We start from the raw sequence: 66,956 nt of genomic DNA on the forward strand, positions 1-66,956 counted from the left end.
AAATGAATGAGGAGATTTTCCTTTTAATGAGATTAGCCTTTTATAATTGCTCATTATGGACCACTTCCAGAGATTTGGAAGAATAAAAGTTATACAACATACCTGGAAAACACTGCATTAGAAACCAGCCAACCCCTGGTTGGCTGCCCCTTCTCCATCAGTTCCAAAACGTGAAATTCAAACTAGTTTTTACTTAAGAATCATTCATCTCAAGTGGCTCCAGCTCCTCCAGATCCTCTCTGCAATTACTGGCTTTGTAAAGAAAGTGAAACAGAGGTTTGAGATTAGCAAGCCTTAATACATTTGCTAAAAATTCTCCCCTTTTCCCCATGGAAACACATTTATTTTTGACTGTCAGCTGTCTGGCAAAGCCATGTGATTTCATTTCATCTTTCCAAATTTCAGTCCTACCTAAAATAAAGGCTGGACAGAGCCGCCCCTTCTGGCTTGGAAATGCTGGCCTGATTCAGAGGCCCTATGGGGAAGTTAGACCAGAAGTTTTGTGTCTGAACTTGAAGCATTTGACTCTGAAGTCCCAGCTTTGGGCTGTACAATAATACCAGAGTAAGGATACACACACACATATTATTTCATTTGTCTTTGACTGTGATTTATGTTTAGTGTCAGGCTCTTTTGGATGAGTTGAAACTAATACTCAGGGCAGCTCTTTGCTCCATTCCTGTTGACAGCACCAAGCAGTAAAGGAGATCAATGGCTCTCTTTGTTTTCTCCTTGTGCTGCGTATTCACAGCAATCAAAGTCTTGCTCCTTCTCCTTATCTCTTCACCTGCAGTGGCTGCAATGGACAGGCACTTGGCCACGCTGGTACGCAGGGCTGCAGGATGGATCTGCACCTTTCCCATCTGTTCCACTGGGGAATGAAAAGCTACTAAATGCAGGAAAATACTCCATCCCCTGAGACTGGGCTGCTTTAGAACTGGCCATGTTCTGCTCTCCCTGCTGGGGGGAGACAGACACTTCTGGAGGAAGTTCTGCTCCACCCTCAGGCACACGGGACAATGATGTGGCAGGACACCACTTTCTCTTGTCCCCTCCTGCCGGACCAGCTCAAAGCAGACTCCTCATTGTCAGGGCCTGAAGTCCAGAAAGCTGGATACTGGACCAGGATCCACTCTGCTTTGAGAAGGCACAATGGAGTGCAACCACACTGGCCCAAAAGCTGTGACCCTGGGAGCTCAGGCTGGGTGACCAGAGCCATGCCCTGGGATGCTCCAGGCATGGCCAAAGCAGCCCACCAGGGCCAGCAGCCATTTGGCACTCGGTCAGTGACTGCTCACCCGGCTGCCAGAGCTGCTCAGCCCTTTTCTGTCAAATCATTTGGCTCTCAAGGCAATATTTTACTCCAGTGTCCAATATTCTACTCCAGCGTCATTTTGTTAATCAGAAGTCAAGTCCATTTCTAGGGCTGTCGGTGTTAGTTTACTTTGATTTATAGTTCATTTCCATATTTGCAAAGACAAACACACAGCTTTCCAAGCATCTCTGCTACCCACCGACTGCATTCCTTGCAAATCTGTGCTGGTACCAGAATCAGGCAGAAAGGGAAAAGTGTCATTAATGAAGCCAACCTCCCATTCCCATCCACCCACCATCAGACACTGTGTGCTCCCTCCCATCTCATCAAGGCTTTGTAGAGAAGAGGAACTCGGCCTAACTTTGGCCTTAAATGCATATAAATAGGCTTTATGTTAATATCTGCAAATAGCTTCTCAGGGGAGCAAGATATTTCCCAAGCTTCCTATCTTCTGGGGTCCTCCAGGCAATGGAGTGGGACAGATGCAGTCATCAGCACAGCCCAGGGATGAGGGCAGAGACAGAATCACAAATATCCTGTTTAAATCACCCAGCTGATTGGGAATTTAGAAGCCCTGTGAAGTCTTGGCACTCCAAGAGCACTCTGTGGGCAGCCTCCTGAGTGGACCTGGGCAACATTATCTGGTCAATCAAGAGGGGTGTTTTTGTGGAAAACCAGACCTTCAGGAGGGCCAGAGCTATTTGAGAATTCAGGTCAAATGCAGCAAAGAGTCATGGTGGCGACAAAAGGATGGTGTTTTGAGACTGAATGTCAAAACATATTCTCTGTCTTTCTCTCCCCATTACAAAGTAATTTTTTTCCTTCAAAAATTGCCCTAATTTTCTGGAGACACTAAAACAAAACACAGACAAAGAAATCCATCTGCACAGAATAGAGTGAAAGTGGGGGCTGACTGGAAACCACATTTTCCTATCTTTGCTTTCACATGGGGAGCACGGAGGGCTCAGTGAGAAAGGGCTGCTCTCATAAGGAAGAAAAATAACCCCTTTTATCTCACCCAGATTGTTCTCCACAGATAGATACTGACCTTCCTACACTGTTAGTGAGACAGCTTCTCCCCTGGAGCACGTAAGGATGGGATAGCTGGGACAACATCCTGTCAAAGACCCCTGTAGCTGAGCCTCCAGGGTGTCCATACAGGCTGAGTTTGGAGGCTTCAGATCACCTTTTTTTTTTTTTTTTTTCAGGCAAGGAGAAGGAATTGTCGTGTTCATTGCTGGGTTGGCAGCATCCTGTCCCCTGCCCTGCTCCCTCAGCTGCCTGCCTGGGGACCAATACCTCTGCTGGCCCCAGCCCCACTGCACGGTGAAGGAGAGCCTTTCACTCCTCCCGTGCTGTCACCCTGGCACCATCTATCCCTGCCACAGACGTAGAAATTAAAATACTAAACAGAGCAAGCAACACTGCATGTGGAGGCTAATGTACCATAATGCTCTGAAACACAGGCAGCTGCTCATGCTGAGCACAGAGGATGTGTTTGAAAAATGCATCTTCCTCCAACAGCAGTTATTTTAACATTATCTTTCTCTTTTTTTTACTTCAAATAAGACATTTACTTTCCCCCAGCTCATAATCTCCATATGGAGGAGAGCAGAGGGCAGTGGGGAAAGGCAGAGAAATCACACTTTTTAACACAGCCTAGGCTGGTGGGATTTAAATCATGGGAAAACAAATGGAATTTAACTGCCTGGCTGAAGTCACATTCATGTTGTGGGTATTTATGGCAATCATCACTAACAACAGGAAGAGATTAGATGTTGCTGAGAGTCTGAGTACCGGCTGGGGAGCAGGGACTGACTGCCAATGTGTGTGATCTTAAAAGAAAGGATGGGATGTGCGCCTGTACACACACATCCCTGCAAGTACCCAGGTGTGTGTGGGATTGTGCTTGATCCCTGTATTCTGTGGCCATTCCAGAAAGGCCTTTGCTGGGCAACGTCAATTTCACACTTTAATCTCAACTTCCACCTGAAATTTGATGAAGAAAGGGGAGCTCATGTTTTTGGAACTAGCAGAGAATGACTGCAAGATTAACTCCAAATGCAAATGTGGGTGTACCTTGAACATCTCCACCAAGAGAGATGTGCGCTCATTTTCCAGCTAAGGGTGAGTCTAAATAGGAAATGTAATGGATATGGAGAGCCTTCTGAGATTGGAAAGGTGGTTTATCTCAGATCTCAGAGCAAGCTGTTTATCTAGTTGACGCATGCAAACGCTGCTTAGGGTGTGCAATGTGTTGTACAGTCAGAGAACCTCACCTCTAGCAACTGCCCCAGGAGCCAGGTGAGCACAGAACATCCCTCTCCTTGTCCTTGTCCCCATTACTTGGAATGGGTCAAGACCCAGATTATCCTTTCCCTGCAATGTAGATTTAACCAGAGATGCAGAAGCACCTAAATATGACTGCTGGTATTTTACTAACCTGAGCATGTCCCCTAGCCAGCTGAGCAGAACCCTAACGGGTCAGTTCCCCAGCAAAACCATCTCATCCCTACTCTAGGAAAATAAACCACAAACAGCCAGAACCACTGAATTGTTTCAAAGGATAAAATTCACTCAGAAATCCCCTTTTCCAATTCCCAAGCAAACATGTCCATGTTAATAAAGCAAAGTGCTCTCACCCAGAACAGCTCCGGCAGGGAAAAACATTTTAATGGACTGACTGGGAGGGAAAATTGACTTTCAAGAAGAGGAGTCCTGGCTGGGTCCCCTGAGCCTAGGCAGGGGCACAGTTTAGAGACCTGTTTTAATCAAATTGCTTTTAAAAAGCAGAAAGGGAAAAGCTCTCTGACAAATTTGACCTTTGGGCACCTCAAAGATGAGGGTACAAAATGTATGATATACTGGCTCAGAGGAAAGAAAATAGGGAGGGAATAGACGGAGTCTCATCTTGGGAGTGGAAAGTGAGGGAGGGAAGAGGGCAGACAGATCATCTGCTGCCTGGTGGTGTTGGATTCAAACCCACCTCAAGGCTCTAAATGGGACCCACAAATCATTCCCAGGAGGAGCAGCATCAGCATCCTCTTGGCCAGCTCCCTGCTATGATCTTACCCCAGGCTTGGGTTTATTTGTGTTGGAGGTTCTGCAAGGAAAGACGACCATGAGAACTCACTGTACCTGGGGGAACCAAACAAAATAATTAGCAACAACATCAATGAAAATAAATTAAACATGCACCAAAGGAAAGGAAAATCTCCACTGCCCACCTCTGCCCCCTGAACAGCACTTCACAGAGGAGAGGTTGGAGACAGTGGCTGATTTAAAACTGTCTGGTGCAACGTGGATATCGAAATCCCGGAGGCAACAAGCACATCTGCCCAGATGGCAAAATCACAAGTTACAGCACTTGGGTGGTATGATAAGTCTTTTTTTTTTTGCACCCCAAAAAACAATTCAATTGTGGGAGGAATGTGTCAGTTGTAATTTTGCAACTTAATTAAATAAATCAACCAGATGGAAAGACGAGATGGAGATGAGCCCACACAGTCTCGTGGGAACAAAAAGGCCACATGAAGCCAGCTGCTGGGAAACCAAGAGCTTTTCTGGAAGACTTGGGAGCCCCCTTTGTGGTGGTGACAATGAATTTCTCAAGTGAGGAAGCATCTTTGAACTTTCTCCAGCCACTGGAGCTGAGATTTCAGGAACACGTGGCCACTGAGCCACAAAAGGGTAACTGTTTGCCCAGCTGAGCAGTGATGTCAGGGGACTGTAGATAGAGTTCTGCTCCTCCTCACCGGCTGGGATGTCTCCTAAGGGGAGCAAAACCTGAAAGGGAGGTCGAAATTTATAGGATGAGCAGGGAGCTGCAGCAGGAAGAGCCAGAGCCATGCAGAAAGGCTGGGGGAAATGGCATGGTTTAAACCTGCAAAGCTGAGGAGACACTGCTGGCACCCTCCTGAGTCCAAGTCAGATGAGTAAACCCAGACCTGAAGAGTCAGAGCAAGACTTGGCAAACCCTTGTCACACAAAGGAGACAGAAAATGCATGGCAGTTAAATAAGGAGTATCTTTCCACAGAAAAAAACCCAAGACAGAACATCCTTTGGCCAAGGATAAGGAACGCTGCCGTCTTAAAATAAACCCCAAAGGCCCACAGCACCCAGCTCTGCAGAAAGGAGACTTTACAGCAGCAAATTGCTATCCAGAGGCTCCCTCATTAATTTTCTTGGCACCCAGAATGTGGTTATAGAACAAGCAGAATTATTAATGTTCAGAGTTACCCAGGCACTGTCAGGAGCACAAGGCCCTCTGAGAGTCAAAGCAGGGCTGACAAACTGAGGAAGAAAAAGCCAGAATTGAGAGAGTGCATTCTTCAGGGTTCAGCCAGGCTTGTCCTTGGAGGCAGGCAGAGGGAGAAAAGCAGGAACCTTGGAGAAAAGATCCTGTGCCCCTTTTATGGCCCTGCTGTTTGGAAGGAATAAAATATAACAGACAGTTAGCTTTTAAAAGGAGATAAAATTGTCTAATTGCACTAATTCAGGGCTGCCCTGCTTCTGAGCCACCCCGGACTTTCAGGGAGTGGGACAGCAGGGAATTAGGAAGGGCAAAATATTCACAAGGGGTAGAGCTCACCACTGGCTGCCAACACTGCTCTTGCCCTTGAGATCACATCTGAGCTTCAGTGACATTTCAGCTAATTAATGAGAAAGCCAGCCCAAGTTTCCCTGATTGAAGTGATGGTCCTGGACAGATGTAAGTCAGTATCCCAAAACCATCCTGAATTATCTGCTGGCTCACACAGGAGGGACAATGGGTCCTGCAAAGGTATTTATCTGCTATATCTGCAAAGGTATCTCTGCCTAGATTTCCTCCTCCTGTTGTTGCACACAGAGCCTCATTCCCAAGCACCTCAGCGCTTTTGGGCTGCCCCACGCCCGCAGCCTCCTCCTGCCTGCCCCCAGCCATTCCTAACCCCAGCCACTTCTTTGCATCCCCAAACACACGCCCCAGCCATGGCGAGCTGAAGGATTTTGCTGTGCCAGGGGAGAGCCTTTGGCTGGCACCACATCGCCTCTGATCTCGCCCTGTTGGAGCAAGAGAAAATAAGCACCATTTGTTAACATGCCAATCGTTCTTTACACTGGCTGATTAAAAAATAATTACCCGCAGCCATTATTGAGCACTCTTGCAAATGAGCTGTGGGAAGCTGCGACCGTGCGCTTAGCACACAGTGCGTCTTGCTTGTTTCAATATTATTTTAATTAAGTATCGGGGTAAAAGGCCTTTCTAATGTAACTTTCTTTTCATAAGCAGAGAGCAGGGCTCCGTGCTTGGCCGAGCGGTGACGGACTGCGAGAGCCCGGCATCGCTCCAGGCTGCTCCCACTCCGGTGACACAGTGGGACACTCTGCTCTTTGGAATTCAAGAGGACTAATCTCAGGCAGAGCCACGATGGGAACAGAGTTCTCTACATCCCAGGGACATGGCTGCAGCGTGAGCTGTGATAGCTCTGGCAGCTCACCCCCCTGAGAGGGACCAGCTGGGAACACCTGGTTTGGTCTGGGATGTGGACAGGATGGAGATGATGGCCCAGGACATCCTTTGTGGATGAGGGACTTTGGGCCGCCCCTCCTGCTGGCACACGGGACCAGAGGAGAGCTGGCCCTCATCCAGGAGAGAGGAGAGGATCTCAGTCAGAACAGCTCTGCAGGAGCTTCATCCCACAACAGGACCACAGACCTCCAGCACAGCTTCATTTGCCAGGGAATTCTTATTCTTTCTACAAAAGAATAAGAAGAAGTTCTTATTCTTTCCACAAAAGAATAAGAAGAACTTCTTATTCTTTCCTTTTTGCAAAGGGAAAAACAGACGAGGTGGAGGAAAACCCACGTGTTCTGGTCGCCCATCCACCTCCCGTAGCTGCCTTTGTGCATGACTCAAAGCAGTCACATCACAAAATCCCACCTCTTTCTTATTTACATGTTTTCTACTTTCTGCATCCCAGCTGGAGCTGTATTTAGCAGAGCACATGGCCACCATCCATTATTTTCGGGGGTGTTTGCTCTTTCACATCAGCTTACATTCTCTCACGCAGCATTTAGGCTGCAGCACTGGTGTCAATTGTCTGTTGTTTGCAAGCAAATTAACCTGGCAAACAGATTTCAGATCCTCAGCTGGTGTAGAATGAACATGGCACTGGAGAAATCAAATCACTGCACAGGTTCAAGCAGCACAAAACAGCCCCAGAACTGCCTCTTGATCGTTCTCTTATCAGATGAAATTCCCTCTCCAGATATTTCTAGCAGGATAAGAAGAGGGCCCTGAGCAGGTGCACTCCAAAATCCCTCTCAGACCTGGCAACAGGGAATTGAAGTTGTTGCTGAGGCCTGGGCTGGGTCCCGGTGACAGATTCAGTTTTGGAGGATGCAAAACCTGGGCATAAATAAGATTATTGGATGCAAAAGGAAATTTTTTCACAATGATAATAATTAGCCATCGGAATAATCTTCCCCGTGGCAGATTCCCCATCACTGAGCACTTCTAACATTCAGCTGGAGACGGTGCCAGGCCACCTTGTCTGGTCAGTGCTTTTGCCAGGAGGGTTGGACCAGATAATCCCTGAGGTCCCTCCCAACCTGGTATTCTCTGATTCTGTGAAGTTGTGGAGAAAGGTGCAGCCATAACAGACTCTCATCACTCGGTGAGCAGGCAGCAGGATGGAGAAATGATCTCTGATTTTTTCCGAGTCGGACCCGTCATGCTCTGCTCCTGAGGCACCACAGCAATAACACAGCTTTTTGATCAAATGGACACTTAACATTTCCCCAGACAATTCCTCTCTGTGAGCTGAGAAGTGCAGTAATTCCAACAGACACTCCAGCAACCTGAAACCCTGAGCTTCAGATTTTGAATAGACTAAATAAAAATCAGAGGGCTTTTCTCCTGCTTCAACAATAACATACGTTCTTACCAGACGTTTTTGATGGGAAAAAAATAACACATTTCCCAAAGAGCTGTAGTTACTGCCGACAACTTCATTTCCCATCTCAGACGCTGCTGTGGCAGGAATGTAAAAAGCAGAATTGATTAGACCAGATTAGGTTAGATAGGGAGCCTGGTGATGAAGAGCTGCTGCTGCTCTCTTTTTGCCCATTCAGGGCTATTAGCAACCTCCACCCCTCTCACCCAGGGATGCTGCCCCATTGCTGAATTCTGCTCTAACTAGATTCTATGTCTCTCAATTTCTCCCTGCAGCCTCTGTCTTCAAGCACATTTTGCCCCCATGTGTCCTTCCCCCACTGGAGGTGGAGCTCCAGAAAAATGGCGAGGAATTTCTGTACACACAATTTGGCAACACGCTTTGGGATCCCTTGGGATAAAGATTGTCAGATTGGTCCACTTTACTATCACAAGGATGATGATGCCTATTCATTCTCCCCTGAGAGTCTTGTTTGTTTCTCTTCTTTTCCTTTTCTTCTGATGCAATAACACTTTCTTGTATCTTCCCCCAGGAAATCGATCTTTTTCAGTGTCACTTCACACTAGGTCACCCAAATAAGCTGGAAAGAGCCATTTCACCAGCCCCTCCTGTCTTCAGCATAAAACTGCTATATCTTATTTGCCAGTGCATTAAGCTGCCTGAGAGAGGATCAGGTTGTGGATGCGGTGTAGTTTGCTCTAACTCTCTCCTTTTTTTTTTCTTTCCCTGGATAATTTCACGGCCCATTAGTTTCCTGTAGCTGCTTCCCACAAACACAAGCACATCACCATGGTGTATGAGCTTCCCTCTCACCACCTCAGGCACCGGGCAGAATACACACGTAGCTGCCACCCTCGCTCCAGGGGCACTGGAAAAGCAGCTCAGCCACGTCCAGGGCGGTGCAGAGCAGGATCCTCAGGGATGCTGCGGTCCAGAACAGCCAGCACAGGCTACATGGAGGTGCAGAAGGGCTGAGCTGAACCTGTGGGTAAGGACTGGTCCGGATTGACGCTGCCTCAGCACAGGGTGGTTTACACGAGACCCACCTGGCGCCCACTGCATAGAAAATACAGCAGGGAGAAGGATTAAAGGGAATTTTCCCACCAGTGCTTTCCCATCATCCAGCCCTTCAGCTACAGCAGGAGCTGGAGCATCCCATCACAATCCCTGGCCAGAGCAACCTCTGGGCTGCCCCAGCTCACCCTGAGAAGACAGCAGGTCCAGAGCCCACAGCACCCTGCCCAGCAAAGAGAGCAGCTGGAGCCTTGTCAAGACTCATGCTCTGGAAGACACAATTTCGTGTCTCTTATTTTTAAATCACCTGGAGGGGAAATCAACAACAACAACAAACCAGTGCATGAGGATTTTGCAGCTGCATTTCTGCATTTCACCACTCAGATCTGAAACGTGCAGATTTGGGGAACCACTTGCCAACAGTGATGTTTGTGCTCAGAAGATGGGAGTCTGAATTTTCGGGGAGAGACTTCCCTGTCCCTCGTGGAAAGGCTGGGGGCAGCAGGGTGAGCAGCCCCCTGGACAGGCATGGTGTGGGTGGAGGGGGCTGATGAGATTGGTGTCTCTCCAAAACAACAGCTTTTACTTGGAATTCACTTTCTCCCTCTGAAAAATGAACTTTGGGAAGAAAAGAAAAAAAAAGGGAAAAAAAAAAAAAAAAAAAAAAGAGGGGGGTGGGGGGTGGTGCAGAGCAGAATGTGAATCCTGCAGGGAAAGGATAAAAATAAAGAAAAAAACACTCCAAACAACATTCAACAAAACAAAGCAAGGCAGGGAGGAGATCTGATGGGTCTAACACACAAAGAAATGTTATTCACAGGCATTATTGATTAAGTTTTCTTCACCAACACATACATAAATACTTATCTTTCAAACGCATAAGAGGTTCCGTAATGCTGGAGGGAAGGAGGAAAAAGATTATTGAAAACACGAGGGTCAGAGAAGCAACAGATGCACTGAGAAGATAAGCCAAGATGTCTTTGTCAACAAACCGGTCTGCCAAAGACCAACTGTGATAGAGAGCAGTGACTTTTAGACACTGGAAACCATGCTTGGACTTCGATAACAATGAAATACAGACTATGGAGCAGATCCTCACCTGGGCTAATTCGGTGCCAGAACCCCCATCACAGGGCAGCCACATCAATTTACATCACCTGAGGATCCTGCTGGCTCTGGACAACGCAGCCCATTAGCAGCAGGGCAGAAGCAGAGGTTTCTGACAGCCTCTGCAGGGCACAGGAGAAAAGAGAAGAGCAGCGATGGATGAGATCAAAGCAGAAACAGAGGAGTGGCGGCTCTGACCCATGAGCACCCCAAACCTGCCTGACTCCCCGGGAACCTTCCCTCCCCAGCTCTGCCTCGCCTGCTGCCACACGGTGGAGCACGCTGCTGTCTCTGGCACGGCTGGGACATCGAGGAATTGTGCCAGATCCAGTGACACTAGATCTGGCCCACGAGCCAGCCCACTGTCACTCGTGGCACCGTGCAAACCGTGCTGGGCTCAGACTCACCCCCTCAAAGGGAAGGCAGCAGAGAGAGAGGTTTAGTGCTGAGCATTTGCTGATACCAGCCCAGAAGCTCTTGAGCCATCTGAAGTCTATGAGGGACCATCGGGATAATCTGTTCTGGCATCCAGCATCCCCATGGGATCACCTCACGCATCCTGCCTGGAATTCATGTCTCCATCACCGTGGCTTTCTCTCAGGGCAGCAGGATTGTCTCAGGGACGTTTCCAACCCACTCAGCACAGCTCAGGTTTTACCTTTCTACAGCTACACCTCTGCATCTGTCACCATGCAGGGCAGAAATGCCTGGACCACAGAGGCAGGATTTTTGTTGAATAGGACATCGCAGTGGGTGTCTTGACAATGAAGTTAAGAAGAAGCCAGCTTCCCCAGCACAGTAGCTTAGCAAAGGGGTGCTGGGCTTGCAGAGGTGTGTGAGTGCAGGATTGAGGATGCACTGGAGACACTACAGTTCCCCCAGAAAAGCTCTGGTGCTTCAGATCCCATCCATCAGGTCAGCCCAGCTGTTCCCAGGATCGGATCCCCCCGAGCTTCCCCAGCAGGTCAAAAGATTTTGCTGTTATTACACACACACAAACACACAGGCACACACAGGGTGTGCTTCTGCCCCCTTTTGTGATAGCAGCCACAAACTGGGCTCTGTCTGTGATAACATCCCCCACGCAGCATCTCGTACCTCAGTTCCCCTGCCTGTGAGCAGGGACACAAGGCACATCCCTGAGGTCCCAGGTTCGCTGTGACACCTGCCTGTAGAAGAAAGGAGGGGGGGAAAAATAACCAAAAAAACCACAAACGAACAACAAAGAAAAAAACTTCAGGTCTTCTTCTGGTTCCTCCAGCACAGGCAGCAAAGCTGCAGTTATCCCGAGGAGTGGAAGCTCAGGAGCTGGAGCAGGGCAGCCTCTAGTGGCTGCGAGCCAGGAAATGCGGTCCCCAAAGCCGTGCGGAGGGATGTTTGCTCCCCACAGCATCCACCCGAATCAGCCACAGCCTGTGCTGCTGGATTGCCCCATAGCCCAGAAATATGGGTCCTTGGACTCCTCCTCCCTCTTTTACATCCCTGCCTCCCTGCTGCCGCTGCCACCTCTCAGATGCCCCTTCCTGCTCTTCCAAACACCTCTGACCCCCTGCTCTGCCCAAGCAGCCAGAGGGACCAAGAGACACGTCCCAGACCCCACAGATGTGCCACCCACGTCCACAGCACGTGTAACGTGCCTGGAAACAGCTCCACCCTCAGCACAGATTTGGGGATGCTGGTTGTGGGTAGCTATTGGATCTGCAGCTGTCCAAGTGCTGGAGCCGGCTGTGACAGCGAATCCATCCAAATTCATTGATGTTCCACCTGGCCTCTTCTACTTCAGGATGCTCTGGCCCTAGGGGATGCCCAGGGGCCTGCACTGCATGAGGAAGTTCTTCCCAGGAACTCTTCTGACCAGTCCTAGTCCCAACATTGCATCTATGGCCAGAATCACAAATGCCTCCTCTGCTGTTTTGAACTCCCTCTGCCACAAAACTTTGTCTTCCAGGCCCAAGATTCATGCTCTAAAGCCATCCCACAGCTTCATTGCAGGCTTTCAGATTCCCCTCCCACAGGACATAGAAATGAGTAGAACAACCAAGCAGGACAAAAATCCTCCTGGCTGCCTCCAACAACCTTTTGGCTTCACCTCAGCATATCCCCACTCCCTGCCTCATCCCAGTTTCACTGGTGAGTCAGAGCTCTCCATTTAATGTCTGAGCACTGGAGCAGGGATCAGGAAGGCAAACAGGAATCAGGGCGCTTGTGGGACATATCAAAGGACAGACACCCAGACAGACAAACACAAATCCACAGATAAGGCAGAAGGGGAGTTATTCACACACCAGTGTGGGATGGTTTTTTGCCATGAGCTGGACAAAACGTTTTCCTGCCCCGTGTTTCATGGGGTGACTGGTGACAGAGCACAGCATCAGTGTAACAGGCTCCCTGGCTGCTGGCTGTCAACCCTGCAAGCAATTTAAACACAGTTTATGTCAACAGTACAAGCCTAAAATGAAAAAGGGATGGGGAGGGAAACCAAGCAAAGAGCTTGATGCTTAAGATGTGTGTAGCTGTTCCCATTGCACCTGCTGAGGAACCCACGTCTGCCATCAACCTGCCTCCCTGTGCTTCCATTGGAGAGCTCAGCCTGTGGCATAAGATTCAGGGGCATGGCAAGGGTACATCAGAAACAGAAACAAGAAAATCCCTTGAGGACTGGAAATATTGGCAGCTAAATCACTTTCATGAGTGCAGTAAAGTTTTCCTCCCCAGCTTTGGCTTTGACCATTTCTCTAGGAGATGCAGTCTCCCAGCTAAGCAGCACTGGCAGCCATGCAGAGCATCAGAGACTTTGGTGCTGCTCTGGACATCACAAGGAAAGCTCTTAACTGCAGCAGAGCCAGGTTCTGTAGCTCCCAGAGACTCAATATTTAAGTTAAGGGATGAACAGCCCTTAGCCTACACATGTTTATGCATACTGTAATTTCCTAAAGAAGAGATGCTCATTAGTGGGTTTCTAAAGAGGAGACCCTAATCCCGCACAGTGTTTCCTAGTTAGGAACAGAAGTCAGCCAAACCCTGTTTTGAAATACTGAAAAGAGAGTGAAGATGATTGCTGGTTGGGACTGGATTATTTCAGGGCTGAGAGCATCTCCTGTTACAGGCTTAGAGTCCAGACAAGCTGGGCTGCACAAGTGGAACACTTGGCTAGAACCAGTCAGGGACCACTGGCATATCTCACAGATTTTTGCTTCCCTCTGCTGAATATCACCTTGTTTCTTTTGACTGTTTCTCCCTTTTGTTTGGACAAAAGGATAGCTAGAAGTTCCCCCAGAGACCCACTGGGATTATTTCTTAAAATCCCAGCTCCTTCTTGTTGCTACTTTACAGCTACTCTGTTCTGAAATAATCTCTGCTCTCAGAGGTGAGACACTTTGAAGTGACAGGTGACAGCCACCCACCTCAGAAAATGCATCACAGTCAAGTTAAGGCAGGACAATTCCCAAAACAGCACTGAACAAGTCATGGGGGAGGAGATGAAAGCAGGACAGGGACAAGATAAAACCTTTCATCCCTTGCATCCACAAAGACATTTGCCCCTTCTTCATGGAAGCAGACCTTCTCTGACCAGCAGCACCTGCACCAAAGGAGCTGAGTACAGCTCCTCCTGGATACCCTGGAAGAGGACAGAAGCTGAGTGGAGTGGGAGGTGCTCTCAGCCAGACTTTTGCCTCCAGGAACCGTCAACATTGTCTGTGCTGGCTCCTCAGCACCAAGGCAACGGCAAAATTAATGGCTGTGGTTCTGAATAGGATTTAAACTTCAATAATAAAGAGGGGTCACAGCTCTGCAAGGCACATCAGCAGCCATCCAGGGCTTCACTTGGCTGAGATGGTTACCAAATGCTGTGTGTAACACCAGGGTCCTCATGTGATGGGCATCCATCTGCTGGGAGTGGGATGGAGAAGTGAGAGAGCCTGGCTTTCTCTTACCTCAACTGTACCACACTGACCCTGTGTCCCACTCACTCCCTTCCCTGAAAGCCATAGTGGGTTGAGGTATTTGGATTCTCAAGAGCATGGAAAGATTGTGTTAGACCCACATCTCTCCTGATGTTGCACTACCTTCCATCTCACACACAGATTACCTGATATGTCCCTAAAATTTATCGTCCTTCCAAGCCTGTGTGTTTGGCTGTTTGAAAGTACGGAAACATTTGTCTTGATCAAAACAGGAGAGGAGCCATTGCAGTTCTGTTTCCATCAGAGCAGCTATCAAAGCTGTTCAGAGAAGGAGGAGGAGTTGCATCCAACTCACCCCATTCATCCCACGACAGCATTGGGGCACAATAAAATCAGAAATTAGGTGGTCAGAGGGTCTGGCAGCTCCCACATCTCCCCCTGACGTCAGCACCGAGTCCTTCCCCCACTCAGGGAGACAAATAACCCAGGCACCCTGTGCCCCTGTTCCCAGTAAGTTCAAGCTGCGGAGATGCTGCAGACAAATGAGCTCCCCAGGAGGCTGGTTGGGTCACAGTCAGCTCACACCTCCGTGTCCCCAGCCATTGAGACACATTCATTATCTGCACTGCATTGTGGCAGAGGTGTTGAAAGGCGAGGCCTCCTGGCCTGACTCTGACAAAGTGTCCTCTGAGTTCTCCTTACTCATTTTCTGGTTGCTGAGCTCCTGAAGTCAATCTCAGGCCACAATTTTCAAGCTGTGTTCTATGATTATGAGGCATAAAGCTCCCTTATTTTTTACCAAAAGCTTAGAGTAACAAGAATCTGTCTGAATCCAGATTCCAAAGCTTTGGAACAAATGCCCATTCTTGCAAACATCACAATAAAATTATGTGAGCAAGCGATACTTGAAATAACACCCAATTTATCTTCCTATTTCCCCTGTGTGATTATGGCTTTCATTTTGCTGGGGTAAAGAACCTTGAAAACAAATGAGTCAGTTTGATTTTGATTTTTGTCTCATGGAGGAGTTCATTTCCTGGCTCCTTCGCTCGCTTGCGACGTTCAGCTGACGGTCTGCAGTTCTCTGAAAAACTGAAGGACTTTTGAAACTTTGGGCTTTGTGGGACAGGAGGGCAAGTTCCCAAAAACCACTTGCCACCCTCCAATTCCAGTGCCCGTGGTACCTGAAGCAGAGGAGCATTGCCCTCCCACCTCTCCTTCCCAAAACATTCCCACCGCTGAATTCAACACAAGAGATGACTGAGAGCCCCAAAGTCCAGCAAGATTTACCTGACATTAAATATGTGTAATTAAAGTGCAAATGGCAAATAAGCCACCTCAGCACCATAAGGTGTGCAGTGGGGTAGCAGTGGAAGCTTGCAAGCCCTTACTCCTGCTGTGCAACCCTGATCACTGTGAGGACACAACCACGGAGCATCATTTACCCCTGGAAACTAAAGAGGACAGAGTCTTCCACCCCATCCTGAAGAACAGCCTTGCACCCTTGGTCTCAAGCTTCTTGGCTTGCTTTTCAAGGTGACTCCACCAGGTGATGGAGCAGTCCAAGGACTGTGGAACCTTTCCCTTCTGCAGACCTTTGGCTATTTTCCTCCCTCCACTAGCTTTGTACTGCAAACAGGAGCCTATCTCCCTTGCCAGGAGGTTAATTGTATCTCAGAGCCAAAACTGGCACTGAGCACCACTCTCCATACCTGCAGGAGCAGCCCACCATACCTCCAGCCAAGGAGGCACTTGAAAACTTCATTCTCCTCTCCCAAATTCTCAGCACTTCTTCTCACCCTTTCAGCACAACCACACACTCACAGTCTTGCCCCATCCCATGAGGAGACGTGGCCAATTATGGATTAAAATGAATGTACGTACATAGAAGTTCTGATTCAAACGCTTTCATTAGATTTAGTCACTGGCTCCCAAATACAAAATGATGGTGACACCAATTCCTCCTCAGCCCGAGTGACTAATTGTCACACAGAGGCAATTAGGCTTAGTTAAATGATCCATGTCCCTTTGAAATAATGGTCTGTCGAACTGCATTCGCCCAAAATAACATGGGATTGACTTGACAATCAAAATATCTATTTCTTCAAAATTAATAGAAACCCTGAGTTCCTTGTTTCTCCACAGTGCAGCTGCAAAATGGAAGGGCTTCCTCACTGTGCTTGGGGGAGGATGGGCCACACCAGAGAGGAGTGAACAGGCAGTAGAAGGCAAGAAAAAACAACTATCACAAAGTACTTGCTGCTGGCAGAACACAGCAGGAATAGAGCTGGATAGAATGCTCTGGCCTTTAGAAAACCTCCATCCAAAGTCTCCAGCACAAAAAATATCAGGAATGCAGGAAGATGGAACAGACAAGCATCTCTGGTCACCTCCACCAGACCGTTACAGAGCCCCCAAGTACCAACGTGAGCTTTGCTGGTTGGCCTCTGGGGGGAACATTCCTTTTCTGGGGGTTTCTCTCTAAAGAAGGCCTGCAAACAAAAAATCTGTGGCCCTTGAGGTGATCCTGCAAGATGCAGAGCCCCTTCAGCCCTGGGAAGGGCATGGGCCAGCTCATGGAAACACCTTGCACAGAACAGAGTGCTGACCCTGCCTGCCTTAGGGACAGGGACACTCAAGAGATGGGAGCAGAGTTTCACCAGGACTCAGGCAGCAAATTCCAGAGCAACCCACACTTCCCCATCCAATATCCTAACCCAGAGCTAATAAGGACTCATCCTCAAGTCTGTTCCCTGTCAGCCTCCACAGAGAGCTCTTACTAATGAAGTGTAATGGGTTAATTGGAAGAGCCCACACAGACCTCCCTAAGAAGCCACCCCCAGGAATGAGCTCCCCCCTATCCCTGTGATCCCATACCACCCCATAAGGTGGTTTTTTAGCACACCCACTACAGTGGAGTCACCCACCTCAATGGGACTCCAGTGAAGGATGTCCTGGCAGTTTAGCCAATTTCTACGGCACCCCCAAATTGTGCCAATGCAGTTTCCATCCGCTCTGCACAGCTCACTGCACCCAGCTCTGAAAAGGGAATGACAAAGTAATTAGCCAAGTTAATGGAAGCAAATATTCCATTCTGCCTGTCTCACTCCCTCCCTCCACCCCTGAGAGCCGATGGCAGAAGGTGCCACAGAGCCATCTAAGCACAGCTTTTAACTTGTCTGCATCTGTATCCCGCTCGTTCACACCCGTCCACACACGGACAGCAGACACACGAAGGTGGCTTTTCAGGGACAGTGTGGATTCTCACATGTCTGAGGCTGCTGAGTTCACCCCTTGGAGACACCAATTTGGGTCTTTCTCTTCCACCTTTCATTGAACCGAAGAAGAATTTTACATCCTTGAGATTATCAGTTGGCTAAAGGTGCCTGGTGCTGGGGTGAGAGACAGGAGGCTGAGCCCCTTGGCTCATTCCTGTGACATGAAGCTGGAAATGAGAGATTTCACACTCAGGACAAATTACCACGGGGAAGTAAGAAGAGCACTGCCTCCTCCTGGAACACTGGTCCATCCCACACAACTTCCTCCTCCGTGCAACTGCTTAAATCAGTGTGGATTGAGGGCAGACATCCCAGGGGAGACTGACCCTTATATCTGTGTGCTGGATGAGCCCTTGCCAGCAGCAGAAGATGGGGGAGGGACCCATGAAGTCTATGTCATGTTGTGCATGTGACAGAAGGGAGTCAGACCTGATGATGCCACAGGTCTCCAACTCCTGTTCTTCACAGTGAACTCAGCAGCACAGTCAGTAAAGCACAGAAATAGCAACTTACTACGGGGAGAGATCTTTCACCAAACTGTCAGTTCTTCTGTGACTGCCTGGGCTGATCTGCAAATTATGAGTGTAAAATACCTCTGAAGAGATGTGGGAATAGATACAGCTCTCCACTGTAAAACAAAATAAGCACTGACCTTTTAAGGGACAGTGGGTTATTCATGCTAGTGCTCATAGCATGTTATAATCACTCTCCCCCAGCATCCCCTCCATGTCACAAGGAGATTAATTACTTGTATTCCTCATTTTTCAGTGAAGAAAACTGGCCTATTACTTCTGCTCTAGCTAAGCCTTACTGCTCCACAGGTACCAGCAGCTTTAGCTCTTAGGCTAAATGGATCAACATGCCCACTCAAGCTCAGGATGGTTGCTTTCAATTTACTCCTAAATCCAAGGCTACCTTAAAATACACACAGTGACTCAGCCAGGCCTCCTAACTCTGGGTCTCCAGCCCCTGACACCCTGGAGCTCCTACAAGTTCCCAGACTTCAGCCAGGAGAAGATCCACCGCTCCAAGCACGGATGGAGGTGGGCAGGAAGGTGTTAAATCGGGAGCTGCACTAGCTCTCCCCCTCCCGCAGAGGAGACTTCATCCTTTATTTATGGGCCAGCCTTCTCTGGATACAAGACATTTAAATTTTTCAGCAAGGTCTATGTCCCATCACCCAGGGCAGTTTAAATTTTCACTCATCATGCACAGACATTGGCGCAGGCATCAGCGGGGGGATAATAATTACAGCAGGAAAAGGCTGAAAATAAGAGTGAGTTCTGCAATGATTATCCCCTATATAAAATGGAATTATGTACATTTTACAGAGTGAAAATGATCAGCCCCTTGCACTCAGCCCTGCCTGAACAGAGCAGACACTTTAAAGGAGCTCCTCATTAAGGTGTTGTCTCAGCCAAAGGACATCACTGCTGGAAACAGCCCCTGAACATGAGAAAGCCCCAGGTAGCAATCAGCTGGTTGTGAGCAGGACGTGACCGACAACGTCTGATTCCTCACCCAAGAACACAAAGTTCTTTGGCATGGGAGTCTCCAAACAGAGCTGTAACCTGGGATGTTTCCACATAGGGTGCTGACATCTAACTCTTAAGGGCTCAAACTCTCAGACTGGTGAAAACCCAGCTCTGAGACAGCAGGAGAGTTGTTACAGTCCACAGGAAGGCCTCAGGCTGGCTGCCTCCTGTCGCCAGCCACACCAAGAGCAGAAGCCACCACTGTCCCAGCTGCCAAAAGAGATGCTGTTCGCCAGACCATGTCTGGTCGTTAGACTCGCTCAGACAGATTGGCTTTATGTGTCAGAAAAGGTTCAGGCTCCCAGCAGAAGCTCCCAGGCAATTTGCATGGCTCAATATAACAATTTGCTCGTGAATAATGCAATGGGAGAGCGAAGAAATGCTGTCTGAGTGCTAAAGAGGAGAGCTGGTCATTGCCTTGCCATCAAGGCATCACTCCATGGCCATTTTCCTAGATTTGATTTAAGTGGCTGTTATTGCTGGGGGAGAAGAGGCAGACTGAGCTGCACATGGGCCCAGCCAGAAGGGAGGGTAAAGAGCCAAAGGCTGCAGTGCCCCCACACACAGCGGGGCTGCTGCAGGGACAGAAGTGGAACTCCCACCCCAGATGCTTTTCCTCGCATTCAAAGCCGCCTACCCCCATCCAATGGAGCTGCACATTTGCCTCTTTCCCGTCTCTCCAGACACTGCCCCACGTTGGAGGGCTGTCCATAGTCACCAAGTGGATTCCCCAACAGCACAGCCCACTGGAGTCCTACACTGAAATTTCTGCTCACAGGCCACCACAGCAGAAGGAAAGGGGATGCCCCTGGGAACCCCACTTTGCACTTCTGGAAGTGGAGGCAAAAACTTTGTTTGTTTTTCTTTCATGCACTGGAAGGCCTCTAATTGCACTAGACTTTCTATGAGAAGGATGTAATTAAAAGTGAAAGGCTCCAAGTCTTTTATCATCATGAATATTAAATAAAGATAAACACTACATCAATATCAATTTAAGCAGAAACCGAAGATGAAAGGCAGGACTTGATCCTAGCTGACACTTCAGCATTTTATAGATGAAATTACATAGCCAGGGGTGAATAAAAGACTCCAAAAACCAACCAAACAAAAAAACCCACAAAACATTTCTGACCTTGGCACAAGATGGGACAGGCTGGAAGTGACAGCCACCCCATGCTGTGCCTTCCTTCACCACCCAGTTCCCAAAGTTAGTTGCTTCAGAAGAAGGTAGACGATGTTCCCAGGCTGACAGTTCCAGCCCTAAGTGGCCCAGGAGCTGGGATTTAGCTCAGCTTTGTTCACAGCACTGGTGCACAAGTGTTTGCTGGAGCCACTCCACAGATGCAGTCCAGACTGGATGCTCTCACTGACTACACCGAGAGCCCATCGTGCTCCAGTGCTGCTGTGGGATGATCCAAACCCTGCTGAGTGGGCCAACCCCTCCCCTGGCAGTCCTCTAATACGTTCAAGATTTTTCTCACCTGGGAACGGATCTAAAGTCACATTTTCCATCCAGCTTCTCCTTCTCCATCCCCGCTCACAGCTTTTGTTTCTCCTGCCAGCACTTCCCCAGCACTGATGAGACGTGAAGCATATCTCACCACCAGCACCTGCTGGAGGCAGCTGGATGGTTGCTCAGTCTCTTGTTGAGGCTGCTGGAGTCTCATCAGCGACCTGTCTGTGTGGGTTTGGTATCTTTATTACCCTTTACAGCATGGTAGCACACAGAATAGCACCCACCTACGCTAGCTACAGACGCAGCTTATCCCCTGCACGTCGTACCCTCTGGCCTCCACTCATCACAGGCTGGCTTTCCCCAGGGAGCCCCGACTGAGAGCTGAACAGAGGTTTGTGATCCCCAGCTCAGCCCCCACAAGAGCTAAAAGATACCATAAGGAGAAATCGGGCATAGCTGGCGTGCAAGGAAATCCTCCAAGCCTACCTCCTTCTCCTGCAGGAGGTCACAGGTGCCCCCACCCACATCTCCAGGCTTTCCTAAGGACCAGGCACACCACGCCTCACCCAAACTGCATCCCTCAGCTTTCTGAGCAGCTTCTCACACTCCGGTGTGCCCCAAGCATGATGGAAACAGCAGAGGAGGGAGACAGAGAAAAGGAATCATGGGGAAAGTCGTCCCAAAGTCCAGGATAACAAAGAGACTCTCAGCTTCTCTGTAGCTATTTAATGCAGTTTCTAACTGGTCTGAAGGCGCTGAAAACCAACGCAGCTGTGTCAGACCAGCGAGCACCATTAACCCCCGGCTTCCAGCCATGCTCAGCACCCTGCTCTGAGATGGGAGCACATTCCCGAGCCACGCCCCGAGGCTACAGAGCTTTCCCTGGGGTGTAAATCTGATGTTTAAATTTCTTCAAGCAAGGGCACAGTGTGTCTGGGTCACTGCCTGATGGTGGCTCAGGCAGACAGTGGTTTCAGACTTCTCCCTTGCCCAGTCTGCCCCCGTGCCTCCCCTGCACTGGGAATGTGCTCTGGGTACCTGTACTCTGCCCCAGAAGTGGCCACATCCTGACAGCAACTGAAATCACCTCTGTGCAGTCAATTTGTGATGCTACAGATGTTCAATAGCAATTTTTTTGTGTTCAAACACACTCCCAAAGAGCTCACTCACGAATGAATAATGCAGAAATTGCTCTCCACAAATTCAGCCCAGGGCACCATCCCTCTCTGCCCACTGCTGCCCTCAGGACTAACAACCTTCTGCTTTTCCCAAACCTGTGGCTCATCATCAGCCGAATTTTTATGTCTTGGAGGGCTCAGTTTGAGCGTGAGTAAGAATCAAGATGTGATTTGAGTGGTATTGTATGTGGTTGTCCCTAAAAGCACCAGCCACTGCAGATTTTGAAGATAACTCACTGCCCATTGCCGGGTCTCGTATATCCAGGTGAGTTGTTGAAATCAGCCCCCCACTGCCCGCGCTCCAGTCTCCAGCTATGTGATCCATAAGCTGTGTTCACCTCCAGCCTACAGAACAGGCTGTGCATTGCCTGCCATTCTGCACACCTCCGAACCACCGCGGGGGGTGATTAACGGGTTGTAATGAGGGCAGAGCTGCTGCTGGTCGATAATCCTCCACAGCAAGGCTCACAAAGCCCTCATGAAGAACGACAGCTCCCGATAGCTGGTTCAGAGCAGTGCACAGAGGCAGGCAAACAGCTCACAGTCCTCTCCTGCACCCCTCAATCCCTGAGTCCTGTTCTGCTGCCCTGTCTGCACATTGCCATGAGCTTCCAGTCCTCCTGTTGCTGCTCCAAGGGATGGCCAGTGGAAGGGTTAAATATCCAAACCTTCCCTGGGTGGCAGGGACAGCTGGCCTTTCCTTAAAATACATTTACCAGTGAGTGGCACGAGGGCCTTGCCACTTGTATTGCCATTGTGTCCAATGGCTCAGGCCTGGACAGTCATCCTCACCATGAGAAACTGGGGTAGGGGACATCAGGCCTCTGCCATGGATGTCCCCCGTGTGAAAGGTGCAAGGCACACACCCAGCTGTGGGGCCTGGGGCTCTCCTCAGCGCGCACCAGTGTCAAAGGACGTGTCTGACTTGCTGCATCCCCATACTCCTGCCCTGCCTTCCGGCCTCAGCAACTCTTCAGCAGCCCAGCTGCCATGTCCCACCTCAGAAATGGGAAGCAAGAGGATGATCCCTGGAGTGACTGAAAGGCCCTACAAACGTGTGGATTTCCATGCTGGCAGCGGCAGTTTCCCCTGTGGCCAGGAGGAAATGAGTCACTTGGCACAGCTGTCTGCACGAGCTGCCTCATCACTGAACCAGCCCCAGCACTCCCAAGAGATTTGGCCTCACCAAGCCCAGAGGCAGTGGATGTCATCATGACGTTTCTCTGTTCACCAGACCTTCTTTGGGTCATTTTCTTTCCAGGCTGCATTGCTTGAGATAGCCAACATTGTGAGGACATCACCAGCCTTAAAAATGCTTCTTACCACAGGCACAGGCAGGGGCCCGAAACATAAATCTGTGTTGGTCATGGCACACATGGGCAGCGTCCCCAGCACCAGTGACACTCAGCAAATTGCCTGCCTACCCCTGCTCCACCAGGGACCAAATGGCACCCCCAGGAGCCACCACCCATGACAAATTGTTCCCCAGTCACCATTCTACTTGGTGCCATTGTCACCCAGAGCAGGAGCAGGTGGAGCCAAAACAACACTCTTAGGGATGGGATTGTTCGTTGCTGCAGCCAACAAAGACCTGCAGGCTTGCACATCCATCACATCCTCACCACCCTGTCTAGAAGTAACTACAGCCACCCAGGAGAGAGGGCTTCTCCTTTGCTTTGGGAGGTCTCCTGGTCCTGAGAAGAAATGGACATTCCGTAGCAGGAAGCTCTGGGTTCCCCAGGGCATTGATTCTCAGGCTTCCCAAGAGGAGAAAGAGGCTGCATTTAGGGTAGACAGTGACACACCTGGAGCAGGGGCTGCAGGCTGAATGCTGGGAGCTACGAGCTACAGGGAACTGCAGTGAACCCTGGGCATGTGAGCAGGGGCTGGTGCTCACGTCAGGACCACCAATGACTTGCATCATGGTCCAACACCCACCAGCTTCAGCAAGGCCAAGCTTTTGGAAATGAAGGGGGAAAAAAAAAAAAAAAAAAAAAAAAAAAAAAAGAGAGAGAGAGAAGGAAACAATGCTCTGAGATTTTTCTGTGGTTTTTTATTTTTTTCTCCCAGCAAAGCAATGTCCTGCAAACAAACTGTTGACTGAGCTCAGCCAGCTCAACTTATCTGCGCTCAGGAGCACAGCTCAGCCCCCTCCAGCACCATGGATTTGCTATCATCCCCTGCCACCCACGTAATCACTTCGGTCACACCACAGCTCTGTCCCACTGCAATTTCACAGCTGCTCTGTCAGGGGGGAATCACAGCGATTTGGGCTTGTCTGAAAGCATTACAACTGCACTCTGCCTCTTAAGAGGACTGTGCTGGTTTGCACAGAGGAACTGGTTGTGGTGTGACCCTTACAGGGTGCAGAGCTCCCCAGTGACTCACTTGTCACCAGGTGCTTGGACAAACAAAGGATGCTGAGTCTGGGCACCTGGGGATGGAAAACAGAGCCCTTCTCTTGCCAAGTGCTCCCCTGAACTGGGGAGGGTATGGGGCATCAGGTTATGAGGCAGGACCAGGTTTCAAAGCCTGTCCCTACCCCAGGCTTTCCCCGGATTGCTCAAAATAGATTTCAGAGGTCTTTTTCTCTCGAGGGTGTGCAAGAGATGCTCTGCTGCTTGCCTCTGTGGGTCCTAAGTGCCTCAGTGGTGTAGGCTCAGCCAAGCCTGTGTCCTGTCACGTGGATGACACCTCAGCACCTCAGGTCTCACACTCTCAAAAGCACTCATGGGCTTCCCTTCCAGGGGAATACAAAGAAGAGCAACGACAAAGCATCCATCAAAGTCAGGCCCAGCACACACGGTTACACAGCAGCACAAAGTCACAGATCTGGCAGCTGGCAGGAGCCGGTGATCCAGCAGGTGGGATGCAGAGGAAAAGAGATACGTTTGACTTGGCCAATATATGACACAACATCCTGATTTCTGTTTTTATTTCAATGTTATATGCATTTTTTTTTCTTCTGTGCACCCTTTTGGGGTCACCCAAGCATCCCCCAGTTTCAGCAGAGAGGGGAATGTCTGGTAGCTGAAACAATCCTGATCATCTCGTGCCAGTCGTGAGCGTGCTGTGACAGTCAGGGTGCTTGTAAAGGCAGAGGATGGGACAGAAAATGGGGAAAAGGGCTCGATATTTCCATCCACAGCATTATGGATCTGATTTTCTCTCACAGCTGAACAAGACATCGATTTGTCGAATAACCACTGGGCTGTGCTGAGAGTGCAGCAGATTTTTTTTGAGGTACCTTGCCGTGGAAGCTGTGTGGTACCTCAGCGGGTCACCTCTGCAAGGGACTGCGGTGAGAGCGGGGCAAGTGCCGGAGGAGGGCCAGCACAGCCCAGGGACGGGAGGGAAGTACCTGTCCCAAAAGCCATCTCAACTCTACGTTTTCTCTTTGTCCAGCCCCCAGGACAGAGTCCCCCGCGGGAAGGGCTGCCAGGAGCATTTGGAGAGCCAGCGCCGGCGCCCAGCGCATCCCGGCGCCGTGCGGCTCCCGCAGAGGTTCAAGTGCCATCTAGTGGCACTCGGGGCCCCGTGGGACAGACGGGCGTCCCCAGCCCCCTGGCAGCGAGCCTGGCCCTGCCCACCGCCCCCGCACGCCGCTTCCCAGCCGCCCTCCCCTCCTCTCCACAGAGACAGCCTTTGCCATCACCCCACAGCCCCGTCCCCACCTTTGTGCAGCCCCCTCCCCCGATTGCCACCTCCCTTCTCTTCCCGTTGTCTCACATCCCCCCCTTTCCCGTACATCCTCCCTTTCCTCCAGGCCGGATCTGGGCTGTGCCCGCCTCCCCTGGGGCTGTCACACCGAGCGCCAAAGCCGCTGAAGGGCTCATCTCCTCCCAGGCTCACACAGCGGGGTTTGGCTTTGGTACGGGACTGTCCGCCCTGTTCACACCTATCCTGAGTGCCTGTGTTGTCACCTCCGTGCTCTGTCCCCGCCCGTGACATCCCCAAGGTGACTCTAGCCACCTCCCCAGCACCGGAGCTGCACAGGAGCCGCAGCAGAGGTGCTGCGGGCGCCCCTGCAGCTCCCCGAGGGTGGCTTCGGTGGGACCTTGTCAGTGGCAGGAGCCACGAGGGGGCTCCAGGAACCCATCAGAGCTGGGGGGGAAATGCCAGGAGCAGAGCCTGCACCTCCTGCAGGATCGAGGAGAGGTGTTAAGAGCAGAGATCATATTTCCTGGAGAACGACGTCTTCTCCAGCATCTCAGGTGGAGGAGGGCAGAGGAGATGCCACGGCTCAGACCAGGAGCAGGATCTGCCAGCACTTTTGTGCCTGTCACATACATCATGACAAGCAGCAGTGCGCACATTGCAGTGTGCCCAGCACAGGGCCCACGAGAGGCTGTGGTGTGGGCTGTGCTGGCCTGACCCAGAGGGCAGCAGGGTCACAAACATTTGCAGGATATTGGTTTTCAGTCCATCACCATTTATACCAGTCAAAGGGTCACCCCACAGTCTTATTCCTGTGGGACCACACTTACCCTCACATTTGTTTTATCCCTGTCTAACTCCACTCAGTGTTGGGGTATTATTTCAAGGAGATTAATTTGTCCCCAGCATTAAAGAAATGCTTTGGACAACACTGCTGAGCTCAATCCTTGATGAGCATCATGGACATGCAGGAGTAATTCCAGACATGATCTCTCCAAGGACGGGAGACATCCGTAGAAAGAAGATCCAAGCCTGTTTGCTGACCTGTCACAGTCTAACTCCACTGTTCCACCAGCACCTGGGGAAAAAAACCCACTCCTTCCTAAAAACTCAGCTTGCCCACTCCGGTCACTGCATGGTGAGACCTCAGATAATATTTTTGCAAGTGCCCCAGTAAGGTGGGACAAGGCTCCATATTGCTCCTGAATTAGAGAAGCCATTCCAAAAAGCTATAGAAGATGTCGTGATGGAAAAATGAATGCATAAAGGATCCACCCTGCAAAACGGGCAGGGAAAAAATAGATCACAGTGTATTCAGGGCTCAGACAAGACCACACTTGCCTGCAAAAATAAATCCTTGCATTTGACACATTGCTTACATATTAATTAGTTTGATCAGCTTGCCTGGGTGCGTTAGCATGAGTGAGAGCTCACGTCTGTTTAGTGATAAGCTGTTAAAACTTCCCAAATAGAGCTACAAAGTATGGCAGACTGAGACCTTCCCTTTACTCAGGACCTTTCCCCTGTTTTTCTAGCGCTTTTCCACCCATATTTTTCTATTTTATTCCACTGTGTCTCTTAGGTACCATTTCTTTCCCAGTGCAGAACCGGAGCCTCGTGGGAATGGGAGAAGCAGCTTCTGCACGGGAAGCCAAGGAACCATAACCCCCCAAAAAACCACAAAGACAAGAAATGGAAAAAGGAAATTTTACTTTTTTCTCTCTACCCGCTTCCCTTCCAGCTTCTCTGGGATTGCTGGTGGGGCAAAGCCTGCGCAAGGGCTGGAGGTACCATCGCCCCTTTAACAGCAGCGCCACAGCCTGACATCAGCGAGCTGTGGAGCCCGGGAGGGCTGGGAGCTGCTGCTCCAGGAGTGCTGCCAACACATCCCTGTTTCCCTGCCTCTTCCCGGCTCTTGTTTTTGTGTGCCTTTTAACATGCCGCATGTGTAGCCGTGCCTGCCAGTGGATATCTGCGGGGTTTACATTAACCAGCTCAAGCTGAAGTCGGTAAACAGCTATTGAAGTTTTGCTCCTCACGTGTCCAAGGAGATTTCTGAATGAGGGAGCCGCTCGCATCCTTTAACGTCCTACGTGCTATTCCCTTATTTGCAGCCCAGATAGATCTCCTTCGCACTTAGCTATGCAGACAGGGGAGTTTGGGTTGGTTTGTGCCTGGCACAGGGAGAGATCAGTCTCCCGTGGCTTAGAGGGGCGTGTTCATGTTTTTACCTGTTTCCCGAAGGGAGTTAGCTCAAAACCTGAAACTTTAGTGTCTAAAGTTTTCACTCCCGAGCAGAGTCCACTTCCAAAGCTGCTCTTTTGCCCTGGGACAAAATACAGAATCTGGCAATTCCTGGGTTCTACAGGAGCATGCAAATTAGGGCTTGATTTTATTCAGACTGTCACAACTCCAAAGTTTCTTGGAAGCCATATCCCCATCCCAAACGTTGCTCGGCACTAAACAGAGATGCTGAAAGCAATTCTCGAGCGCCGATCCCAGCGGCAGCACCACCACTAAAGCTATTTATGCCCGCACAGGCTTTTCTTTTCTTTTTTTTTTTTTTTTTTCACACATTCTTGCCTTCTGTTTTTGCTGGAGCTTCAGACCCTATTGAGAGGCAAATTTTAGCCATCTGGCAAAGCAGGCTGTGAAGGGGGAAAAAAAAAAAAAAGAGAGAGAGAGCGAGAGAAAACACAATGTGCATGGGCACACACACACACACACACACACACACACACACACACACAAAACTCTGGAGATTAGGGAAGACAAAAACTCCGCTGATTGCTGGAGCGCAGGGCAGCCCCGCGGCGGAGAGGAGGGAGAGGCGGGCGGGGAGGAGGGCTCGGATGCGGGCAGGTCTGCCTGCCTGCCTGCCTGCCTGCCTGGACGTGGGGAACGGCTGCAGGCACGGGAAGGCGTGACCTGCATGGAAAATGCCAGGCAGCTCCAGACGCACACACAAACACAGGCGCGCACACGCTCGCAAATCTCCGGACAGAGATAAGGCGGAGAGCGGAGCGCTGGGAAAGAGGCGAAGCCGTCCCCAGCCAGCGAGCCATCAATCCTCCGCACCGAATCCGCCGGGAAACTCTGCCAGCAGCAAGATGAGGTGAGTACCGCGGCGACGGGCCGAGCCCGGGCCCCGCAGCCCGCGGTGGGAGGGCACGGCCGGGCAGGGGGCAGTCCCGCTGGGGAAGGTTTCTCGGTGATGAGCTCCGGTTCCCCCGTCCCTGAGCGAACGAGGCGATGATGCTCACGCCCCGGCGTCGCGCCGCAGCCCGGCTCGCACGCCGGCATGCCAGCAAAGCCCAAGGGACATCCTGGCATGGGCACGGCTCTGGCACGGCCCAGGGGAGAAGGTACGAGCGAGTGGGACCGGCTGCGCGGGCTTCAGGTTCTTGTACGCACCACGGTCATTTATCACTTCCACACGAGGTGAAGACTTTCCTGTCATGGGGGAGAAGTTTGATGTTGTTTCGCCTCCCCTGCTTCGGGGGAAGCGGAGCCGCGCAAGAAAACAGCCTGTTGAAATGGAGATGATGCCCATTTACACCAGCTCAGCGTCCAGCCCCATGTATGTACTCTGACCAGAGGAGTAACAGTTTTTCCCTTCACACATATTTGTGGTTTCAGAGAAGCTGTCAGAAAAGGGCATGTTCAACCTCACTCCGCTTGAAAGAAAAATCAATCCAAATTTCTCAGCTCCCACTTACTTTTCTTTGTAATGAAGAGCTGAGAAAAGTGATGGCGCTACACAAATGAACCCCAGAAATTTACTGCTCTGGTTTTGAAAGAACACAGGCAGGTTAAAAATAATCCTCTAATGCGGCTTCAATTTCCTCACCAGCATACCTAAATCAAGCCCTGATTCTGAAACCAGGTGTACATGTATGTGTGAGTGGTTCCAATGTCTGTTTTACACACCTACAATCCTTTGCCAGCCTTAGTGCCTATTTTAGAAATTTTCATCTCTAATGGCTCTTATTTCCTGAATATTTCTTTTCCTTTGTATGCTCCAATATGTGTAAAGTGCCTGAGGTCTGCTCCTCTTTCTGGGTCCTATGCAATAGCAGAGGCTTTCATGTTCACACCTCCAGCACTGGGGGTATTCACTCCTTGCACAGAGGAACACTCAGTTTACGCTCCCTTTCATGTTAAATGAAGCTCAAGGCTGGTGTGAAGTCAGATGGACCACCACAGATTTACCTGTTCTCTCTGCCCTCCTCTGGGATAAATAAGTTGTAACACAGCTGGGACAACACTCTTCAGACCAAGACTTTTTAAAAGATGGGTTTGATTGACAAAACATCTTATGGATCCCAGCCTCTGCCTGCTTCTCCATTTTGGGAGAAGGAAGAGAGAGAAGAGAAAGAAAGAAGAGAAGAGAAGAGAATAGAAAGAAGAGAGAGAAGACGTAAGAGAAAGAAGAAAATAAGAGAGATAGAAATCACTCGCTCCCTCTCCTCTCCTCACTCTCCGTCCTCTCTCCCTCCCTCTCCCTCCTCACCTCTCCTCCCTAAGACATCCATAAAGAAGGGTATAGTGTAACATGCAGGGTTGCAAAGCTGAGGCCTGGTTCCATCTTTGCCCAGCTGCAAAGATGTGTGCTGTTTATTGAGAGCTAAGGATTTCAATTTGGCAGGATGAGGCTCAGCAGTAATAATAATAATAATAATAATAATAATAATAATAATAATAATAATAATAATAATAATAATCAGCTATTGCCATGATGCTTTCAATAAATTGATTTAGAGAGCATCATTATTTTATTAAGCATGTTTATGATTATTCTTCCATTAGTTAAGGGTTGTGTTGCCAATGGCTGCTGCCCCCAGAAGCACAGGAAACACTCAGCTCCTGATGGCACTTCAGGCTGGCTGGGAGCTGTGGAGGTGCCTTTTTATCCCTTGTGGCACCCGTGGCACCCACCTTTCAAAGGGGCTTTCCCCTCGTGGGAGGCACATGCAGATCCCACCTCCACCTCCCAGGGGTTGCTCATGGTGCCACGGTGCCTCACCTCCTCTTGCGCGATCCACTTGGGAAGAGATATGAGCCTTCCACAGGTATTGCCACTGCCAGAGTTCCATTCCATCTCCTCACCTGTGTGTTCCAGGTACCCCCTGGCCTGGCCCTTCTGTGCCTTGCTGCTCTGCGTGGCCGATGCCGTGGAGCTGACAGACATGTTTGGGGAGATCCAGTCTCCCAACTTCCCCGACTCCTATCCCAGTGACTCGGAAATGACGTGGAACATCTCTGTGCCTGATGGATTTAAAATCAAGCTGTACTTCATGCATTTTGACCTGGAGTCATCCTACCTCTGTGAATATGACTATGTGAAGGTGAGCTGTGACATCTCAGGGCAGATGGTGGGGTAGACAGCAGAGCTGCTTGGCCAGCTGAGAAAGGGCAGTGCTGGAAAAGCAGAGAACAAGACAGTTCTCCCCATTTTATTGGGCTCAGGAGTGTTCAGTCCAGCAGGCCACGGGGAGAACACAGGTAAGCTGCCAGCACCCCTTGGACCAACAGGGAGTGGGACACCAGAGTCAGAGCTTACCCACAGAGGAACAAATTACTGAAAGTGTTTGGGCACCTGATTCTTACTGCACCCAATGGGATTTTTCACACCTATGGGCTGATAAAACACCTGTGGCTAAACAGCAGTTTGTGCCACTCTGATGCCAGCAAGGAAAACCCCTGAGCTGGGCACACTTTGTCGGACCATGGCTGTAGGTGCCTCTTGCAGCCAGCCTGGATCCCTGGCCACACCTTGCAGGTTCTGTCCAGCCCCACAGGAAGTAAAAGGGAAAGCTCGAGGCTGCTGTGGAGGTTTCCAGGGAGCTGTCATGACCAAAACCTCCAAATATTTCAGTCTGCTTCATTGGGTAACCCACCCAAAATTGTGGTGGCCACACACTGCAGTGCCCCAGAGCAACCTTGCCTTTATACCACAGGTTCCTCCAAGCAGGGCTCTCCTTCACATCCAGGACAAGGGTGGTGAAAATGTGCAAGTGTGGTGCTTCTGGTAGACCAGAAGGAGCAAGCAGGTGCTTTCTAGGTTGCCTGGCTGAACACAGGTTACATCACCACCCAGGATAAGCTTCACCCTGCCTCTCCACACAGAGGCAGGTGGAGCTTGCTCCCAGGTCTGGAACCACAGAACCTGGCCCTGGTGCTACTTGCTAGATAATTGAAATTATTGTTTTATTCTTGCCCTAAGAAAACAAAGCAAACATTTGTGCTTTTTCCTCTTAGGATCTGTTGCTCCCTGCTTTCATTCCCCCTTTGTGCTGGCACTCACTCTGCTACTAACAGCTCTCATTGAGGTTTGATTAGCTCTTTCTGCTTCTCCTGGATCTTCTCCAAGCACAAGGGCCCAGGGACATATATAGAGATATATTGCTTTAAAACCCCAATAAGCTCAAGGAACAGATTTCTTGGAAACTTTCCCCATTCCAAGCTTTACCCCTCCTCCCACCCTTCACCCCCTCCTCTTTTTTCCTTTTCCATAAGGCTCCCTGTTACTTGGCCACAGCACCAACTTGGCACCACAGCTCTCCCTGCCCCTGGATTTCCATAAGAAGGCGGAATTTTTCACAGGGATTTAGATCTCAGCTGTATAAATTTGCTCGGGGCTGTAACTCAGCTTGCTGAGCCTCCACCACAGAATTGAAAAGTGATGAAAATGGATGGATTATGGGAGACCCAGAGGTTACTCTGCTGGGTAAGGGTGCATTCTTGATGCTAAACCACTGGCTTAGAAAACGTTAAGGAGAGCAGTGAATGACTCCATGGCTGTTTTCCTCCTCGGGTTTGTGTGCCCAGCTCTGTATGTACCAGTGCAAGGTGTAAAAACAGCATCAGTCCCCTCTTTGACAGAGGCCACAGTGCATGGCTATAGAATATAACCACAGACCTGGCACAGGTTCTTCTCTGTAATATTCTGCTGGTGCCTGTGAGGAAGCTCCGAAACACGGGCAGATCTCTGTGTTCATTGTGCTCAATGGATTCCCCATCTCTGAACATGTACCATTGCTTTCTGAGCTCATGGGTAACTTATCTCTGCAGCACCAGACGCCAGAGGGTTGAACAGGTTAAATATATGATTATATGCCTCTGTGTGTGTGAAGAAACACCTTCTTGTTTGTTCAGGGTCTTCATCATCTTGACTGCCCTAAGAAGGAGGAGGTTAAAAAGGGGCTGAGCAGGTGGGGACTCAATTCAGGACAAGCAAAAAGCACCTGTGCCAGGCCTTTACTTCCTTTGCTCCCTGGCTGCCCACATCCAAGTTCTTAAGCAGTGTAGAAACTCATCCCAAGTGGCAAGTTGAGGGTGATCTGAGCTGTAAACCTGCCTTCGGGGTGGTCTGCAGCAGGGAACAGTTTCCAGAGCTCTGAAACAATGGCTAATTAAAACAATAGCTGTTTATTTATATATGCACACACACACTTGTGCGTGTGTATATATATAAAAAGAATGTGGCTCCTAAAGAAATCCTCACAGCATGGGAGGCTTGTCCGTGCAAATGGGGATGGCAGAGAAGGAGAGTCGCACTTCAGTAAGGAAGTGAGCCAAGGAGGAATGGGAGGAGCAGCCATCCCCAAAATACCCACCTGGAGAAGCCCCCCATGCAGGTAGAAAACTCCAGTCACAGGCTGGGAAGCCAAACTCTGGGACTCAGCACATCGGATGCAGCCTCTCCTCAGGCCAGGGATGGCTGCTGTCAGCCAGCTGCCAGGTGCATGTGGGCAGGGATGGAGCAGTCACCCACCCTGGGCTGCCCTCTTCCTGCTCCTTCCCTTTGCTGTGCTGCCCAGCAGCCCCTGCCCAGCTCATCACCAACCACAGGGAACCAGTTTGGAGGTTCCTCATTTGCAGAGAGTTTCACCAGCCTGCATCACTGGCCCAGGGCACCCAAAAAGTCACAGCCCTGACTAGAAAATCAGGTTAAATGACTTGAACGGTGTCTCTGAGGAGCACCATGGCAGGGAGATGGGCAATGGAATCCTGGCTTCTAAGGAGCCATCATGAGTAAATATCCAAGCTTATTATAGAGATCTGAGCCTGGGGACCTGTCCACGAGGGTTTGCACATTGCTCAGTCAGGCCCTGGAATGAGATCAGCCCCCAAGAGCTTGGCAGCCAGCTAGAGCCAGCTCCTTGATTGGAACGAAGATGGGGGGACACCCTGTCAGTGATTGATGAGGCACTGCGGGGGGACTGCAGGACCAGGGAACAAGCGAAGTTTTTCATTCGGGGCAGTACATGCCCAGCCTGGGGCTACAGGAAGGGTGATCAGGACCCATGTACACCTCCCTCTGCACAAACGAGGGAGAAAACGCACAAATCAAGGTCTGGCATGAACTGGGGTTTCAGGAGGAGTGCATCCTCTTTTGGTCCTGTCAGCCAGCCCCAGCCAGGGCGTCATTCATTCCCTGGGAGTGTGGGGTCCCAAAAGGAGCACTTTGAACCCCAGAAAGCAGCTGGGAGAAGGAAGAGCCCAGGGCTTTGCTGCTTGTCTTGCCCATCCTGATAGCTCTCAGCAGAGGTGTCTGGTGGCACTGCCTACTCCCCTGCGCCACTGGGGACAGGGCAGCAGGCAGAGGAGGAAGACCAGGCATGGGAGCAGATCATCAGCTCTTGCAGGACTCCAGCATCCTGCCTGGGTCTCTTTTTACCCCCAGCCCCTCCAGGGAACCAGCCTTGCCCAGAAATAGTGCGTGTGGGTGCAGCTGCCATGTGGGAAGGGACAGGCTGGAAGCCAAGCCAAATCCACAGCACAGGAAACCAGCCATCCTCCTTTGTCACCCATAGCAGGGCTGTGGGGTGACAAACCGATGTTCCCATGGAAATTCAGGGCAATTTCATGCTTGCATATGGAAGGACCCTTGGTGTATCTTGGGGAGAAGATCTCCAGGAGACTTGGAAGCTTTTGCAGGGGCTTTCCCTGCTTCATTCCCAATATCCAGGAGCAGCAGCAGCAGTGAAAAAAAAAAGCCCCGTTGCTCTGGGTGTTGCCTTCTTGCCACGCTCTGCGGGGCCGCTCGGCGGGGGCCACGTCGTGCCCTGCCCTGGCTCTGAGAGTCTCCTCCCCATGTCATGTTCCCAGTGTCTTCAGCCCAGCCCTGCGATTTCTCTGCCTAATGAGCCATTTATATATATTACAAGTGGTATGTTTGGCCTTCATCAGTCCAATTAGTGCATTCCTGCAGGGCTGGAGAGGGGGGGCTGGTGGCGGCTGTGTTTCCGTATTGCTCCTCTCCGGCAGCAGACACCAAACTGCCAGGGCCAAATTCCCCTCGGTGTTTCTGGCATTTCATTAACCCCCTGGCTGCAGGAGGCACCTCCTGAGCATCAGTGCTCCCCGGCATCCCCAACAGCCCATGCCCTGGGGAAGCCTTTTTTCCCTGCCAGCCAGGGCATCCCAGCTCCTGCCCCCAAGGGGGGAATCATTGTGGGGCAGAGAGGGGCCCCACAACTTGGGACACTCCTTAGCCACAGCACCGACCAAAATGCAGAGGGATAGAGCTACAGCCAGAGAGGGACTCCAATCTGCCTCCACCCAGAAGGGCAGAAGTCTTAATGAGGGACTGAGGATGCAAGAAGAAACGGGGAAGAACAGCAGGAGGCATTGGCAAGGGTAAATTTAAGGCACAAGGGTGTCGTTACATTTTATTTTTCAAAGGAGGATTCTTTCAGCGTATTTTTATAGGGAATTTCTCTGTGGCAATTGATATTTCCCTCAGGGACACATCTTCTCTAGTGAAAACGTCGACATCGTGACCCGAGAGGGAGAAACTCCAAACAAACAACCAGGATTTAATTACCAGCCTGCTCGCTGGATGTAAATGATCTACAAAAAAGTATACAAGTCCCCAGCAGAAGCAGCAAATATTAACCAGGGATGATGACCTCTCTGTTTAGTTTACTGCTGAAGGGCTGCCTCTGCTCCCTGTGGCTCGGGGCATGGGACCCGTCTCAGATAAGGAGCTGTGGATACCTCCAGTGAGGAGAGCACAGCTCTCCCGGGGCCCATCCTGCCACTCCAGGGCTGTGTCCAGGGATGCTGGGGGCAGTGCTGGGGCTGGCCCCACGCCTGGAGCATCCTCGAGCCCAGACCCAGGGCACCGGGAAGATTTTCCAGCCCTTTGGGAAGGCTGCGCTGCAGGTCCTGCGCTCTCTGGGGCTGAAGGCAAGGAATGGGAGCTCACACAGTGGCTCTTGGGTCCTGGCAGAGGTGACAGCCACCCGCCCCACAGAGAGCAGCTGGCTGGAAATTCCTCCTTCCCACGGATTTCCTTAAGAAAAAGCATTTTCTGTGGAAGAGGCGCGTCCCACGTGCTGGCGCAGACAGGGATGAAATGCCTTTTTCCTTCTCTTCTGGTGATGGCACTCCCGTTTTTCAGTCTGAAACCCTATTTCATTTCAAAACAATCTTTCAGATTTAAAAGCAATTCTAAAGCACCACAGTATATTTCAAAGGGATTGAAACCAGATGGAGACCAAATTACTTGTTTTCTTTTTTTTTTTTTTTTTTGCCCCAGAATGCTGTTACAAAAAAAAAAATCAATTGGGTTTTTGTCCCCAAAGCAGGGTGCGTGTTTTTTCTCAAAATTCCCAAAATTTATCATCGGAAAGTGTCTCTCTTTTCTGGCCAGCTCCAGCTTGTATGAGAGGATGGAAAATATCTGGAGGCAATGTCAAGGCATGCTGAGTTGCCATTTCCATGTTGGCTTTCCCTGGTGTGAACGAGTTTCCGCCTGTTTGTTCAGGTCTGGGAAATTTCCCTTTCAGCCCCAGACCTCCCCCAGCAGGCACAACCCGAGGGTCTCTAGGTGACAGGGATGGAGTCAGAGAAGGGTCCCAGGGCCTTGCTGAGGCCAAGCTAGCCAGGGGTAGCATTCCAACACCTCCAGGACCCCATCAGCCCCGTGCAGATGACTGTTTTCCCCAGGCATGTGCTGGGGGGCTGTGCACTTCATTACAGCCTCAATAACGGTGGCTTGGCTCAGCAGTGGTGGTGTTCATCACGTTCCTCTGCCGAGGCTTATTCCCATCCAGATCCCCAGGGGGAAAGCAGGCAGGGTGCTGGGAACTGCCTGGGAGAGGTCCTGGTTGAGGCAGGTCGGGCATGGGATGTGTAGGAGAAGGAGGTGGATCAATGCTGGAGAAAACAGCAAGGAAAAAGGAAAGGAGAGGGTTTCCAGGGAAAACTGAAAGGTTTTCTGCAGGGATTACAGTGCTTTAAGGCACAGATAAAGCTGTGTTTTAAAGGGATGCACATAGAGACTACTGAATGTGATGATAGGACAACAGGGCACCCCAGCTCATCACTCCCTTTCCTCAGCCCTCTGGGTGCATGGTCAGAGTCCCAGCAGTGCCTGGAACCACAGCTCTGGAGTCACACACAGAGCCTGGGTGGGAGGGACAGGACCAAGCTTGTCTGAGGCAGCCCAGGGGACAGAAACAAATTACAGCTGCTGCTTTGAGCTGATGCAAAACCAACAGGCAGGGACTCCTCTAGGCCCCTCACAGAGATGCTCGCTGTCTGGATCAGTGTTTGAGCCACGGGAAGAGGTGAGGGGAAGCATTTCAGGTACCACCAGCTCTGAGTGTGAATGACACAGCCCAGGGCTGATTTTCACACTCCTTCTTCTGCACTGCTGCCCCATGTCCTCATCCCAGCTCCCAAATGGGCTCCCACCCTGCATCCTCCCCTTACACCCCCCAGGTCCTCCCTACATCCTGGATGCCACCTGCTCTTGGCATCTGCCTCAGAGGTGCCTCAGGCAGAACAGGCAGACCTGAGTCCCTGTGCCCCGTGGAGACACTGGTGAGTCCTGGCAGGGGCCAGCCTGGACAAGCACAGGCAGAGGATATGAGGTCCTGGATACAGAAGACGACTCCAGTCCCAGTCTGACCTCCCCAGGGAACTCACAGCAGGCTCTCCAGGCTCACCCCTTCTTTCTGCTAACAGATCGAAACTGAGGACCAGGAGCTGGCAACCTTCTGTGGCAGGGAGACAACAGACACAGAGCAGGCTCCAGGACAGCAAGCGATCCTGTCCCCAGGGCCCTACATGGGGCTCACCTTCAGGTCTGACTTCTCCAACGAGGAACGTTTCACCGGCTTCGATGCCCATTACACCGCTGTGGGTAAGCAGCACTGGAGCCTGCAGGGCCAGCTTGCTAGGGTGGGCAACCAGATTTGCAGGGACCACGTCCCAGGCTAGCCTTGGGTTCCCCAGCAAGAGAAGGACTCGTGTGCAGCCCTTGGGCCTGTGGGACTCACTGGGTGCTCATGCGATCCACCACACGGGATAACGGATTTCTCGGTGCTGTGGCAAAAGCCCCCGCGAGGAGTGACGTGTGGAGAGCTTCAGGGTGACCTCCCTTCCTTGTTAACTCCATCCTAGATGTGGATGAGTGCCTGGAGAAGAGCGATGAGGAGCTGGCTTGTGACCACTACTGCCACAACTACATCGGCGGGTACTACTGCTCCTGCAGGTTTGGCTACATCCTCCACTCCGACAACAGGACCTGCAAAGGTACCACAGGCACAGCCCAGACGCAGGGATGGGCACACAGAGGGTCCCTGAGTAGGCATCACACCTACCAAGCGCAGGCAAAATGGTCCTTTTTTGCTGCCAGGAGGGATGAGGTGCCTCTTCCCCTACAAACCAGTAGTCTGGGAATCCTTCTCCCAGGGGCTGTGCTCCTCAACTAAGCTCTATAGACCTTCTCAAGTCAGAGAAATGAAAAGGTTTAGTCCCTGCTCTGAATCTGTATCATGTAGATTAGCTGGGACTAGCTCACAGCCCAGGACTTCTGTGCCATGGGAGTATTTGGAAGTTGGCCGTGTGAGATTCTCCTTCATGGACATATATTTGGGATCCATGTACCCATATTTGGAATCCATGGATCCACCCAACAGACCCCGCTCCACTGGGAGGATTCCTGAGTATGGTCAGGGCTGGGACATGCCTGTCAGGGCCCTGATGGAGCCACGGCTGTGTTTCAGTGGAGTGCAGTGACAACCTCTACACCCAGAGGAGCGGGGTGATCACCAGCGCCGACTTCCCCAGCCCATACCCCAAGAGCTCGGACTGCCTGTACCGGATCGAGCTGGAGGAGGGTTTCTTCATCACCCTGAACTTCGAGGACAGCTTTGATGTGGAAGACCACCCCAAGGTGACCTGTCCATATGACCACATCAAGGTGAGCTGGGCTCTGCACACTCCTCCTCTCGTACTCACCTTTTGTGTCTCCAGTGCCCTGGTGATGGGATCAAAATCATCCCAGTCTAAACAGGGATGGTGGAATCAAGAGCCCTATCCTCTTATGACCCCATGTCTCTTTACCACATCTGCTTGTGACCCTTTTGGACAACAGTGACCCTCTTTCTGCTCAGATCCCCCCAGCACATGGTGCCTAAGCCCCACTCCAGCCCCATCCACTGACCTCAGGGATCAAAGAGCCCCCTCAAATCACCCACTCATCTTTGCCTCGGCAGATCAAAGCAGGCCAAAAGGAGTTTGGACCTTTCTGTGGAGAAAAGTCCCCGGGACGCATTGAAACCCAAACCAACAGCGTGCAGATCCGCTTCCACAGTGACAACTCTGGAGAGAACAGGGGCTGGAAGTTGTCATACACAGCAATTGGTAACTCCTGCTGCTTTCCTCTGTTTGCTGGGCTTGGGAATGGGAAGGGCATTATAATGCCTGCAGGTGGACACCATGAGTTTGGTGGTCCACGATCCTGTCTCCAGAAAGGATCTGTTCCAGAAATCACAATAGGAGAGGCATAAAATAACAGGGAGCCCTCCCTCCAAAGGGTTCTTTTTTTCCCTACAAAAACTGAGCTCTGAAACGAGACCATATTGCAAAGCAGAGCAATTTTGGGCAGGATCATTGCACAAGGTATGATTATTAGCTCCCAGATTTGTAATGCTCAAAGCCAGAGAATTACAGACTGAAGGAAAGAAAGACATGGAGCCTCCATGCCTTCTAAAAGAGCCTGGCTGAGCCATACCAGTGTAGACTAAGAGTAAAAGCAGGGCAGAGATGCTCAAATTCTGCTACATGGGCTGGGTGGAAGAGCTGGGACTTTACATCTGCTCCATTTATTCCTCTGCTTAGCTTCATTTGCTCTTAATTCAAAGGAAACCCCTGCCCACTGGTGCAACCACCAATCAATGGGAAAATTGAGCCTTCTCAAGCCAAGTACACCTTCAAAGACCAGGTTGTCGTCAGCTGCAACACTGGATACAAAGTGCTGAAGGTATGGATTGACATCATGGAGCTGGGAATATCGGTAGGGAGAAGAGGATACTTCCTCTCAAAGCCATTGCATTTCTGGGAGAGTGAACACAATCACACATCACCCTCACCCCCTTTCCAGGGGCAAGGGAAACACCTCTGAGAGCCAACACCTTTCCTTTCCAAAGACAGAGGAAAAGAGGAGATAGCCCTGCCCTGAGCCACCCTCTCAGCATCCCTCCGGAGCCAGCGAACTCTGGCACCTCTGCCAGAGAAAAAGTCAGCAAAAGCTCTGAGGCAGCTGCCAGGGCTCTGCCTGCCCCCCACCTCAGTGGGCACTGTCTCAGCAGCCCTGCAGAGGCCAGCCTCCACTGACTGGGAGGTCCTCGGGGACTTGGGGACAGCTTCAGCGAGTCATGGGGGGCAGGATTTTGGCAGGCTCTCTCTGGGAAACAGCTGAGAACCACAGAGAGCATGGCTGACTCATGGGGTGGTTGTCTTCCCCCCAAGCCAGTAGCCCACTTTTACTCCCAACATGGGCTTGAGTATTTCTCTGATCTCCTGCCAGTCCCATCCTTCATGCAGAGCTGCCTCCTCACCCATCTCATCATTTACAACAGGAATAAGTGACTCCAGTTCTTTGGCTTTCAGCGTGCCACTGAGCTGCTGGCAACAAGAAAACTCCTCAAGGTTTTCATTATGATCTCATTGCAATTTTTAACTAAAAAAAGTCCCCTTCCAGGGGATGCTGGATATAACTTGTTTAAATCACCAAGAAATTCCCTTTTTATTGAGAGATTTATTTCTTTGACTTGAACATTGATAGGATTTTTTGTTGTTGTTGGTACCTTCTGCACAGGATAACGCGGAAAGTGACTCCTTCCAGATCGAGTGTCTGAAGGATGGCACATGGAGTAACAAGATCCCTGTCTGCAAAAGTAAGGACACCCTTCCCTACCCTGCCAATGTCCTTTTCCTGCTAAAATCATTTCATGCCAATGGGAGCTGCCCTGCCAGAGTGGAGTTCCTTACTCAGAGACATGAACCCAGCCAGGCTACGTAACCCTGCAAAGCTCTTTTGGCTTGTTCCTGGATGATGTAACAGGGCTCAGGCCAAATGCCACAAGCAGGAGATTGGTGCTTTCATTAAGATTACTCTATAATTTGATTCATGAGCCACTTTGCTGTCTCTCTGTCAAAGAAAGAGCAAGCCTGGCTCTTGAGAACTGGGTCTGTCAGGTAAGCCTGGGACAGGCCTGTGATAATCTAGTTCCTAGTCCAAATTTCCTTCCCAATGGAGGCTATTAAAATGCAGGGCATTAGAGAGGTCCCAGGAATTAGCCTAAACTGGGCACTGCTCAGGTAAGTGAGAGGGGAGAGAAAAATGTTCAAATATTTACAAAACTTAAAATGGGAGAGAAGGAAAAAAAAAAAAAAACAACACTTGAAAGGAGAGGTGATAATTTGAATAATCTCTTCTTTCATCTAACCCAGCTCTTCTCTCAGCTCAGGTTTGGGAGATGTACCTGATCGCAACTTCTCTCTTTCCCCCAAGCCTCTCAGAGCTCAGGGAGGCTCTCACTGCTGCTCAGTGCTGTAAGGCTGGCCCAGAGAGGAGCAAAACAGCAAACGTGGTCAGGGATTGTCCCAGATCCTTCCAGGAGAGGCAGGAGGGGATGCTTTCTAGGGGTGTTGGGATCCAGGTTCTCCTCATCTAGACAGACTCTTTTCCTTTTAATACTATTTTGCGTCTTACTGTGGGAGAGAGTATTTCTGGAGTTCTAATTCATGTTTTCTCAAGCCAAATGGAAATCGGGGGGCTCTCAGACTTGCTAAATAGATTAATAACTGAAAGGGCTCCTTAAAAACTGGGGGGTCAGTGATGCCTCTGTCCTACTGAGGAAGTCCTCACTCCTACACGTTCACTACCACAGATTCCTATTGATTTTATCCAGCTTGAACAGATCAGAGAAAAATTTGCATTGTCTAAAAATTAGAACAAAATCTAGGTAAATATTTTTTAACACCAAAAACTATGATCTTTTTGAGAAAATTGAAATTATTACCTGCATTGTTCCAGCTGGGCTGGAACTGATTCTTGTGTAATATGACCCACTACACTAAATTTCTAAGATTTTTTTGGAAAACCAAGAAGCCCCTAAATGGACAATTTAGGCCTCCAGACTGCAAAGACTCCCATCTCCCCAGGATGTCTGTGAGAGGCAGGGCATAAACAATGCAGAAAATAGAAAACTTCTCAGCAAAGTGGACAAAATCCAGCTCCATAGCCTGGAGAGGCTAAACAGAAACCTGTGCTTCTCCCAGCCACCACCCCCAGGTTGCCCTGGCTGAGCAGAGCGAGGGCATCCCCAGCAGGGCCGTGGCTCCGCTGGCATCCACGGCACCCTGGCACGGCTCGCTGGGAGCTCATTAACGATTCTGGTGGTTTGGGGGCTGGGTTTCCTGCATGTCTTTCTCTGCTCATCTACTAATTGGGCTTTCTCTCTCTGCTCTCCTCCTTCCCCTCTGCTTTCGGTGCAGCTGCAGATAGAGCCAACAACCAGACAGAGGGAAGAGCCGGCTTGGAGGAGGTGGCCGCCTGAGGCTGGCGCCGGCCGTGCCGCCCCGACGGGCAGCCTGTCTCGATGCCCCTCTGATCTGTCCAGTACCCAGGGCGGGTTCCCTTTCCACTGGCCTGGCTGCCAAATCCATCTCTGTGGCTTGTCTAACCGGCATGGCACTCTTAACCCCCACGCCTGGTGCTTCCTTAACTCCGTCTCGAGAAGGGTGAAGGAAATTGGCGTCGAGCCCCCCTTTCCCGGTGACACCCTGCCCCACGGGAAGGGGGCCCACCCGGCCCCAGCACCGCTGCCTGGGGACCACGTGCTGCTGCCAGCTCCCAGCATCTCTGCATCCCTCCCTCTCCACTCGGACTCCTGGGCCCCCTCGGCTCCCCCTCCAAGGGCGGCGCAAGGATTGCGGCACGGCCGCCCGGTTGGTCGGTCGCTGGGTTGGATTCGGTCTCCCACTGTCCTTCCTCCCTGGCCCAGCGTCACAAATAAGAAACGCTTCTTCCTCTCCTCTCTCCGAGAGTCCTGGTGCCTTTCAGACCCTCCAGACAAGGAGGCCTGGAGGATGGGTTGGCATCACCAGCCCTTTCCTGCAGGCACTGAGCCCTGGCACCGAGGCAGGGGGATGGGTGTTCCTCTGCTTCCCCTGTGCTCCCCACGGCTGGCCTGGCAGAGGTGAGGACACACTGGCTGGCTGCAGCTGAAGGAGGTCAGAGCCTGGATCTGACCCCTTTCACATCCCCAGGAACCATGGGCATGCATGCTGTACTCCCTGGGGCACTGGAGGCTCCACTAGGAGGATGTTGGGATGTGGAACAGAGGCTGGGAGAGGAAGAGGTGTGTGTTGGGGATATCAGTCCACTTCTGGTCCTACAAATACAGAGATGCTAAATGGCCCCTTTCCAGAGGGAAAACTCTAGAAAGGATCACAGAACAAATGCCCTCCCCTTACCCTTTCAGCAGGGCCTGGGACGCTGGTGCAGCAATACCTCTCTACAAGAGCCGACTCTCCAGGGATCAGGCCTGGTCTGAGACACACAGGGAGGAGATGGGCTGTGCAGGCCAGTGAATGCTGTCCTGCAGCCATAAACAATCCCAGAGTAGAGAGGCAGGCCAGGATGGTCCCCTGACATTCATTCCCTCTTTCCTGCAAGGAAACAGGTACCCAGTCTCCACCCAGCCTGCCTGCACCTACACACTCATCCCATCACTTGCTGTCTCTACAGACAGTGGAGGGTACCCTGGGGAATGGTGAGCTGCAGTATTTTGCCATAAACCAGGCTTTTTTCACCCAAGGAACTAGACAATCTTGAGCAATGGTACATATCCCTGGTTCCAGCTACAATGTCTAGTGAATTCTCTCTTTGTTAGCCTTGATCAGTTAGGACTGCTGTCCTCGTTCCCTTCACATCCTGGAGCACATGGGAACCAACAGACCTCAAACCACCCCTGATCCACAGGATCTGCTTACTGCAAAGTCACCATTTCCCTACTCAACCCCTCATCCTAAACACAGCAGAACCCAGCTCCACAGCATTGATCCTTGGCAGGATCAGACCCTGGCTCCTGCCCTCCACTGGGGCAGGTCACCCAGGGTGGGGTAGGGGAAGGCTGCACAGCATCACCCAAATGTACTGTGAACATGGTAGGAAGGCTCAGCTCCAAGGAGGTGACTGCTGGATTTGGCAGATGAACCCTCCCACAGCCTGGGGTCTTCCCTGGCACAAACCTAATTTGGGGGACAAGTTGTGGGGAGAGGCTGGGCAGAGCACTCTGAGGGATCATGCTGAGAAAGGAAACCATGGACAGGCCATGGGGAAGGGCAATGGCACCCCAGAGTTATTCTCCCTCCATCAGACCCTGTGTCGACACCAGGGATCAGTGAAGCAGAGCCAACCCCTGCTGTCTTGGGGAATGGAGCAGGGTTGGTCTCACCCACATGTACTGGCCTCAGCCCTGCCTGCAGACCAGCCAAGCCACGCTCTCATCAACATCCTTCATCTGCTGTATAGGACAGCCAGGACCAAGGGCTGTTCCTCCTGATCTGTAAACGCTCATCAGCACTGTTTGGTGAGCAAGACCAGAGCAGGAAGGACAGGGCTGAGCTCCCAGCAAAGCCTTGTACGTAGAGGAGCAGCCCTGATGCACAGCTGTGAATCACTGCCTGCCTCTCCCTGCGCACCTCTACAGTGCAAAGGCTCTCTGGGACCATCTCACAACAGACTTCACCTGCCAGAATAGGCTCCTTCCCCTCTCACTGGTGTAGCAGAGAGACCTGGCACTACATGGAGGGGCTCCTGGGCCTGGGGTCTCCAGCAGTGAGTGGTGTTGGTGACACAGCCTGTGGGTGGGAACATGCTGCTGCTGTTCCATGGTGCCACTCACGTGCTCTGTCTGTGCAGAGTGGTCCGGGAGGGTTTCACAGAGCCAGGCTGCCCTGCCAAGACAGAGCTTCCTGCAGTGCCAGAGAGAAAAGGGATGCAGGCCCTTGGTCTGTCCCACAAGACCCCCATCCCATGCCAAAGCCCAGCACTCCCTGCCTGCTGGCTGGTGAACACCCCAGGATACAGCACAGGGTTCAACCCCCCCCTTCTGTGTTGGCTTTCAGTTGCTGACTGCAAAGCGCCGCCGGAGCTGGAGCATGGCTTTGTCACCTTCTCCACCAGGAACAACCTGACCACCTACCAAGCAGCCATCCAGTACCACTGCCAGCACCCCTACTACCACATGGCCCCCAACAGCACCGGTGAGCAGTGGGGCCAGGCCACGTCCCCCCGGCACAGTGAGGCTGGGCACAGGGGGTGCGATGGGGGGAGCCTGGGATGGCAGCTCCAGGGTGCTCTGCAAACAGCAGGCTGTGGATGGAGCCTACACATACCAAACCCTGTCTGCCCTGCCTGCACTGTCAGACTGGACAAATTCTGCTCCACAACGAGGTAGGATGGAGTTGGCCCTGCTGGTTGCTTTGCCACAGCAGCGTGAGTGTTCTGTGCTCTGACCCTGCCATCTTCTCCCTGCTGACTACAAAATTTTCTGTGTCTCTGTGTTCTGTGGCTGCTAGAGAGAGCACCAGGTCCAGCAGCCTCTGGAAGGGCTCTGCAAGGCTCCTCACCTCAGCACCCAAATGTTCAGCACACACAGAGCTCAACAGAAAGCAGTGGGATCATATCAGACTGAGTTTTTCCTGCCATGCCCCTTGGTCCACAACCACAGAAAAACCATAAGGTGGTTTATCAAGCACCACAGCTCGCTGTACCCTTCAGACTCAGTTCTGGACAGTAGAAAGGGTGCATAGACAGCCCAGCCCTTCTCCCTTCTCCTCCCTCAGCAAGCAAAGCCAAGAGAATTCCTCACATTCTTGTCTCCCTGCTTTTATCTCCCTGCATATGGTCCCAGCATCACATATGAATTAGCAGAATGGGCATTGGCAGCATTTTTATGTGGAAGCAGCTGCCAGCTGAGGCTGAGGCTATAGCACAGCCCTCCAGACAGCTCAAGACAATCAAACTGAGGATGGAGACACGTCCCTGCATGGGGCCAGGGCCAGCATGGCCCCCTGGGAATGGAGCATGGAGGGCATTAAAAGGGAGGTCACTTCCTGCTCTGAAAAAGGGTTCAAAGGGCCCTGACAACTGGGCAAGGTCTCCTCACTGGAAAGGACAATCCCTCATGCCAGGACCAGAGCCCAGCTAACATTTTGCTCTCTTCCAGCCACCTACACGTGCGATGCATTGGGGCAGTGGAGGAGTGAGGAGCTGGGGACCAAGCTGCCGTCCTGCCGACCAGGTACTGCTGCTGGGGTGGCTGGTTCCCACAGCGAGGGCTGCGGAGCAGGGACACGCAGGGGAGGGTGCTGCCATGCAGGAACGCTGCTCCTTGGGACAGTGCCAGCCACACCTCGCCAAGTGCCACAATGCGTGGTCAGGAGGGCGGTGGGGACAGGGGCTCCCTGCTATCCCAGCAGGCCCAGACTGTCGGGGTGCAGTGGTGGCACCAGGGTCACAGCCATCCCAGCTGCCAGGGCTCCCCAAGCTCCCCACTCCAGCACACAAGGAATCCAGCAGCCCACTGGCCACGTTCAGCCCCCAGTGTCCCTGGAGGTGGTTTTAGCCAAGAGCAGATCGTTACCTGGCTGTCAGCTCCTCTTGGCACTGTGTACACATCCAGTAGCAATTATCACCTCTTCAAGCCTTCCAGAAAAACACAAACTGCTTTACAGGGAAGGAAAAGTCCTGGGTCTTTGAGCAGTGGCAGAAATGTTTGCAGCCAGCACGTTTCCAGGCCAGGCACCTGCTCGGGATTAAACAAACGTCTCCGGGACAGTTTCTGGCCACAGCCAAGCGTGGGGCCAGGCTGGCTGGCACGGCAGGGGCCCGCAGGCAGCTTGGGTGTGGATTATAGTGGGATGTGCAGGGATGGCTGTCCAGAGAGGTGCAAGGATCCAGCTGCCATGCAGCAGCTGCAGCTGCAACCATCCTGGGGTTCAGACACCATCCCAGCCCCATGGAGGGTATCTGTTCTCCAGCCTTGCTGAGACACTGCAAGGCTAGAGGAAGGACTCCTAAGATTCCCTGCATCCCACAAAACTCCAAGACCCAGGCTGTGGCTGCTCTTGTTGTGGCAGCTGCTCTCTGCATCTCTACTTGATGTTTCAGCCTGAACTAATTTGAGCTGGGAGCATACGGGGACAGCTTTGGAGCCATTGCTGCTTTCATGGGCCACTTCCAGGCCTTGTGATTAGTGACAGGAGTCAGAGAGACTTCAGGAAAATGGAAAATCCCAGAGAGAGGGTGATGCTCTCCTGAGATCAGCATCTGCAGGCAGCAGCTGGCCAGCTGCTCTTCAGCTCTTTCCCTGAGTCTCACGCACCTCCCCATCAATAGGAACCTCTGTTCCAGGCTCTGCCTGCCTCTGCCATTAGTGGGAGCATTTGCAGCCTGGTCAGCATTTTTGATATGTAATTTAATGGAATAAATATTTGGCTGGATGTACTTCCTCTAAAAGAATCTCCCTGGGACAGCCATCGGCTTTGGTGCAGCAGAGCAGCTGGGCTGGGACACAGGAATTCTTTTCCTGAGCATGTTTTCTATTCCTTTCAGCACTGGGAAAGACAGAGGTGCAGAGCACATGCAGAGACATATTCACCATGTTCCTCCCCACTAGAGTTACATTTTTCCTAGAGACAGACCCCAGCCTCAAGAAATCCACATTAGCAGCTTCCAGTGCCCCTGGCCTGGTTCCAAAACTGATTCTCACCCTGACCCCACCACCCTGAGGGGTCAGACCCTCTGTTTGTGGGGCTTTGCATTGTCCCCTCACAGCACAGGTGGCATTTGAGGCAGAGTCCCAGCACTTTCCATGGAGTATCTGGGGTTTTTTTGCAGATTGAGAGGGATGAGACCAGCACATGAGTTGCTGTGATTCAGGACTCTTCCAGATGTAGGACAAGCCGAAATAGGCTCCCACAACCTCCCAGTGACATCAGCATCCCCAAACCTGCGAGTCCCCCTCCACAGTGCTGCCACAGGCAGGAATCAGCCCTGCCACGTACAGCCATGTCCAAAGGCTTAAGTTCCCTAGGGACAGGATTGTCCCTCCCTCCCCACCCTGTCCAACCTCTCAGAGACACCTTCAGCATCCTGATTCCCTCATCTTCCCAACACTGTGATAAAGCCCCTGGAAGCAAAGCAGGCACCATGTCAGGACTCTAGGCATTAATTCTGGGTCTGTTGAAGAGCTGAGCAGAGAGGTTCTGGTTTGGCTGCCAGAATTGCGGGTGATGAGATACAGGAGTAAAACCCATGGTGCTAGGCAACATTCCATGGCCAAGCCTTCTCCAGCCACAGCAGCTCCAGGAGGGCAAATGCCATGGCTATGAGAACACAGACCTCGTGACAGGTCTCAGAGTGAGGGGTGAGACTGGGTTGATGTCAAGCTCCAGTCCTCCCACCATCCCTCCCCTGGGTCTCTTGGCACACTGAGCAGGAGCCAGGCAAGTGCCTGAAAGGTCTGGGAAGGGCTGAGTGAGCTCACAGGTCACAGTGAGGCTATAAGATTACTCATTTGGCCTTTCTGCTTCTGAAGTGGTGTGAATCTAGCCAAATTACTCCAGAAACGGAAAATGGAAAGAAAAACAGAACCAAAAAAGACAAAAGAGAGTGTTTGGTTTGAAGACAACCAGCCACACAACCTGCAGGGACACCCCTTTTCATTTGTTCCCTAGACAAATAAGCTGGAAGTAACCCCTGTCCCTTCTGTCCCCAGTGTGCGGCCGGCCAGCTCGTCCTCTGCCTGGCATCATCAAGCGCATCATCGGCGGGCGGAACGCGGAGCCCGGCTTCTTCCCCTGGCAGGCGCTCATTGTGGTGGAGGACATGTCCCGGGTGCCCAACGACAAATGGTTCGGCAGCGGGGCCCTGCTCTCAGAGTCCTGGGTGCTGACAGCCGCCCACGTGCTCCGGTCCCAGCGGCGGGACAAGACCGTCATCCCCGTCTCCAAGGAGCACGTCACCGTCTATCTGGCCCTCCATGACGTGAGGAACAAGATGGAAGCTGTCAACAGGACGGTGGAGAGGATCATCCTCCATGAGGAGTTTGACATCCAGAACTACAACCATGACATCGCGCTGGTCAAGCTGAAGGAGAAGGTGACCATGGGGAAGTACGTCATGCCTGTCTGCCTGCCCCAGTTTGAGCACGAGCTGGAGGGGCCTCACCCCAACACGCTGGGGCTGGTGGCTGGCTGGGGAATCTCCAACCCCAACATCACCATGGACGAGATCATCAGCTCAGGCATGAGGACCCTGTCTGACATCCTGCAGTACGTCAAACTGCCCGTGGTGCTGCACGCCGAGTGCAAGACCAGCTACGAGTCGCGCTCAGGCAACTACAGCGTGACCGAGAACATGTTCTGTGCTGGCTACTATGAGGGGGGGAAGGACACTTGTTTGGGAGACAGCGGGGGAGCCTTCGTCATCCAGGACCCAGGAACACGGAGGTGGGTGGCCCAAGGGCTGGTCTCGTGGGGTGGCCCGGAGGAGTGCGGCAGCAAGCAGGTGTACGGTGTGTACACCAAGGTCTCCAACTATGTGGACTGGGTGGAGCAGAAAACAGGCTCCTCGGAGAGATGGACATTTCTGGACCCGGAGCTGGAGAGATGAGTGACTAAGCAGCCCGCTGCCACCGCGGCTCTCTTTATTCTTGTTATTGTTTAATGTGCTCCAGACCCGGGTCTTTCGCAAGCAATAGCCACGATATTCCACGCACGCCAGGCCCTTGCCAGGTCATTTGTTTCTCTCGGTCCCCCATCCCTTCGCTCTCGTTCTTAGGAAATGCTTGCTAGGGAGCTGGAGGGAGGGGGCGAAGGACGAGATCTCAGCTGGTGTCCTTCGCATGTGCTGCCCATCTGCAAACCACACCCACACTCCAGGGAACTTCCCTCCAAGCCAGGGAAAAGGCACAGCAATTGAGGCAGCGTTTCCCTGACACCAAAGCTTTGTGCTGTCCACAGGGAATTGTCCCCAGCCCTAGGACTCTCTGGCCAGATCTCTCCATTGGAAGATGCAATTACAGAGCTTCAGAGCCTATGGACAGTGCAGGAAACCCACGTGGGCAGGCCTGGGCCTCACAGGTTCCCCACGCTGGTGAACCCCTCTTCTGTGCAAGGAGTAGCGAGAGAGTCCTGGGAGTCTGCCATTATTTTTATATGCAAATAAACATCCCTTCTTGGTGGCATCCCAGGTGAAATCCACCTGGCCCCAAAGATGCGAGGATAGATCCACATTTAGCCCTCAACTTCAGCCACGGCTGCCAAGACAGCAGCAGCCCAAACAGGATACCTGTATCCCACCATGTGGGATGAGTCCACAGAGGACACGAGGACACAGAGCAGGGTTTAGACTCAGCATCACCCTGACCTCCAGACACAAAAATTTCTCCAGTCTGTTATCACCTGAAGCCCTCTCCAGTCCCACCCCGAGATCAGCTCTGTGGTTTCCAGCCACAGCAGACCTCCCAAGGAAAGTTTTGCATTACAGGACAGCTTCACATTGGCTGTATCTAAGCAATACTCATTTTCAGCAGAACCATTTTGTATAAAACGTCCTTCCTTGGCTTTCATCTCTTCCTCAGGGGCCTGGTTAGTCCTGCATGACAGTTTAATCATTCTTGCAAGAACCTAGTCCCTTCTAACTGCTTTTGAGGCCACTGATTTAGCTGATCTACAGGTTACCAGTGGTGTTCGGTGTTTGTTCATGGCTACTGTGGCCTACTGCAGGTGTCCAAGTCCTTCTGGACTGACTCAAACCCACCTAACACATCACAAATATTCATACCTCCCTAGCTTCCTCCCATGGCCCACGCAGACAAGTCCCAACAAGGAAGAAGATCAGGTGAGCTGTCCTTCCTTCAGCAGGGACACCTTCTCCTTCATCTGCCAGCAAAGCCCTCCTATAGCTGTAAGCAACATGCAAAATTTGCCTGCTGTGCTAACTGCATGCCTGTAGCCTCCTTCAGGCCTCTCTTTCTCCTCCTTCTCCTCTGGGTTTCCCATGAAAGGAAGAAGCCAAGAGCAGATGACACTCTGACATTTTGCTATCATCCAAAAAGCCATTTGTAGAACTTGTAGAGGAGCAGAAGGCCTAAGGAAGGTTGAACTTGCAGATACACTATGAACTGTACTCTTGGCTATGCCATGTAACTGCAAGATATTTTTTAATATATATGTATTGCTTTTTTATATATATATATTACATTCTGTAAAATATCTGATGTCAGGTAAGGATGGTTCTCTCAGTCTTCCTCCTGAGAACAAAATAAAACTTTTGTATGTACTGAGCTTCTGCCCTGTGGCTTTTATTCCAAGAGGAACATGGTCAAGGCTGGTTGCTGATGTCTGCCATGCATGCCTGCACTCCCAGGAGAATCCTCACACCATCCCTCACTCCGATGGCTGCTCAGCCTTGGCCTGTTCAGCTTCTTGGGCTGAGATAGACCCTGAGCAGCCCCTGAATACAAATCACAAAAAAGGGCAACAGAGGAGATCCTGCCTTCAATTATTTATAGCCTTAGCACACCACTGAAGACGGGGGTAGTGGCAGGAGCAGAGGGCAGCAACCTGTTTGCCAAGAATAGCAATTAAGTCTGAGTTCAATTGAAATGAGGAGAAAAATATGAGGTATGTGACTTTTGCTTTAAAAGGTGTGAAAAATCAGCACATTCTCCCTAGTTGTTGGACTGAGAGAGCACATCCTCACAGCAGAGGACCTGCAGTGAGCCCAGGTGTGAGCTGAGGCAGGGACAAAACTCTGCCGGGCATCTCTGCATCAGAGACTATGAGAATTTACACTCTGGAGAGAGCTTAAAATAATGGGGACCGTTTCCTCCCATGTGTCTGTATCCAGGGCTGGGAGCTGGGTTATTGATCCCTATTTTCCTATGGCACAGAACTGGAAAACAGCACTAGGCTCCTCTGCGCCCATGGCAGGGAGGAGGGCGGTGGGTCTGGCTCGCTCACAAGTCTCTGCTAACACATCCAGAGACTTCAAGGGAGTAAAGGAGAGGAGAGAGAAAAAGCAAAATAAAGGCATGGTCCCCTGAGCATTAAGCCATCATCTGTAGCATCTGAGCCTAGACAGCCCTGGGGCACATTAAAAAATATTGCTGCCCTTTAACAGATCACTGGTAAATAGAGACTCTCCCCGCCTCCCGTCAATAGCTTTGCCGGGAAATCCCCGACCCAGCCCAGCCCTCGCCCGCTGCTCACGAAGCTGCGAGTGCCAGCCCCGAGTGTCCCAGGGGCTCTGCGGTGGCTGCAGGGTGGGCTGGGAACAGGCAGCCGAGGGGAAAAGTGAGACCGACAATGGGCTTTGCATTTTCTGGCACCTCACAACCTGCCGGAGTGGTGAGAGCTTCTCTCCAGGGAGACAGGCGCGGAGACGGCTATTTATCAGTCTGGCTGTGGTGAAAAGCCAGCAAAACATCCCTGGGTGAAGTTTTTTGCTGTCCCTGGCTGCGAGCTGAGAATTGGCTGTAGCAGAGCCCAATCTCAATCCAACTGAGGGGACAGACAGAACCTAAACAGAACCCCCAGAGAGGGTATCCTTCTTCCCTCATCCCCTGGGATGGGCTCGCTGTTCCCATGACAGCTGGGGGCCTGGCCAGGCCAGGAGCGCTTGCTCTGAACCCCAAAAGTGCCACAGAAAGCAGAATTTGAAGGCAGTTTGCTAAGAAACTAGTAATGGGCACAGCTGCATGATGGAAAGGGGTATCCTGGAAAGGACCCCAAAAATGAGGCCACGGTTGGGAAGGCCATGTATGCACAGGTGGCTCTGAGTACTGGGGAGGAGATGAAGGGGCTGCACGAGGGAGGGGACATGCTTGCACAGGATGAGGCCACAGGCAGGCAAGAAGGCAGCAGCGAGGAGGGGAGCAGGGAAAAAAGAGCACGTTCACACAAGGCCATGGATGGGGGAGCACGGCGCGTGTGCGAAAGGCTTGCAGGGGAGCAAGAGGTGGGTCTGCCCTTGTAAAAGAGACTCAAGCAGGAAAATAAGGACCCCTGCAGGGATGTAGTCTCCACCAGAGTGGGCATGTCAGGCGAAGAGGGAGTTCCCACTCAGCAGCTGGGTGGCTGGAGAGGCTGCAGACAGCCCAGACACGGTAACTGGGGCTGGGAAAATCTCAGCATGGAGAGAAGAGGGCTATGGGCAACAGCAGCAAGGCACTTGGCCATATCTTCGCTTCATGACGCAACGCCGGCAGGCTGCTCCCAGCACAGCCGGCAAGGAAGCTGGTCCAGGCTGCAGGATCAGCCTCATCGGAGCGCAGCCCCGGCAGAGCCGCAGCGGAGGCGCTCATCAGAGCCGCTCATCCACAGAACAACCCCGCACCCACGTAGGATGGGCTGTGGGGGACCGTGCTACAGGGAAGCAGGGTGACAGAAATAGGAGGGAGGGCATCTCTCATGTGAGGAATGCTGTCCCGTCCCGGTGCTGGCGGGTCACCGGCCCCAAAGCTCCCGGCACGCTGCCGGAGATCCGCAGCTCCATCTGCTGGCTCCGCGGCCAGCGCTGCTGAGGCTGCGGAGAGAAGGCGCCGGTGAAGGCGTGAGATGGTGGGATAAAAGCAGGTCAGAACACTCAAACCAGACCCACACGGCGTCCGGACCACATAGCGTTTTCTTGTTATATTCATTTTTTGAACCAATAGCCTGCAGGTTGCATGTCTGAGAATACAGACGAGCAGCATAAAGGGCCCTTCAGGATACAGCCGGGAGGAGAGGAAAGCACCTGGGAAGCTGCACAGCCAGTGATTGATGCTGTGTGAGCCACACTGAGTTTGGTTATTTTTTTTTTTTTCCTTCGGCCCATCATTCTTCCATTAATTCAGACACGAAATTTTTGATATCATACGCATCTTCAACATCAAATCATTTGCAAAGCCAGGAGAGGATGGATACAGCTGCCTCAGTGGTTCTGCAGGTCTGCTCCTTGTTTGACTAATTTCACAGACAGGCCTAAAGCCAGTTTCAGTACCCAAAATAGTTTGGGGGTTGTTCAATTCAGCTCTTGCTACTCAGGTAATCAGCAAGTCCCCTGGTGTCTGTGTTTCAGCTCCTCCACCACGCAGGCAGTGCATGAATCCCAGAGAAAACAGCAGAGAGGAAGGACCCATGAATGTGTTAGAAACCCCAGCAATCAGCATTGCAGCACAGGAGGTGCCTGGGGCCACTGAAGCAGAGTAAGCCAGGAAGTTGATGGAGTTAATAGAAGTCATTCACCAGCCAGGATCATTGGCTGGCCTCTCTGAGAAGTATCAAACGAAAACAAAAACTATGGTGAGAATGGTGCAAGCACCAAAGGGTGCTGTCTCCTAAATTGCTCCTAAACCCATCCCAGGGCTCAGCAGTGAGCTGGTGACTGCATGCTCATCACTGGCACCTCACTATCCCAGGAAATGGCTGCATCTCCTGGATTCTGCTGTGGCTCCATGGAGGTGGATTTCCATGGCATCCCTGGTGTCCCCAGTGCCTCCCCCAGCACCCTCCCAAGTGACAGCCCTCACAATGCTCTCTCTCACAGGGCACACCATGCCCTCCCACCACCACTTGCTCACCCCAGGATCCCAGAGAAGACAGACTTTGGTAACCATGGTTTTGTTTGAGGCTTGTGATGTACAGGCTACAGGCTATTGCAAAAGTTTATTCAAGTTGCTGTGTTTTAAGCCCAGCCAGCAACTACAGCACTGCCTCTCACTCAGTCGATCCACCCTGCCCCAGTGGGATGGAAAAGGGTAAAGTCTGTGAGTTGAGATAAGAACAGTTCAATAATTGAAAAAATATAAGTATTAATAATGATTATCATGAACAGAGAGATAAAGAGAGAGACATAATAAAGACACACTACAGTTGTTCACCACCCTCTGACCAATGTCCAGCCCATCCCTTGGAGGAATCAGCCCCTCCTGGCCAACTGCTCCAGTTAATCCACTGAGCAGGATGATCTATGGTATGGAAGGTCCCTTGGGCCAGTTCTGGTCAGCTGTCCTGGCCGTGCTCGCCCCCAGCTTCTTGTCCACCTGCTCCACTGGCAAAGCACGGGAAACAGAGAAGTCCTTGACTTAGAGTAAGGACTACTTGCAACAACTAAAACATCAGTGTGTTATCCAGCTTCCCTCTGAGATGCCCCCACATACCTAGAAAAGGCTTTGAAGAAATTAAAAAGCACAAATGCATCCTCGGGCTGAGGAGAAGGGGATTGTTTTATTCTTGCAAGTAATAAACCTCATCCTGTGCATGGGGTAGCTGAGAGATTCATCCTCATACAGAATATGTCCCATAAGAATCCATCAGACCCATCAGTCTTCCAGAGGCTGCGGTATAAGGTGCCTGGCAGAGGCATCCCAATGTGTTCCCATGCCACCAGGACCTGGGGAGTTGCTGAGCCAAGAGCAAGAGCTGACCTTGGGTACTCAGTTTTCCAGGCAGTTCATCAGCTTCCCTAGCCATCACCCCAGCTCCTCTTTGCGATCCCCAGGTCCCTCTACGTCAGGGTCAAATAAAGCACAATGAAGATGATCAGTGCCGTAACACCGAGCAAAGAGCTGCTGATGCAGCAGCACCATTTCCAGGAGAAGCTCCTATTGGAAGGTGAGGGTTGGCGGGTCAAGGCTGCATGGGGCCTTAAGCCCTGGAGTTTCAGGTTCTGAGAGGTCCTGGATGCATGTGCTTTCTGGGCAACCCGTGCTGGGGCTGGCTGTGCCTTAGTGCGATGGGTCCTGGCCTTGCCCACATCGACCAAGGGCCTACGGTCATCTGATCCCAGGGATGACCACAACCCATTGTGATGGGTCCTGGCCTGCCCCACACTTGTCAAGGATTTCCAGACATCCAATGTCCAAGGCAGCTGCAACTCAGAGCTGTGCATCCCGGCCTTGTCCCCATCCGTCAAGGGCTTCCAGGCATCCGGTTCTGGGGCCTCCTGTGACCTGTTGCAAACGCCGAGCTGGCAGGCCTCGCAGTGGGCACGGTCGTGTGGCCCCGACACCGGTGTATCAACCACGACTTCCAGGAGGTCAGAGGGCTGGACAGACTTCTTGTAGAAATACTGGAGGATCTTTATCACCAGGTTGTGCAGAACTGTCTCTATAGTCTCCTGGCTGAAGTCAGGATCCTCCAGCCGGGGGTTGGTGCAGCGCCTGCATTTCTGGCGGAAGATTCGCATCTGTACCGTGCCCCAGTCTTGGCAGTGGCACATGTGGAACAGGATGTGCACTTTAGCAGAAGACCACTTATGAAAGCACTGGGAGCACTGAAACCTGTCAGGGCAAAGAGGAGACCAGCTCATCCAAGGCACCCCATGCTGAGCCAGAGGCTTTTGGCGCAGTCAGTAGGGATGAGGGCTAACACAGACTATGGACTAACTTCACTCATGCAAGCTTTACACCAAACTGTCCTCCCCCTAACAGAATGATGCCAGTCTGGGAAGTTCACCATGGATGTGAGCTGAGGGCTGGCCCCAGCATTAAAAATTTCAGAAGCCAGGCTGTCTACTGGGGTCCTAGCCCCACTGCCAAAAGCAGGGGCCCTCAAGGTCGGAAGCATCAGGTCCCTGTTTGGGATTCCAGCCCCTCACCTGTTCTGGCTCATCACAGCTCAGCAGAAAGCCAGCATCAAGCCCAAGACTGGGTAAGACAATAAAAAGAAGCAAAATAGAAGGAAGGTGTGGGTGGAGGGTGCAGGGCAGGTGAAGAGATATCCGGAAGAGCCAAAAGGTGTGCACCCCTCAGATCTGCATCTTGCACAATCTGCATGGGGGCTGGCAACCAAGGTCTCCATTGCTGCCACTCAGGCAGGGTGTCTGAAAAATGTCCAGGGTGCAAATGTTTGGGATGGGACTTCTCATCAGCAATGCAGAGCCACAGCCTCTCTCTGCCCAAGGCCCCGGGGCCTGGTTCAGGTGCAGGGGCTGCTGAGGCATCGCCCCATGTCCCAGTACACAGTGGTTCTTCCTCTCCTCATCCTCTGGGTGCAAACCCAGAAGATTTGGTTCTAGTGAGGTATAACTCCCCCTACTTGCTGAAGGAGATCTTTTCATCTTGACAACAACATGGAGAAATTCTGGCCAAATAACAGCTGCCCGTTTGGCCCTATGGAGTTGCTGAACTATTCTCCCCTCCAATTATTATGTTTTCCAATTTGGCAATAACCCATTGAGATTCAAATAAAAATGAAGAAACCCTTCACAGCCTCATCCACCTCCAAACTCCCCTTTTTGCTCAAAAACCTGTTTTCTGGAAGCAAATTTTGAAAAAGCAAAAGGTCCACATGGCAACCCATCAACCTTGATCCCAGTCCGACAGGGAGTTCAGTAGCTCCCTACCTCCCAAGAGCACGGTGCTGCACGAACTCCTTCCAGCCAGGCCTGCAGGCATGCACCTGCAGGGCATCATCCTCCAGAAGGGTCCACGGATCTCTCACATTCATTTCTGCAATCTTCACTGCAAAAATGCCCTGCCACGTGCCCATTGTTCCACTTGAAGCTGGGCAAGAGGTACTAACTGCAAGTTAGGCTTGCAGCTTCTGAATGCTAATCCACGTGTGCAACTGCCTTTTCCTCATACTTTTCCTCTTTGTACAAGGTTTTTATGCTTGGAAAGGGGAACCTTTGCCCCTGCATGAGCAGCACCGCCCCATTCCAGTCTTGGGGTCAACAGTCTCTGCTGACACTGCACCAGGTCTTGGCCAGGTGAAATGTCCCCTAAAGCAAGGACAAGGTGGGTTTCCTCAATATGTATACATGAACCCCTGACCATGGAAAGCTACACTGCTGCTCTGTCCCTAGGCAGAAAGGCTGGAAACAAAACGTCATGCCCATCACATTCATGGCAGTGGGGAGGATTTAGATTTGCCCAGCTTAGGAATAATGAAAGTGAAACCCATTGAAAATACATGACTCAGCAGCTGATAAAGCCCCAGATAACCTTATCTTTCTCAATAGCTGCCACCAACCATGGGCTATTTTTACCAACTTTCAGCCAGTTTGAGCAGAAAAAGGCCTAACATGAAACTGCAGGGTGGAAAGTTGGGGAGGACAGCACGGTACGTAAAATCAAAAGAGATGAGGTACGCTCTGAGAGCACCCAGGCAAGGCATAAACAGCAGGTCTGGGGCTACCTGCAGCCCTCTGCCTCCCAGCTCAACCCTCAAGGAGTGCACAAGTCCCCCAGGAAATCCCATGGAGAGCAACACAGAACAGAGAGCAGGTTAGATAAGATGCCAAATGATAACAGGCCTTGAGTTTGAGAAAGATCTTGATAAGGCAGGTTTAGCTCCAGGCAGTCCATGGAGGTAAATCCCAGGAACCACAGCCTGGCAGGGAGGCTCTGATCTTTGCCGCTGGAAGGGAAAACCAGCAAGTCATTTGTACCAAGATCCCTACAACATCTTCATAATGTGTGCTGCCCCTCCTGTGAGACTCCAGGGCAGAGCAAACCTTCATCTTGCCTATGTTAAACACCTCCAGCTATTCTGAGGAGGAGGAGCCCCCCCGGGAACACAGCCCCATCCCCTGACACTCTCCTATTCACCCAAACAAACCAATCACTTCATCTGGGGCATCTGTGGTTTCAGCCCAGCTCTTCCTCCTCGAGGCTGCTGGCACAGGGCAGAGGGATTCTCCCCATAGGATAGGCACCACTCCCCACACTTCCCACCCCAGGGGCCAAAACACTGCCCCTCTGGCACACTGCTCAGTGGGGATACAGTGACATACCCGGTGCAGGAATGGGTCCCTGCCTTCAAAACCTGGCTGTGATGGAAACCAGTGCCCTGTTATGTCATGGTAACACAACTCAAACCACGACCCACAACGTGCTGAGCCCTCACAGTCATCTCTGAGACAGCCAAGTGCTGGTCCCTCTATTAAAGCTTTTTACTAGAGGGACTTTCCTAGAACAACCCACAGAGACGTAATTGCTTTGACATCCTGTTCCATTTCACACACACCTCCTGGCTCTGCCCAAGCACCTTGCTGCTTATCAGTACATGCCTGGAAACAAAAGCTCTTCCTACAGGATCTCCCCACAGCCTGGCCTCAGCAGGGAGTGTGTACAAGCTCCGTCCTGCACCTAGCATGAACTCCTTAGGCTGGCAGCCCTTGCCAGGGCCAGACCTTGCCAAACCTCTTCATTCCGGCACGCTGGTCATGGCTTCTCCGTGGGATGCATGAAGGAAGCACACAAGGTGCGGCCTGGGTGGTAATTTCCCCGATGTTTTCACACAGCACGAAATTATTTTTGACTTGAGCTCCCACCCCTGGGTGAGCCGCCTCTCTGTGCACAGGAATGTTTCCCAAAGTTCTTTCTCCTCCTCTTCATCTCTCACTATGTGTCAGCCTTCACATTCCCCGCTCTTCCAGCCAAGGGACAAAGTGCCCACATTGCCCATAAGAACGCTCCCTGGCCCCCGTGTGCCCCATTCTTGCTGGGACATCCATCCCTTCCTTTAACATGGACATCCCATCCCCTGGTGGCTCCATCCTGCCAGCAGCCTCTGGAAGGGGCAGAAAGGGACATTCAACCCCAAACCCCATGCAGGACTGCAGAGAGGAACATCCCCTCAGCAGTGGGGATGCTGTGTCCATGGGCACATCAAGGTTTGCAGGACAGATGAACTGACATCTAAGCAACAGGGCGGAACCCTAAACACTTCTCACTGCTTGCTTCATACTGAGGCTTTTTCCCACTCTGAAGACTTCCCTCATTTTTTCCTGTGCTGAACACATCCAGTTCTTTTCCATCAGTTATTCTTTCAGGAAATTTCTGCTCTTTTCTCCAGGTCATCAGGGTAAATTCAATTTCTAACCCTCCACCCAAACAGCCCCTACACCCTCCTTCAATAGCATCTTGCTTTCATGTGAGCCAGGCTTCCCCAGAAAATCTCTGTTGGATGTGCCTGCTGCATGAGCTATTGATAACTGCTCATGGGATAGAGCTTCTTGAGAATCCACCCACCCACAGCGGCAGAATTTCCCATTTCCTCATTTGCTTATGAGAATGTAATGTAAGGCAGCACAAAGATAACATCACTCCCGCTTTCCCTGTGGTACCCAGTCTGTCACCCTAATGAAGAGAAAATTAGGATGGTTTCACACAAGTTTCTGCTAAATCTGTGTTCTCAGCCCCAGCACTGCCCCGTCAGTGTTTGCCACTTGGTGGTAATTTGTTCCAGCAGTTTTCTGGGTACTAAGGCAGGTTGACTCATTTAGAATTTCCCAGATCCTCTTTTCTGCTTCCATGAAGCAGACAGTGAATTGGGCATTCACATCCTCCTGGGATATGGCCCCATGACAGCTCTCTGTGCCTCCAACCTTGATGCAGGTGACACCGAGTGGCTGTCACCCCATTGTGGTGAAACCCACCAGCTCTAGGGACAAGCAATGGCTACAGGTTCCCTTCCAGGCCAGACTGTCTGCACAGCTCAGCCCTTGGAGCAGAAGGATCCACCTACCTAAGGGTGGATTTGAGGAAAGGAGGATCAGTTCCTCTGGAAGTGGGGCAGAACTGTAGAGAGGGCACATTGCCCCATCATCCTGGACTTCTGGGATGGAGAGGGATGCTGAGCAATGGAGAGAGATTTAAAGGGGCAAATCGATGTGGGCAGGTATTACCCCATATGGGTTTAGGCTTCTTTTTCACCTGGTGAGCCTCATGATGGTCCCTCCAGGTATAAGGAGTGAGCTCAACACCCTCCAACAATGCTCTGCTTCAGTGCCATGGGCAGTGGGTTTAGTCTTGGGACAGAGGAGCAAGCAGGCACAGAGCTTCTGCCTTGCCCTCCAAGCCCCATGCACCAGGATCTGGACTGCCAGCTCCCTCATTGAGCATCACATCAAACCAAAGAAGAGAGAGGAGAAGAAGCTCTGGAGACAAAGCAAAACTAGAGAAAGCAGAATGAGGGCAATAGGAGGAAACACAGATACTCTGTAAGGCTACAACAGCTCAGTGACAGGTAGGGTGAGACTCCAGGTGGGACAGGATGGAGGAGATGTTGTGGACCTAGACCCCTCAGGACACACTAGAGCTGTGCAGCCTGCCATGGTTAGGGGTCCAGGCAGACTCTGCAGCAGCCTACCACCCCCCACCACCAACCACAGCACCCACCAGCTCCCTCCAGCCTTTCTCTTCCAGGAACAACACTTTCCCTGACAGTCAAGACCATGGCAATGTTCCCATGCATTGTTCCTCACAGACCAGTCCCCCCCATAAGCCATCCCATTAACCCAGGGGACAAATAACACCTGATGCGTCACCTCCAGTCCAACCTCTCATAATCAAAAACCTCTGAGACATCCCAGTGACCAGGACAGTGCTCACTTGAAACTGACCCTACTGTCCCACAGCCTGACCACCCCTTCTCCCCTCGGCATCTGCAATGCCCTGGCATTCAGGAATGGTGCCTTGCTGCTCCATGGCATGGCTCTCTCCTCAAAGACACAGCTCCAAAATGCAGGAAAGGATTTCCTTCCAGCTTCATCTTCCTGCCCAGTTTTCCTAAGACACGGCTTATGAATTCAGGTTTCTTGAAGAGATGCTCACTCACATGTTGTACCCAACCACTTTTAATCAAGGCTGGGGTGTATAAGGAGCCAGGCTGGCTCTCAAGCATCATGTAGGAGGTTTTTGCTTGCTTAGGTACATCCAGGCATGTTGCCACACATGCAGCTTTCTGCAGATGCTGACAGGGATCAGTCCCAGCTCTGAGGTCTCCCAGAGGGCTCTGACCAATCCCCATCATCACGACTCCAGTGTGGAACCAGGCTGAGGCTCTCCAGAGGGCTCAGCTGGTGTGTGGTTTCAGGGGGCTGACAAAGCATTTTGACACTGAGGTGGTGGCAGCCACTCCTCGGGGGAGCTCTGGGTGCCCGCGGTCGGAAGCAGTTGCTTTAACTGCCAGACCACACTGTACAGGAAACGCCGCAGCTCCAGCACACACAGCCTCCCCCTGGGCTGGTCCTGAGTCCCAGCACAGCACAAGCTGCAGCACATGGATGGGGGCCTGGGGGGATGTGTGTCTGTGGGGGGACTGGTATTTGGTACAGTAGCTGCACAAATCTGGGGGTGTGCACACAAATTTCTCTGGTGAGTTGTTTGCGTATCTGTGTGTTCACGGGCATTTGTGTGTGCTTGCACTCCTGCACACAAACACACTCGACTCCCCATTCCCAAGAAGGATGCTGGGGTGTGGGGCCTGACACCCATCTCAGGGCACTGCCTGGCTTGGGGATGCTCAGCCAGCACAGCCAGTGCCATGCCGGGTGCAGGGGAGTATAGCTCATGTCTGTTAGTGCTGGGCATCCTGAGCTCCAAGCAGGGACAGGAGATGGTGTCTGGCAGCCTGGAGCATCCCCACCACTCACTCCACGCATCTTGAGGCCCCAGCCTTCCTCCCTGCAAGGGGCAGGATTGCAGCCAGGCTGATGGGGATTGGAGGGGCACAGGCACTGCTGCAGTCTGGATGCTCTCCCATCCGAAATGTCAGTGGGAGATGCTTTTGCTACACCTCCAACTGCACTGGATGGCTTGGGAGCCCCTGGTCAGCTGCAGACCACCATCCAACCAGAGAGGAAAGGATTCAGCCCCAACTGCACCTGGAGGAGTCATAGCTGCAGCCAAGGGATGCAGGAAGTGCTGAAGATCTGGCACCTCTGCTGCCTGAGAGGTAGAATGGAAAATATGAAGCATCATCTCAATGATGTCAGTGTCGTGTCTGACGGGAAAGCAAAACGCAAAACTGCTGACTGAGCTCCCACTTTCCCACTGTAGCTGCCTCCTGCCTCCGTTTTCTGGGCTCTGCTGGTCACAGCAGGTCTCTGACAGAGCTGCTGGGGCAAGGAGCAGGGGTGCTGCTGACAAAAAGCCACAAGGGGCTGAACCACGAACTGGTGTGAGTAAATGCCTTGGGAGTTACAGCACTGCCCATGGAGGCTACTGGGAGGCTTCAACAGCACTGTGGGCCAAAGGGAGCACCATATCCACTGTCCTACCCTGAAAAAGGTGTAAGCTATCCCAAAAGGATATTTATCCCATCCAGTCCCCTCTGGAAGTTTCTCATGGACTTTCCAGTCCCCACAGAGTACAAGATATGGTGCCTGGCTTGCCTCACCCCTTCCCCCAGCTCCCAGGTTGGCTCCCACAAGCCAACCTGCACTGGTTTTACTGGGGGTAAGGGAGGAAGAAACCTTCTGACAGTCTGCCAAAGTGTGAGATGCAAGTGACTCTTCTCAGTTTTCACTGAGTTTCACACTCTCCTGGCAAGTCTCTGCTGTCTCCAAAGCCACTCCTTACTGGGGTTTCTCCTCTCTCAAGCAGCTGTTCTTTCCGCTCTGGTTTCTGGCAGGTAGCACATCTCTTTCAAGAGAGAAAGTGGAAGTTTGAAGACAAAAAAGCTGCACTGTGAGCTTTGCCCTGGCTGATGGCAGCCAGCACAGCAGGGGATGCTCATCCCCTTGGACTGGGTGAGTGCCCAAGACAAGCCTGATTAAGGGGGAGTGCTGGTTTGTAGCTATGCCTGGGTGACCAGCTCAGACAGGGGCAAGGAGAAAATTATCATCAACCTCTCTAAATTCTAAAGAGCAGCTTTGTGGAAGAGCAGCTTGCATATTTCACGGAGAGGCCCGGGAACCACAACAGATGCTGCCACCTCCCAGCTCTGCCCTGCACTGCAAGAGCCGTTATTTGCCTGCCCACGCACTTGCCATCACGAGTCAACAAACACCTCGGATGCAAAACTCTTTATTCACCCCCATGGACATATCTGACTCCCACCTGGGGAGGGAGGGAGGGACACAGGGGTAGATTACCCTCATGCAGAGGAGGAAAATGCCTGGAGACAGGCAGAAGACCAGCTGCCTGCTTCCCAGGGATTTCTGAATACAGGTACATAGGGCAGCCTCTGCTCCAAGCAAGGAGAAGCTCGCAAGAAGCCTTGAGCTCCCATGAGCAGCATCTCACAGGATTCACTCCTGTTCTGACCTCCAGCATTTTCTTCAACAGTCATGCTTTCATATCTGGTTCAGACCTGGGGCAGGGAAGCAACATAGTCACTCCAGAGAGCACTGGGTAGAAAACCAAGGCATAATGTAAATCAGCTTTGGGACAGACCTGGTGGCATCACCGCTCTGCCCCAGCCCATCCTCCGTGCCCTGAGTGAAGAGGCAGCTCATGGAGCAGAGCAGAGACCTTCCTCATCCTGTGGTAGCTGCCCCACGGCCACAATAACTCTGTGGCCAGGACTGTTCAATATCGACTCCAGCAGCAGCATCTCTGTTGCTTTAGTCCTGATATGCTGGATTTTTCCCAGACTGAGGGACTGGGGCAGCCTGCTCATGCCCACCCCCTGGTGAGGAGGGGCCCTGACCTCAGCAGGGCTCTCGAGTCCTCTCATCCAGGTGTTTCTTGCCACGCTCTGGTGTGACAGGTTTCTCCTCAGGGAAGATGATGGTGGCGTATTCAGTCTGCTCAACTGGCCAAGTCTTGAGGGGCACCGGGGTGTGCTGGTCCCTCTGGAACTCCAGCACACCATAGTCCACAGTGGATACAGACACCACGGGGGGCTTCTCTTCCTTCTGCAAGGTAACCCCATGGTGGTGGTTCAACATCTGGAGACAACTGCCATCCCCAGCACAAGCCCCTTCTACAGCAAGTGACAAAATCAGCTCTGAAGCATCCTGGAAGGGGGAGAGTGATACACAGCAGAAAGATGCACAGACCTGGGGTAGAACCTGCACAGAGGAACCACGTCATGAGCCTTGGGGTCTCATCTCTCTGCCTCTGTCTCTGCCTCTGCAGGCAGTCTGGACACTCTGCCTGCCCGGCCATAGAAAACAGGGCTGTACTAGGAGCCCTTTTCCCACCTCTCCATTGGGCTCCAAGGTACAGGAGAAGAGTCTAAGTCTGAGTTTGCTCAGCCCAGAGGGGAGAGGGCAAAGGGCAACCTATACTCACTGCCTTTAGCCACCTAATGAATGAGGTTGGAGAGAAGATGGAGACAGATCCCTCCTAGAGGTGCCTGGCTAAAGCGAGAGGAAAATAGGCACCAGCTGCAGCAAAATAAATTTTAGCTTGATATGTTGGAGGGAAACATCCTCCCATTTTCTACAGCATCACAATCCACTGTCAAAGATAAGCCTGCTTTGAAGAAAAATTGGACTAGAGAGTCGCATCCTATCTTGGGTAGTTTTATTTAGATTTTGTCATGGGGCTGTGCTGCTGCAGGTGCAGAAAAGCAGTTGTAGCTGTGCAGAAAAGATCAAGCAGAAGCAGAGAAGACAAAAGAAGTGAGACGCTTGTGAAGAGCTGATAAAGGAAGGCCCAGCACCCTCCTCACCCCAGCAATGCCACAGTGCTCTCCTGCAGCACAGCAGGGTGACAGAGACAGAAAACTCACCTCTGGCATGTTTTCACTATGTGGTTTCTGCACATCTGTAAAGTAACACACTTGGTTAGAGGAGGTTTGTGTGCCACATAAGCTGGCCCAGCCCCATCCTTGTTCGAAAGTGCACTGGACACCACAACATTTTCACCACACATCCTGCTTGCACACAGGGTCTAACACCCTGAGCATTACAAGGACAAGTGAGACACCAGCCCACAGTCTAGGGTTCAATTTGGATTAGTGGAGTGCAGCAAAATTCTCTGTGAGAGTCCCTGGGTGCCTGTGGTGTGTCTGAGGCAATGCCCTGTGCTGCAGCAGGGTGAGGTGCTCCAAAGGTACCTGAGCAAGGTGCATGGCAGGGATTCAAGTGCACCATTAAGGCATCACACTAACGAGTGGTATAGAGCCACTGCACGTGACCTGGGGTCTCTACAAAGGGCAAGCAGGGCTCAGAGCACCCCTCTCCCCGAGACATGGATCTCCACAGGAGTATGCCACAGCACATTGAACCAGTCCATGTACCCCAGGCAGCTGCAGACATCTGGCTGACCCCAGGTCCCAAACTGGGTTTGCATGGTCTCCGGGGGAGTCATACCTCCTCTCCTGTACATTAAGGTGAGGCAGCCGAAGATCAGCAGCACAACCACTCCAGCCAGCAGGAGGATGCCCAGGAGCATGGCCTTGACGTGTTCTGAGGGGCTGCCTTCCTCCATCTCCGGCTCGTCAGTGGCATTCATCTGGGGGGCTGCTGCAATAGCCATTCAAAAAAGGGGGAACAAAGCAGCAGGTCAGGAGTGTAACATGGCCTCTACAGTGCTTGTGAAAGGCAGCAGGGGAACATGGGGGCTGTCCTCAGAAAGAGCTCAGTGCCAGATAGGCAGTCATAGTCCCATTACTCCTCCAGGGTGCAAAGGAGAGGGGACAGGGCAGGGCTGTGCTCTCCTGACCCATGTCAGGTCCTCTGCCAGCAGCTGACTGCCTACCTTAAGGCCTGGAGCTACGATGTGCTTGAGACCCATCCCCATCAGCTCAGCCCCCCAGGCTGACCTGTGACTATCAGCTGGGACCGGCTGCTCTCCATCACTTTATCGGGCTCAAAGAAGGTGATCAATCCACAGTAGTAGGAGCCTGAGTCATTCTGGTGGAGATTTAGGATCTCAATCTCAAAGACAGGAGTGTGGTTGATGAGCCGGTACTTCTCTGTCTCCGTCATGGGCTTGTATCGGCTGATCTCAGCAGTTTTTTGGGCTCGGCTGTGGTTAATCTCCTTGTACCAATTGAGGCTGTACTCTGAACCAGAGTCGTTATCCATGGAGATATTGCAGAAGAAGGTGGCTTTGTCACCTTCAGGAAGAGTTAACACTTCTGGGAAGATGGTCACTATTTGGGAGAGAGGAAACAAGGAGCAGGCATGGTTACAGCAGGCACAGGTCTCAGAAACAGCCATACCCCTGTGTGGGAGCCAGGGATGCAAGCCCAGTCCATATCATCATCACCCATGATCAGACATGATCGTGGTGATTTGGAATGGGATAGACATCAGCCTATGTCTCTCCCATTCCAAATGTGTGCCTGCTGGCTGGAAGGGGACTCTCAGAGGTAGTAACTGTACTGTGAAACGGTTTCAGGAGATCAAATTGTGCTCTGGGCTACCTAAAATTAACACTGAACACCTGTACCAGGGAAAACAGACTTTGGGGGTTGTATTATTTTTAAATATATGCTGTTTTTTAATGTCTGAGTCATCCTGTCTCCAGCTGAGGCTGACTCTGAGAGTGAGCAGAGAGGCAGAGTCCCAGGTTGGGGC

At 51.7% G+C, this 66,956-nt stretch overlaps 2 protein-coding genes across 3 annotated transcripts in view; one reads left to right on the forward strand and one right to left on the reverse strand.

The window, feature by feature from the left end:
* Window positions 1-28,315: 28,315 nt before the first annotated feature.
* MASP1 (MBL associated serine protease 1) lies at window positions 28,316-50,888 on the forward strand. Of its 2 annotated transcripts, XM_040074113.2 has the most exons (11): window positions 28,340-28,499; window positions 30,507-30,732; window positions 37,367-37,544; window positions 37,805-37,936; window positions 38,410-38,606; window positions 38,902-39,049; window positions 39,550-39,668; window positions 40,506-40,584; window positions 44,825-44,962; window positions 45,928-46,002; window positions 48,481-50,888. In XM_040074113.2, the coding sequence occupies exons 1-11, from the start codon at window positions 28,495-28,497 to the stop codon at window positions 49,374-49,376; spliced, it is 2,193 nt and encodes a 730-aa protein (XP_039930047.2). In that variant the 5' UTR covers window positions 28,340-28,494; the 3' UTR covers window positions 49,377-50,888. The 2 variants fall into 2 exon arrangements, with proteins under 2 accessions (XP_039930048.1, XP_039930047.2); XM_040074114.2 differs by lacking the exons at window positions 44,825-44,962; window positions 45,928-46,002; window positions 48,481-50,888 and adding an exon at window positions 42,188-42,727 and having other exon boundaries at window positions 28,316-28,499.
* Window positions 50,889-64,133: 13,245 nt separating this feature from the next.
* Window positions 64,134-66,956, reverse strand: part of PDCD1 (programmed cell death 1) — a 4,543-nt gene continuing 1,720 nt past the window's right edge. Inside the window, exons 2-5 of the mRNA XM_058421962.1 lie at window positions 66,197-66,529; window positions 65,745-65,897; window positions 65,162-65,196; window positions 64,134-64,337 (exon numbers count right to left, since the gene is read on the reverse strand). Coding sequence (XP_058277945.1) covers window positions 64,134-64,337; window positions 65,162-65,196; window positions 65,745-65,897; window positions 66,197-66,529 — 725 coding nt within the window. The remainder of the gene's footprint in view (window positions 64,338-65,161; window positions 65,197-65,744; window positions 65,898-66,196; window positions 66,530-66,956) is intronic.

This window comes from Hirundo rustica, chromosome 10 (genome assembly GCF_015227805.2).
Source record: "Hirundo rustica isolate bHirRus1 chromosome 10, bHirRus1.pri.v3, whole genome shotgun sequence".
In the NCBI taxonomy this organism is placed as follows: Eukaryota; Metazoa; Chordata; class Aves; order Passeriformes; family Hirundinidae; genus Hirundo; species Hirundo rustica.

Excerpts from the sequence above, each read along its gene's own strand:
- MASP1 (XM_040074113.2), top strand. Across the intron at positions 37,937-38,409 it reads CGACAACAGGACCTGCAAAG|TGGAGTGCAGTGACAACCTC; the intron begins GTACCACAGGCA and ends GCTGTGTTTCAG. Across the intron at positions 44,963-45,927 it reads CATGGCCCCCAACAGCACCG|CCACCTACACGTGCGATGCA; the intron begins GTGAGCAGTGGG and ends GCTCTCTTCCAG.